General features: G+C 52.4%; 3 protein-coding genes across 5 annotated transcripts; 2 read left to right on the forward strand and 1 right to left on the reverse strand.

The window, feature by feature from the left end:
- Window positions 1-1,752: 1,752 nt before the first annotated feature.
- SDC4 (syndecan 4) lies at window positions 1,753-20,850 on the forward strand. 2 transcript variants are annotated; one of them, XM_080813711.1, is made up of 5 exons: window positions 1,753-1,853; window positions 13,412-13,550; window positions 14,685-14,731; window positions 15,589-15,787; window positions 18,753-20,850. In XM_080813711.1, the coding sequence occupies exons 1-5, from the start codon at window positions 1,785-1,787 to the stop codon at window positions 18,902-18,904; spliced, it is 606 nt and encodes a 201-aa protein (XP_080669837.1). In that variant the 5' UTR covers window positions 1,753-1,784; the 3' UTR covers window positions 18,905-20,850. The 2 variants fall into 2 exon arrangements, with proteins under 2 accessions (XP_080669837.1, XP_080669838.1); XM_080813712.1 differs by lacking the exon at window positions 1,753-1,853 and adding an exon at window positions 6,397-6,510.
- A 7,190-nt stretch (window positions 20,851-28,040) lies between these two features.
- Window positions 28,041-37,655, reverse strand: RBPJL (recombination signal binding protein for immunoglobulin kappa J region like; the record flags this gene model as incomplete). Its single annotated transcript, XM_080814737.1, has 12 exons — window positions 28,041-28,314; window positions 28,405-28,508; window positions 28,628-28,783; window positions 29,995-30,147; window positions 30,447-30,556; window positions 30,927-31,064; window positions 32,887-33,061; window positions 33,311-33,426; window positions 33,597-33,667; window positions 34,838-34,963; window positions 36,280-36,388; window positions 37,634-37,655. The coding sequence occupies 12 exons, from the start codon at window positions 37,653-37,655 to the stop codon at window positions 28,041-28,043; spliced, it is 1,554 nt and encodes a 517-aa protein (XP_080670863.1).
- Window positions 37,656-38,733: 1,078 nt separating this feature from the next.
- MATN4 (matrilin 4) lies at window positions 38,734-48,156 on the forward strand (the record flags this gene model as incomplete). 2 transcript variants are annotated; one of them, XM_080813852.1, is made up of 9 exons in its annotated part: window positions 38,734-38,827; window positions 39,716-40,285; window positions 41,013-41,135; window positions 42,845-42,967; window positions 43,060-43,182; window positions 43,276-43,398; window positions 44,653-45,066; window positions 45,185-45,337; window positions 48,038-48,156. In XM_080813852.1, exons 1-9 carry the CDS (start codon window positions 38,749-38,751, stop codon window positions 48,154-48,156), a joined length of 1,827 nt encoding a protein of 608 aa, XP_080669978.1. In that variant the 5' UTR covers window positions 38,734-38,748. The 2 variants fall into 2 exon arrangements, with proteins under 2 accessions (XP_080669978.1, XP_080669979.1); XM_080813853.1 differs by lacking the exon at window positions 42,845-42,967.
- Window positions 48,157-60,948: the final 12,792 nt, after the last annotated feature.

Genomic DNA, 60,948 nt, shown 5'->3' on the forward strand with positions numbered 1-60,948 from the left:
CTTCTTGTTATCTATGCTCTTGATATTATTGTGCCTATCATTTTGCACTGTACATGGTAGAAATATTGCTCATCTCTAACCAACTCCATGTTCAATGACATCACACTGGGAGCTTGAAATCAGCTCAGTGGGAGTATTTATACCACAGAATTGGCAAATGGTACAAATTAGCACTTCCTGCCTCCCCCAACTTATTGTTAAACATTTACCAGCACACCACTGGCTCTAAGAAGTTGGTGGGAAGAAAAGGAGTTTTGTTACAGCGATGTGTTGACAGATAACCAAAATCGCATAGTGATCTATCATCAAAAATTATTTTAATGATCTATGTACTGACAACTAGATTAGGCCCTCCTTCAATTGTGTGGAAAGCAAAGATTGCAAAAACCATCTGACTTGCGAAAGGATTTCTTATTCTGAGATGAAATTCACTCATTTTCTCAGTTTATTTCTCAATCCTAAGGGAGTAGCTGGAAAAAATTGCTTACCTTTAAATCCGTGGGGAAAAGTATGATCGGCATTTGAAGCTTGCTTTACTGTCAAGGATCTCTGCAGCATGAGATTTTCAACCTTTGATAATAATTAAGGGAGGAAAGAGGAGAGATCACTCCCAACTCTTTACTCTGCAAAGTGTGTGAATTCACAGTTAGCCAACAGAGACCAAAATACTCTGGTTATGAAATCATGCCCCTGCTTTAGAAAGATACATATAATACGAATCAGTCAGGATGAGAGGTAAGTCTAGGTACCTTTGGTACTTTGACTGATTATCATGGGAAGCTCCCCCTTAATAATTCCAACAATATCTGTATCTGGGAGCCCCAGAGGATTCCCACCTCCAGCCCTTCCCTACTGCTTGGGAGGATAAGGGGTAAGGCAGGACTAAGGCAGGAACACAACTTTCTTTTACAAAGGGTGGAAGAAGATCTGAGACAGACTTGCAAACCAGTTAGAGAGATCAAACTTTTTCTGAAGTTCAAAATCTGGAAAAAGAATCCCATAACACAGAGGTCAGCCATCCTAAGACCAAAAAGTCTGCCCATGGTTTTTTTTTTTTTTTTTTTTTTTTTTTTTTTTTTTTTTGAGCCTGCTGCTAAGAATGACTTTTACGTTTTTAAATGATTCGGGGCGGTGGTGGATCAAAACAAGGATGATATTTCCTGACATGTAAAAGTTGTATGAACTACAAATTTCAGTGTTCCATAAATACTGTGTTATTAGAACACAGCCACATTCTTTTTTTAAGTATTTATAGCTGCTTTCGAGCTACAATGCTGGAATTGGAGAGATTGAATGGCCCGCAAAGACGAAAACATTTAGCTCTTCAAAGAATAAGTTTGCTGACCCCTTAAAGCTTTGCACGTTCACGTCCCATGCGGAATGTGTTCCGTACCCGCAGAGGGGAGCGCACCGCGTTTGAGGAACGCGGGTGTAAAAACTGAAGACCCTGGGCAAGTCCATGTCCTCAAGGTCCCCAGGTATAAAATGGGTTTAGACGCAGTGATCTCTCGGGGACTGCCTGGCAGAGCATCATAGAAATAAAGGGGACAGGGACTTGGGGTAGATCTCGAGCTCCAGGCGCGCGCCGGGCGGATCCCTCGGGGTTTCCAGCCGCGTGGGCGGGCGCAGCGCCCCGAGGCCCAGCTTTCGCAGGGGAATTCCGGGCGGGGTGCGGCGGCGGGGCGGGGCGGGGCCGGGGCGGGGGCCGCCCACCGCCTATAAGAGGGGGGGCCACACGCTCGCCCTGGTCATTCGCCTGCGCGCCCTCTGCGGACCGCAGTACCATGGCCACCGCCCGCCTGCTCGCGTTGCTGCTGCTCCTCGTGGGCGCCCTCGCCGCGGCTGCCGAATCGGTAGGTGCTTGGAGATCCCCGGGGGGGCGGCCCGGTGCCTCCTTTGTTCCTGGGGGCCTGGGATAGGGGGGCTCGGGGGGCCGCGCCTCCCCCAACTGGACGCCGAGGCCGGGGAAACTTGCTGGAAACTTGGCTCTGGGGTCACCGGGAGGCGCCGGGCTGGGGTGGCTACCCCGCGCGAACGTGCGCCCCAGCCTGTTGCTCTTCCCGCCTCCGCTGGCCTCGGCCCCGCCGCGCGCTCCAGGCTCGGACGTGACTAAGCCGGTGTCACCTCTTCTGTCCCCACACTCGCGCCCTTCGCTGGTGATCCTGGGGCAGGCTCCGAGTCCTGGATCCCCCTGCTCGCCCTCCGTAAGTGGCTGGAGCGGCGGCTCTAGAATCCTACAGGGCTTGGGGACGAGGGGGCTGCGTGTACTCGGAAGGGGGAGGGGGCCCGGTTGTGCGGGGGCCTTGTTTCACGCACCAGGGGATGAAGAACTGAACCCTGACGGGTCTGGCCCCAGCCCTGCCACTGGCTTGTGACAGTGCAAGCCCCTGCCCCTTCTGAGTGTCAGTTTCCCCATCTGCACATTGGGCTCGGGGGAGCGCAACTGGAGATGACCAGTGCTGCTTTAGGGTCCGCTCTGATACTTCAAGGGCGGAGGGGAGGGATGATTTGGGCTCAGCACTTCACCAAGAGTTGAACCTTAGCTTTCTGCGAGAATACCGTTTATTTTTGTCGAACTGCACACGGGAAATCGGAGCATGCATCTTGAGTGGGGTAGAGGGGGCTGGGGGAGAGAAGGCCTCAGTGAGTCCCGAGAAGCTCTCCTCTCATTGCCCGGTTGTCCCTGTCCTAGTTTACAAAGCCCTAGGCCACCAGAAGCTCCATTCATCCCAGCAGCCAGTGGGGGAGTAGGGTGGCAATCTCATCTGGGAAGTTGGGGGAGTGGGAATTGATGGGAGAGGCTATCTGGCCCCCAGGGACCCCAGCTCTGTGTCCCCTTCATGCCCTTAAGCCCCCCATTTTGGGGGGGAGAAAGTCTGTGGAGTTTAATCATTGTCAAATTCTTTATGGGGTTCCTTTTTCTTACCGGCTTCGGGGAAAGTCCTTTCTGCCTGGCAGGCTTCTGTTGAAGAATGAGTGAGACCCGGAGAAGAACCTGCCAGCATGACTGCGGGCAGGCAGTGATGAAAGCAAATATTTAGCACTTATGGTGTGCCTTATGGTGTTCTAATAGCTTTCTAAGGGCCATTCTAATGGTCTGTTAACTAGCTTAATTCTGACAACCCCGCAGTTTACTGTTCTTAAGTGGGTCCTGAGGCTGAGGAGGTTAGCTAACTTACCCGAGGTCCCACAGCTAATAAGGGGCTGAGTCACCCAAATTTAGGCAGCCAGGCTTCCAAGTTCCTGCTCTTACGATAAGCTGCAGTCCAGTGCTTTCTCAGTGGCTGTCCTTGTGTCGCATCCTCAGGGCTGGCCAGCCTCAAGGGATTCTGAGGTGGAAGGGAACAGGGGCCCAGAGTGAGGGGATGACTTCCCCAATTTAAGGGCAACCTGACCGGAAGGTTAGTGTCTGAGCCAGACCCCAGCCTACGCCTGCTGCTCCCTAGACCCCCGAGAGATGTGTTGGAGTCAAGCAGCTGGGGAGACCGTTGAAGGCATGTCAGGTTGGGTCCAGTCACACAGCAGTCCCGATTCAGGGGCTGCTGAGTCGGCAGGTGCTTCATGGTGAGGAGCAGACAGCTGGGTCCCCGGGGGCAGTTGGAAGGATACGGTTTGGGGGAGCGCAGCAGTGTCAGCCCTGCGCATGGCGACCCATCAGCTGGGGAGGAGTAGGCCCCGAGCAGCTGCTTCCCTTCCACAGAGAGGTGTCCAGAGAGGTGCCTGACCCTCTCATCCTGACCTCAGCACTCCCCTTCCTGGCGAGTGTCACAGACCTTCCACCTCTCATTGGGTCACAGGGCTTACCCTTTTGCCTCCCCTGTCCCCTTCCTGCCAAGGTTGTGGCGGGAAAAATCAGACCTAGTCATAGCTGAGTAGATAATGATAGAGAGGCCTGCCATCTTTTTGCAGGTGGAGAAAACAGGCCCAGGGAGAAGGGGTTTGCTGATTGCGGTTAGGATTTGTTGAGTGCTTTCCAAACGCCAGGTCTGGTGCATTTTATCCTCATGAAAGGCCCAGCATGTGGGGATTGTATTATGCCTACTTGACTGATGGGGGAACTGAGGTCTCCCTCCAGTAGTGCTGTTGAGGCCCCTCCCCAAGTTTTAGGTTTAACCAAAGGCCTGCTCTCCCCTTAGGTGGTATCCTACCCCTAACCTCGAGGGCTTGGTGCCACAAGTTTTGGGAAGGGAACCCGGTCTGAGCAGCCAGCCTCTTCCCGGCGGGGCTTTCTATCCCAAACCAGTTCTTCCTGTCCAGCTGGGAGCATTCCCCTGAACTGCTTTCCTGCCACTCCTTCCCCAGCCAATTAAAGACAGCCTTGTTTTGGGACCTGGACCCCCCCCCCCCAGGTATTGCTGCCCAAGGGCACAGCCTGCTGATGTGGCACCAGGCCCAGTGGGTTCTGGGGAAGTGTATTTTAGCTTAGAGATGTTTCTGGTCTCCTTAAGAATTCTCTCCCTTAACTGCACCAAGGTAGGAGTGGGGTAGAAGCCCAGGGGCTCTGAGACCCTTGAGTGGCCGGTGAGAACTCTTTGGAATTCTTAGAAGCCCGGAGAGCTGCTAAAAAGGATATTTGGGCCATGGTCTAGAGGGTTCTGTGAGGTTGAGATTCCGCCATCTGTAAAATGGGGTTTGAAACAAATGACCTTGAATGCCCTTTTCAGCTCAAGTATTTCCCCATTCCCACCACACATAACCACTTCCACCCATGACGGAGGGAATTTCTGCTGTTTTCATCTTCAGTGAAATACTGGTCTCTTAGGACTCAGCGAATGTTTGTATGAATGAATACATGTATGTATGAATGAATTCATGTATGTAACGTCATTCTGAAAGGTGCATGGAGTTTGTTTATCACGAATAGGAAGGTCTTCCAGGGATACCGTGAGGTAGGTTTTATTACCTCTATTTTTATAAGAAACTGATGCTCAGAGGAGGATAGTGGCTTGCCCAGGTCAGAACCAGGTCTCTCTGATAATACAGAGTCTGATCTGAGCATCTTCAGAGAACATTCCGTAGGAGGAGATCGGCTGGGTTTGAAGGCAGATACCTTGAGTTCTGCCTCTGAACTGCAAGGTGACCTTGAGCAAATGAGCCCTATCTTTAGGTCTCCATGTCCTCAACTCTGTAATAAGCCCACTTTGGGCTAAAGCCCTCCAAGGGTCCTTCCTGCCCTGAAAACACCCAGCTGAGGGGTAGGGAAGCTTTCTTGGCCCCCTGGGTGAAGATCCTAAACAAGAGAAGCTGGGGGGTGGAGACATTCAGCTCTTGCCATCCCCAGCTCCTGGAAACAGAGGGCTTTTCCAAGGACTTGGAGTGCTGGGCCGTCCTGAATGCGGAGCTGAGAGAGCCAGGCTGGGCTTCCAGCCCCAGTTCCCCCTTGGGAGGAATTGGCTCCTGGTTGTTCTCAGCCTCCTGGACTGGTGGGTGTGATTTCCAAATGACCACTTAAAATTGGGGGAAGGGGCTGGACAGGGCCTGTGAGTCACTGGAGGAGAGCAGTGGCCGGCCTGAGTCACCCATTTCCTGGCAACTCTTGGCTAGTAGGATGACTCTGGTGGGGGTGTTGGAATGGGCTCCAGAGTTTTACCTTGTCCTCTGAGACCCTATTCGAAATAAGTGTCCAAGCACCCCGGGCTTTGAGGGGCTGTGCAGGAAATGCCGGTCCTAGGCCTCGGGCCTTCCAGTGCCTTGTGGGTGGGCGGGCTCTGACAGGGTGTGAATCCAGCCAGCCTTCAGAATTGGGCTTGGGACCTGTGCAGAGCAGGTAGAGCTGTTTCCCGGAAAGTTCTGAGCAATGAGAGCAAAGCTGGTGCAGTCCAGATAGGACGGCACAGGAGGCTGATTTTTCTGACGCCCTCTCCTTGCTGCCTGGAAGTGGCTGGAGAGCCCTGGCAGGTGGTTTGGGCCCAGACTGACCTGACTTGCAGGGGTGTGAAGTCCACCTCTACTAGCTACGGGGCAGTGGGCACATGGGCCAGTCTCCCCGGCCTCTGCTTCCTGGGCGTTGTGGTGAGGCTACAGGTAAATCTTACAGTATGTGCCTGGTAGGGAGGTCGTATTCTTAGTGACAGGACGCCAGGTGGTCGTGTACCTTGGAGGATCCCAGTCCCAGCGCCCCTGAAACACTGTCTTCCCTCCCCCCTGCCTCCTCCGCAACAAGGTGGAAAGGGTGGAGTCCAGGGTGGGGCGGATGGAGTTCAGATCTCCTGTTTGTTTATTTTAGAAGTGGGCAGTTCGCTAATTATCCGATGGGTTTATATTTAAACAAGAACCAGTTCTCAACAGCCCCACCCCTCCTGCTGGGATCTGTAGGAAACCCTAGCTGAGCTGTTCGCCCGCAGCACTGGAGGGTGGTGGGGGTTTGCTGAGGGTATGGGACCACCTAGACAAAGCCCCAATAGGTCAGCCTCCCCAATTGGAGGCACAGAATTTCCAGGCCTACGGAGGCTGAGTACATTGCAAGTAGCGCTCTGGTCTTGGAGAAGGGGTGTGATGGTGGAGCGGAAGGTACAGTGTCTGAAAAGTCAGTAGCGGGGCGCCTGGGTGGCTCAGTGGGTTAAGCCTCTGCTTTCGGCTCAGGTCATGATCTCAGGGTCCTGGGATCGAGCCCCATGTCGGGCTCTCTGCTCAGTGGAGAGCCTCCTTCCCCCTCCCTCTCTGCTTACTTGTGATCTTTCTCTGTCAAATGAATGAATAAAATCTTAAAAAAAAAAAAATGAAAAGCCAGTAGGTTTTCAGTGCAGGTGCCTGGAGAGGGAGGAGAAGGCCTGTGTCAACAGTGGGGGCCTGATTTAACCCTAGAAGGACTGGAAGCCTGACTTCTTGGGCTGGTTAGTTATTAACTCACTGGTGACCTTCAGGCACGTCCCTGCATCTGGCCAGGCCCTTTGGCCCTGTCTGCTAGAGGCAGGGTGACTAGAAGTGGGTCCATTTCACAGCCAGAAAAACCTGAGTCACCATCCCAGCTCTGCTGCTCACCCCGGGACATGTAGTTAGTTAATAAGTCACTTTGCCAATGTGTCCTCAGTTAAACACCTGGTGTGTCACTTAAGGGTCATAATCGGTGTTTGGCAAACTTGTAAAGTGCTGGCGTGATCTTAGTTTATTGTGAGCGGATAGACGAGGGTTCTTCCCCAGGCCAGATGTGGGCTTCAGGGAGGGGGCATCTGAGTGCGTGTTGAAAATGTAAACCGATAGATACAGAATAGCAAGTTCAAAACTTGCTGTTCTTTCCAGAGGGTTCCAGGAGTCCCCCTGAGATCGCTTTTTGATTTGAACAGTTCTTCCCAGCTTAGGCCTTCTACAGTCCCCCCACCTATCCCTGCTACTTTCACCCTATCTGGGCCCCCAGTTACTCACCGCCCCCAGCCCCTGGCCAGTCCCTCTTACTTAGCCCCTCCCCCCCGCCCCCTTTTAGTCCGCCTCTCCCCTCCCCCACCCTGCAGGCGCGGAGCTCTGCTGCCCCAGTTTTCTCTGGCACAGTAGAAGAGGCTGCTGGCTAGTCAGGTGACACCTGGGGTAATGGAAAGGGGAGGCAGGGAGAAGCTGGTATGTGTGGAAACAGTGACTTGGTGGAGCCTGCTGGTCGTGGCCAGGCCTGTGGGACTGGCTGTACCACTCGGACCTCAGGCCATGGGGGCAGGGATGACCCGTGGCCGGTCACAGGGAGCGGGACACTCCTTGCCCCGGGAAAGACCGGCTGGGAGACGTCTGTGGGACAGACTGACCCGGTCTGGAGCAGTGGCTTCCCCACGTGGGTGTGTGTGTGTGGAGGGGGGAGGCTGGGAAGGGGCAGGAAGCCAGCACCCACGGCTGATCTAATCAGTTGAGACAAGGCTATCGACTCTGTTCTGGAGAACATGGGAGGCTTGTTTACCTCCCGCCCATGGATCCAGCAGGGACTTCGGATCTGCCGCCTAGATTACAAGCTCCAGCTTCAATACACCTCTGTCTCTCCGGCCCTCGGGGAGCCAGCCCCCCTCCCGGCTGTCTCCAGCAGTAATCGGAGCAGTGCCCAGCTTGGTTACCAGGCCCTGAGACAGAGGAAGGCTTGTGTCTTTGAGAAGCGTCTTTTACAGGTGGGCAGACTGAGGGGCAGTGGGGAAAATCCCCATCACCTGCTGGAATGCAGGAGCCCCCCCAGGTCCCATACTAGCTGGCACCCCAGGATCCTGGAGCCCTTGCTGTGGAGTGAGTTGCCCTGGGGGGTTGGTGAAAAGTTGGCTGCTGGCAGTGCCAGGCCTGGCTTCTCTCCTGAGTGATTGTGTTCAGAGTAACCCGACCTTGGAGTGGGCAGAGCTGACATTCAAACCCCAGACCTGCCTTAACCCTTCAGGGACCAGAGCACCAGGCTGTGGATTGGTGTGTGGTTTCTTTCTGCCTTTCGGTATTTTTTTTGTGCCCAAGGCAAGTCAGGAAATACCCCGGGGGTACAGGTCCCCAAGTAGAATGTCAGGTGTCTCTGGTCACTGCTTTCTGCTCCTTTTTGGAAAAATAACCGCTGAGTTTCCTCTGCTTCGTTCTTATTAGAACGGGGACTCCCAAGTTGTATGGACCCATCTCTGGGTTCTTTGCAGTTTCAAGGGACCTGGTTGGTTGTTGCAAAGTCTGGTCCCAGAAGCAAAGTAAACTCTTTATAGGTAATTAGTCACGATTTGCAAAGCACACTCCCCCCAACCCCCATCCACTGACCACTTTCTAGCAATGGAACTGCTTCCACAGCTTTTTCCCTGGTCTCTCTGAACCCTTTGAGCATTAATCCCTTTAGCCTGAGGGAGGGCAGGTGGGGATTAATAATAGCTTCGACTCATTGAGCACCTGCTGTGTACCAGGCCATATGCTGGGTCCCTTGCACACACTGATGCATTGCACTTAAGTCTCATCATCCTGCAGGGCACTTCTAGCCCTGCTGACCAAAAGAGAAAGCTGAGGGTTCAAGATGGGACGTATACCCCAAGACTCCGGTAGTTAGAAAGTGGCCAGACTCTGCTCTGCTTGTGGGTATCCACTCTGCTGGCAGATCCTTCATTTCTGCCGGCGTGTAGAGCTCTGATTGTGGCTCCCCGGTTTGCTCCTTCTGTGGGATACCTGACCCTTCCGAAGGGGGTATGGGGGAAGACAGTGATTGTACCAGAGGCCCCTTCTGGGGAATCTGTGGTCAGAATCACTCTGGTGGGTTCAGTAGTCGGAGCCCAGTGTCCTTGCTCCCCCCTACCCCGTCCCCTTGAATTTGGCTTGCAGGATTGTCCTTCTGGTCTCACCTCCTGAAAGAAAGGTCAAGTGTGTCCCAGATCCTACTGCTGGGGAAGGAGCCTGAGGGCAGAGTTGGGGGAGGGGGAGCCTCTCCTCCCTCTTTTCCTCCCACCAGCTGACCAGGCCTTGACCCTGAACTTCTCACTGGTGCCCCAGCCAAGTTTTTGTTCTTTTGTTCAAGCAGTATCACTTTCACCTTTGCTCCCCGGTGGAGCCTGGCCTGGCAACGCAGGCTTGGGGTGGAGAGGTGACGCGTGGGTGGCAGTGAGAAATCTGGTTGTGGCTGAGGCAGGGTCTTGAGAAAGATCTGGGTTCAAATGCCAGCTCCATTGCTTTCTAGTTGTGTGACTTGGAATAAACGACTCCGTTACACCTGAGTTCCCTGCAGAATGGCCAGAGCACGTTTCAAGACTACTGGGCTGGACAGATGAGCTCATGAAGGGGAGAATCCAGCTTGGTGCCTGGCACGAAGTGGATATTTGAGCTGGTCACCCCGGACCCTGCGTGTGCTTTTTCCCTGAGGACTGAAGCTGTGGGACTTTGGGCTTGGGTTGGTGACCTTTTCCTGGCTTCGTGCCTGTAGTGTAAGGACTGGATGTGGAAATGTCTGGAATGACAGCTGCAGCCTGTGGATTTGCTGAGACCCTTAGTTTTGCAGTCAAAATCCTTGAAGCGGGGAGGGGCGGGCGGGCAACTCCAGCCTCAAGCACGGAGACCCAGGTTCTAAGTCCAACTCTGCTGCCAAGTGCTTGGGAGTCCTTGGCAAAGTCCTTTGTCTTTTAATATGTTTGCCGGGTTATAAAATGAGACCGTAAGGCTCAGCGGCCTTGGTTACCTTCTGGTGGCAGGTGTTAGTTCCTTTAGAACAGAAGCGCACCTCCCCCCTCTTCTGTGGCTAATCTGGGGAGGCATCCAGCATCTCAAGCCCCCGGGGAACCAACCCCAGGTGCCCACCAGCCCCACGGCAAGGGTCTGTGGAACCCAGGCCCACGGACCTGTTCAGCTGGTGATTTCTGTTGCGGTTTGTGAGAAAGGAGACCCGAGGGCCCAGAGAGGATACCTGTGTGTGCACGTGCACCTGTGAACACACGGTCCGCAGGCAGGGATGGGGTGAGTGGGGGACAGATGGGTAAGCTCTGCTGGGAGCACAGTAGGTCCTCTCTGGTCAAGGCTGGTTCTGGCTGCTGAGTGGCCTGGGTCTTCAGATCCACCCCAGCCTGAATGGGCCTTGTCTGCAAAGCGGGTGAGGCAAGGGCCGGCTGCTGGCATCCCCCTCACCCCCATACACACAAAGGGATGCTTGCCCATGATGCTTACGCATTCCTGACCTAGTCTTAAAGGGTTCCCATTTGGGAATTTCCCTCTTGTCAGGAGTCAGGGGCAGAGAGGAGCAGAGAGAGAGTGCCTCTGGAAGAGGGATTTGCTTTCCTGTGCCCTCCCATGAGCATGCCCCACAGAGATTCTTCCAGGCCCTGGGACTTGCTGGAGGAAGGCACATCGGCCCCTCTAGTGTGTCCTGAGTGCCCTGGGGTAGGTGTCTGACTGGGTCTACAACTGGCCGTGCCGCTGACCCCTGGTGCGATCTTAGCCAAGCCATCTATCCTTTCCAGGAACCTGGTATAGAAAGGAAAGGGGTGGGATCACCAGGCAACCCCTGAGAGGGCTGAAATGCCAATGAATCTGGGTTTCAGCTTCGGTTCCGAGACCGCCATTCCTCTTTTAGTCTCCATCTGGCTAATGAAAACCTGAGCGAGTAACTCTCAGCCAGTCAGCATGCTAATTCCGTGGGTTGTTTTGAAACACCCCTTAGCACTTTCACATAGTAAAAGAAGGGCAGGACGAGTAAACAACATTCCAGGGCTCCGGGGGATAAGAACACTACCTGAAACTGCCCAGTGTTGGGATCCCAGCCCCTTTCTGGGGGACTTGGAGCTGTGACTCGCACAGGTGGTCTGGTCTCCGGGCCAGGTCAACAAGTGGCCAAAGGACCATTTTTTTTTCTCTGCTGGGCTGCATTTGACCTCCACTCACTAGGGCTCCCGCCTGGCGTGGGTGGCTGGGCATTCTGTGTGCACGTGTGTTCCTGTAGGTGTTCGTGCGCATGTGGTGAAAGGCTCAGGTGACCTGTGCCTGGTTCTGGTCCAGCGTGGCCGCTTTCTGCCACCGTGACCTTGGGCAAGCCACTTAACCTTTCTGAGGCCCCAGTTCCACTTCTGCACAGGATTTATCAGGAGGATGTACTTCATTTGCTAAGGGCTTGAGAGATCTTGCTCTTTGAGATTTGGGGCCTGGGGGAATTCAGGGCAGGAGATGGGGGTGGGAGCACAGGGACCTCGCCCTAGGGACAGTTTCGCAACAACCGCTGTGAGGAGCCTTCCTCCCAGGCTGCCAAACCGAAGCCACAGGCACGGGGCTGTGTGCGGGGGCTGGAATTCCAACACCAGCAGCTCAGCAGCTCCTGATTCCCGAGTCATGAAGTCATCCCCAACCAGGGCTTAACCCCTTCTGGCTCCCCACCCCCACGTGTGCCCAGTGTTCAGCAAAGAATGTCCCATCCGGTGGAAGAGGGCTGCGTGCCTGCTGCCTTCCCCCTAACCTGACCTGACCCACCTCCCTTCCCGGAATCTAGCATCTGCGCTTAGGGGGGTGGAAGAGGGCACTGGAGTCGGGTCCTGCCCACCTCTCCCCGAGGCCAGTGGAGGAAGTTCCCCCGAGCCTGGGCCTCTCCTGCAATGCTTACCTTGTTCTAGGAACAGATATCCACCCCCCCCCTCCCGTCCCTGACAGTCTCAGCTGGCTGAAGGGACAGCCTGGGGCAGTCAAAAAGATACTTGGCCTCTCCACTCTTGAATTGTCTGGCTGACTCAGTTCTGTGACCTTAGGCAAGTCACTCCCCTGTCCAGAGCTCAAATTCTCTCCGATTCTGTGAAATGAGAGGACAGGCCCTCCCTGGCCTCTGTAGCTGGTATTCTGGGGGGTGTGAGCAGAGCCCCTGTCTCCTACAGTTAGAGGCTCTGGGAAAGAAGAGAATGTTTAGAGGAGGGGTGTGTATCGAACTTCCTCGAAATTCTAACTCTTCTGGCAAATAGTAGGCACTTTAGTATCTGAGTAAATGGTGGGGGTGGGGGGGACTTTGCTCAGGGTTGTTCTTTGGGAAGCCTTAGCCCCCAGAGCTAAGAGAAAGGTGGTAAGCATTCTGAATGTTTCCTACCCTTGTGAGCTCTGGGAGATGGGAACAGAGTAGCTGATGTTCTTAATCGGACCTTGGGGAAGCCTTTGCCTCCCTGGACCTTGATACTTTTCCCTTTGAAAGCTTCTTGGTGTAAGTGGACTTAAGATTCTGCTGTGATGTGATGGGCTGGGCCCCCGTGGGGTAGGGACGGAGGACATTCGTGGGTGCTGGAGGGGATGGTCCGTCCACAGGGTGCCTCTCTGTGCCCTCTCCTGGGCTGGTGGCAGATCTGTGGGAGATGCTAGAAAGCTGAGTAGAAGAGTGTGCTAATGGACTTGTGAGTCACCAGGTCTGCGCAGTGCCTGGCCTGAGGCTGCGCTAGGGTGTGGGTGAGCCAGCTCTGTCTGTCCCAGCCCAGTCTGAGTCAGCTGGGAAGGGTGTCCTAGACTGGGCAAGACCAGGGCTGGCAGCCCTCTCCCCGCCTCCGGTGAATCAGCTGTGACTCCAGGAGCATCCTGGAACCCTGGAGTGTTATACCCTCCAGCCTGTGTGGATCTGTCCTCAGGCAGCTCGAAGCTGAATCCTCACACTTCCACCTGCTGCTGGTGTGAAAAGGAAATGCCCGGGTTTCCTCAGTTGTAAAATGAGGTTAAAGACATGCCTTAGGTGTTAAGAACAGGGACTGACACGTAATAATTGTTTAGTCAATGGTAACTAGTAATATTTAATGTTGATGAGTTTTAATAAATAAAACGTGATGAGTTTTATTAGCCCAGGTTGGAAAAGAGATTTGCCTAAGGTCACACAGCAAGTTGGGGACCAGGAGGGGTGGTCTCCAGGTTCTGGTCTGATTACATTCCAGCACCCCAGGTTATCTTACTGAATGCCCACTTCACTGCATTTTGGGGCCCCGGGGGCTGTTACAGAGCACGGGGGCGGGGGGGCTACTGATGTGGCTGATGTGACTTCCCTTTTTCATTCTAGATCCGAGAGACCAAAGTCATTGACCCCCAAGACCTCCTAGAAGGCCGATACTTTTCTGGAGCCCTACCAGACGACGAGGATGTTGGGGGGCCTGGGCAGGACCCCGATGACTTTGAGCTGTCTGGCTCTGGAGATCTGGGTATGGAGGGTGTGTGGTGGGCTGCCGGGGGTCATAGGGCTGGAGGGAAAGTGACCTCACCGAGCACAGGGTAGTGAGCTCGCCTGGAAACTTGGATTTGGTTCCGGGTGGTTTCCTGCAGTGTTCCTCCCCTCTCAAAAAAGAGGAAACAAAAGTAACTATCAACCCTTTTCCATTCCTGGCAACCCTCCTTGGGCAAGTTATTTGTTGCTTGGAGTTCATTTGTAGCTCTGGGTTTTCTGAGCACCGGCCTGGACCTGTCTGCCTGTGGCTGGGGGCCTGGTGGGGGTGGGGCTGGAAAGACCTCACAGTGTTTTCTTCTGAAAAGGAGAAGGACCTGCTCAAAGGCCTGGGAGCATGTGTGGGCAGAGGTGTGGGTGGGGAGCCAGGAACAAGCTCCTGCTTTGTGGGGGGGGGGGGGCGGGGGAGAGCAGTAGGCGAAGGGGCCCAGGCTTCCAGGCCCTGGGCGAGGGGGAGCTAGGGCTGTTCCTGGTCTTCTGTGACTCCCTGGCTCCTCCAGAAGTATCCTTCCTGGGTGCAGACGGGTGTGAAAGATGGGAAGTTGGAGCTTCAGAGTCGCGTAGTCTTGAGTTCATGCTGCCTCCCTGTGACCTCTGAGCCTTGGATTCCAAATCTGTAAATGCTGTGAAAGATAGTCTAATATTTTTTTAAAAGATTTCATTTATTTATTTATTTGACAGAGAGAGAGATCACAAGTAGGCAGAGAGGCAGGCAGAGAGAGAGAGGAAGGGAAGCAGGCTCCCTGCTGAGCAGAGAGCCCGATGCGGGGCTCGATCCCAGGACCCTGAGATCATGACCTGAGCCGAAGGCAGAGGCTTTAACCCACTGAGCCACCCAGGTCCCTGAATCCAAGAGCAGGGGTTACAGAGCAGGGGTCTGGAGCTGACAGTGCATCTACTCTGCTCCCTGCCCAGCATTCTTGTGAAAGACCCAGGGAGCCCATTTTACAGATGAGGTAACTGAAGGTGGGGTGGGAATGGCCACTTGCTGTACCTTGAGCATAGGAGGGTTGTACATTAGGACTCCCACCAGCCGTGGCTGATAAAGGGGGAGGTCCTTTATTTATATAAGGGGACGTGACCTCTCACTCACACAGCCTTTCTGACCTTCCAGATGACTCAGAGGACTCCCAGATCCTTCCTAAAGTAATCCAACCCCTGGTGAGTAATTCATGCTTTTTTGCCTCTCCCCACGTGCTCCTCTGTAACACCTGTCGGGAGGGGTCCATAAGTTGAGGGTCTGCCCTCCCGCTGCAAGAAAGCTTTTATTTGTGGCCTTGGCTTCCTAGGGGCAGGCACAACTGTGGGTCGTGGGTGGGCCATCCTTCTGCAGGGATAATCACCGTCAACACATCGATGTGTTTCCAACCTCCCTTCTGTGCATTCCTAAGTATTTCCCAACATAAATATCAAATTATAGATAACAGTTGTGTGTGCCGTATTTTTCACTTAAAGTGGTCAGGAGTTTGAGTCTGTTTGCCCACATAATTAAATGCGCTTCCTAGGCATGTATATAGGCTGCATCATCCTAGTTCACTGTTTTTCCCTTATTGATGAAAATGTTACTTACGATTTTTTTTTGACTTCCTGAAATTATAACACTAAGCAGGCGTCTTTCACTCAAATCTCTGATAAGCAACTTGGGACAGAGTCCCATAGGCAAAGTTACTGCCTTAAAGGGCAAGCAGTTTCTGCCTGCAGCTTTGCCACACTGCCCTCCGGGTGGCGATTCTCAGATACCCACTAACCAGCAGTGAATAGGAACACGTGCTTCCTAGCACCCTGGTCCGTTATTCATTCCCCATTTGGGACAGATCTGGAAAGGTTGAGGGTAAGCATTCGATGGCATAGTGGTTGAGAGGTTGGTTGGTGCTGCTTTCTGTCCCAGGCCCACCTGGTTCAGCCAGCACGATGGCAGAAGCAGACTCCCTCCCCGGCTCAGTGTTCCTGTCCCCTTCCCCGGGGTGCGTCCCGAGGCCACGCTGAGTGTTTGTTTCTCCTCCTTCCACCCCATCCAGATGCCTCTAGATAACCATATCCCTGAGAGGACAGGGCCCGGCAGCTGGGTCCCCACTGAACACAAGGAATTGGAGGAAAACGAGGTCATCCCCAAAAGGATCTCGCCCATCGAAGGGGACGAGGATGTTTCTAACAGGGTGTCCATGTCCAGCACAGCGCAGGGCAGCAGCATCTTCGAGAGGACCGAGGTTCTGGCAGGTGAGGTTCTCGCTAGAGACTTTGAAGGGGGAGGGGACTCGGGGGAGATGGTGCTGCAGACACAGATGCCTTGGGCTCCTTGGTACCCCTTCCTTCCCACCACAGGGTACCGTGGAGACTCAAGGACTACCCCTCCCTAGGGGGTGGGTCTGACTGGGCTTGTAGCCTGCTAGAGGGGGAGGAAGAATAGCATATCAAAGGCTTCTGAAGAACAGTGTGAGAGTCGTCACTTGCCTTATTAAGTCCTTCTGTCTTGCTTTCGAAACGGTTGCACAACCTGGGGGGTGGTTGGTACTGGGGAGTTAATTATTAAACATTGACTTCCCTTGAAAGTCCCTTGAAAGCCCCAAGACTCCTTGGATTGGGTTGTCTCCCCATCCACCTGCTTGGTCACTTGACGGCCTTATGACCTTGGCTGAGAAGCTTTCCAACCCCGCTGGAGGAGGGGAGCCTCAGTTTCCTCCTCTCTGAATGGGTACAATGCTACCCCTTGGATTGGTGTCATAACTCCTCGAAAATTAGAATCTGAAATAATTTGGGCACCCAGAAAGTACTTTCCTGATTTGTTGGTACAAGCTGTCATTGAGTCCTCGCTGACTAAATCCTGGGTGGCATATCGAGGTCCTTCCTATGACAGATTAAGACACCGAGGCCTGGAGAGAGAGGTTCGGGGTTGGCCTGATGTGAGAGCCACAGGGTTCTTGACTGGTGTGCTATCGTGGGAGCTCTGCCCCAGGGTGGGGCTTTAGGCGTGGTCTTCATCTGGGGTGGCGACTGCTGCCTTTTCCCCTCCCTGGCAGCTCTGGGATCGCCAAAGCTGGGGCTGGGTTGTCAGAGGGAACTGTCTTTCTGGCCAAGTCTTAATAGGCCAAGGGCCTGTCTGCATGAACCAACCTGGTGAATGGGTACCCCGGGCCCAGGCTTGGTTACCCCTATCTCCTGGCAGCCAACTCCCAGGAGGCTTGCGGTACAAGGAAAGAGCCCTGTGCCCTGCATTTTGTAGATAAGGCTCCTGGGAAAATATAACCCCAGGTGACCTTGGGCCCAGCTCAGCCTTGATCCTGGCCTCCTGGTTGCTGTGCCATGTGAGAGGGGTAGTGGGTGCCGTTGGAACCAAAGAAGCGCTTAGAGACCCTTTCACCTTCTAAGCTTCTGAATATTTGGTAAAACCTCCCCCATCTTTTTCAACCACAGAGTTTCGCTTTTAGCTGGCGTATGTGGGATCAGCATAGGGTTTTTCTTGCACCAGCTAAGGGTTTTGCTGCTTTTAAAGAAAAATGTTAAAACCACTGATCTAGTCCAAGCAAGTGTGTCTTATAAATGGGAAGACTGAGGCCCAGAGAAAGCAAACCACTTGCTTGGGTCACGTAACAAGAGACAGAACCAAAGCGAGGTCATCTCTTAAGCCTTCCAGTTGAGAATTAGAGAAGCGTAAGATCTTCATGTGAGAAGTGGTGTAACTGTTGTGCTAGTTGAGGTGAGACTGTCCATTCCAGTAGCATCCTGGTGGCACCTGGGAGTTCAGGTGCTTGCTAGATGCCTTCTGATCCGTGTGCCTCCCTCACTGGGTCCCCACAACCCGATCAGACAGGTAGGTTTGGCTCTCAAGGCTCAAGAGAAGCCAAATCACATGTCCAAAGTCACAAAACGAGCCCTGGTATTTGAACCTAGGACCACAGTCACTTTTGAGACTGTCCTTGAACCTTAACCTTGTGGGGAGAGAGGCCCAGCACAGACCAAGTCCTGATAAGAAGAGCCAGGAGGTTATCAGAGGGGAAAGGTGATAAAAAACAGTCACGGAATTGAAACCTCATTCCATGTGCTTTTTTCTGTATTTTTTGGGGTCACTTTGTTGTTGCTTTTTCATAGAGTTTTAGCCAAGAAAGAACCTTCCTGGGCTCCTCTGTGCCGCTCTGCCCCTGCTCTGTGCATAGATTTGGAGTATGTGCAAAGATGGAAAATTAATCTCCTTAGCCCTAGTAAGACCGAATTAGGGGACTCAGTCTGCCCCAGCAAGGATTCTGTGAGCTATCCCTGCCCCCTCAACGAGCAGGATAGAGCCCTTCAGGCAGCCTGGCGTTGTGCAAAACAGCTGTTCACCTGAGGTCAGCAGCCTGTTCACCTGGGGTCCGTCTGCCTGACCCCAACAGGCACCTTTGGCCAGTGCTCTGCTCTGAGCTGAATGGGGAGAGTCCTTTCTTAAGCACATAACTGGCGTGCCAGGCCCAGTTCAGGGTGTTGGGGACACACATAACCACCAGAGTTTACAGTTAGTACTGAGCCTCCGCCGTGCATTGTTCTGAGTATTTGCGGTGGGTTAATTTATTTAATCCTTAGGACCCGTGCGAGAGAAAGGTCCTCCTGTTTCCATTTTATACTGAGAGAGATGAAGGCGCTTGCCCCATCGCACAGCCAACGATAAGCAACGGGAGTGGGTTGTAGGCTCAGCCCCTGAGCTGCACACGGAGGAGAGGAAACCACGATACGTCAGTTGCCTGTGACACAGTAGCATGGCCCCATCCATGTTCGCATGTCCGAGCTGTGTTTGGTAGCGTGCCCGTGTGTGTATGGAGCACTTGTGTACCTGTCCATGCAGGTGTGCGCACACAGAGTCTGCTACCCAGTGTGCCATGCTCAGGCCTGGCGGTGGGGGGCGAGTATGTAAGGCCGGTTGTCACAGCCTGGGGGTTTGCTGGCTCCCAGCCAGTTGGTGCTAAGCTGTCGCAGGGGCAATCCTGGCTGTGGGCTCCAGCAGGTGCAGGTTGGAATGGTGGCTTTGTCACGCTGGCCCTGTGGTCTTCAGTGACTTAACAGTGACCCCCACCACCACCCCCAGTCTTGTGAATGAGGTCGTTCTGAGCACAGGTGACAGTGAGGGGGAGGCTAGATGTAAGAGAGCTGACTGGGGGGACTTGGCAGTGTGCCCAAGGCTCTGACCGGCAGTTCTTCCCACTCTCCCCTGCAGCTCTGATCGTGGGCGGCGGCGTGGGCGTCCTCTTCGCCGTGTTCCTGGTCCTGCTGCTGGTGTACCGCCTGAAGAAGAAGGACGAAGGCACCTACGACCTGGGCAAGAAACCCATCTACACGAAAGCCCCCACCAACGAGTTCTATGCCTGAAGCGCCCGCCCGGGCACTGATGGGCTTGGACCTCCACAGGGGAGGGACGCTGAAGGATTTGGAAGGGTGGACGTTAGGGTAGGGGGTGGGCTACCTAGTACTGACCTTTCAGCATCTCCAGCTCTGATCATGTTTCAAGTGTCGGAAGAGACATCATCTTCTGTTCCTGCCTCTTCTTGATTGTCTGGGCCTCGGATGTCCTGGCAGAAAAATAGGGTGACCCCTGGCCTTGCTGAAGGCAGGTCTGGGATTGGATCCTTTCTTGATCTTAAACTTAAAATGTGGGCCCAGCTTACAGCCTATCCTGAACCTGCCTCACCCAGAGCCCCTCTGAAGCTGGGATGGGAGTCCTGCTGGAGCTCTACCCCCCAGCAGCCTTCTCCCTCCCTCTTGTGAAAAGGAGGCAGGAGAAGGAACTGGAACCATCTGCACCTTGAGATGTGTCCATCCAGGGGCACTTGGTGACCACACTACGGGAGTCTGTGGCGTACCTGGGGCCATTCTCGGCTCTTTCCAGTTGACTTTTTGGAAATCAACCTTTTTTATTTGGGGGAGGGCGTGGGGAAGGAGGGAGGGTGGGGAGAAGATGGAAGTTCATACTGGAATGGATTTGCAGAGTATTTGCAAATCTACCTTAAGCGGGGTAGTTTTTTCTGATTGGTTCATTCCTTGGTGTAGGGCCTCTGCCTGGAGTGTGCCGATGCTGAGACATTCTCTGCTCTCTTGCACTTTCCACAGTACCTGCGAAGTTTGTATTTAATGGCTTTTTTTATTTTTGTTTCTTGAAAATGAGAGAAGAGACGGAGATACGATTTTTATTAATTTTTTTTTACTATTTATAGCTTCAGATAGGGCCCTCTTTCCTCCTCTTCTTTAAATATCCTCCCCCCTTTTTTTTTTATACTTAACACTCCCTCTCCCCCCACCCCCCCAATGACCTTGGCCCTTTCTGAAGCTGTTTCCTCTAAGGAGTAGCTTTTGCTGAAACAGTTTTCTAGCAGATCCCAAAATATAATGTAGGGGATGGTGGGATATTTGTGTCTCTTTTCTTGTAATATATTATTATTCTTCCTCGGTTCTAGAAAAATAGATAAATATATTTTTTCAGGAAATAGTGTGATATGTCCCATTTGAGGTTGGCTGGATGGTTGAGTGAGTGGATTTTGATGTGGCTGCGTGGGTTTTTGCCCCCCCCCCCCCACCGTCGCTCTGTCTCTCTCTGTTCCTGGTGCCTTCTCCTGATTGGGCTGGAGTAGTTGAGGGTAGGCAGTTCTACCTTCTTTGTAGCTTCTACTTTGAGCCCAACTGGTGTTCCTTTGCTCTCCCCAAATTTCCAAGAAAATGGAGAGCTGTGCTATCCACTACGGTGGCCACTGGCCACATGTGGCTATTCACATCAATGAAAATTGCATAAAGTGAAAAATTCCTTCCTCATTTACACTAACCACATTTCAAGTGTGCATTTGCCACATGTGACTTGTGGCTGCTTTAGTGAACACGCAGGTAGAGACCATGTCCACCTGTTGAACCACAGTGCTAGAGAATGAAACTGACTTAACAAGTCCCAGCCCCAGCCTGGCGGGGGTAACCTTATCTCCCTGGGCAAACCGGGAGGATGGGGAGGGCTAATGGGGCCCTGGCCCTGGAGCTTGTTATCGGTGACCCTGCTCCTCCACAAAGAAGAAGGCCTGGTGGCCTAGCCTGGGCAGGCCGCATCTTCTGTCCCCACTGGCTGGGGTACAGGGGAGTCGCCCTTGCCTCCTGCATCCTTCACCCCTACAATCTGGGGTCCCAGCTGGCTGGGTCCTGTGCACTGCCCTCCTCCCCCTCGCCGCATCCTTTCCCTCTGGCTATGTTGGGAGTGAGCACATCTTACAGCCACCTCACACTGTTGTCTGTTACTTAATTTTTTATTTGATAAGATAATAAAACCTGGACTTTCTAGATTGCCTGTCTCTGTCATTTTTAAAGTTTGTAAGAAGTCATCCTTTCTGGGTTCTGTTACCTGTTGATAGCAGTAGAGCCTGAGAGAGTTGCCTGACCAGATCCCATATGTGGGGCCAGACACCAAAGGCAGAGATGTAAGAAGCCAAGGAAGGGCCTGGAGAGGAGGAGAATCAGAGAGTGCAAATGGCGGGCTCCTGAGTGGCTCAGTTGGTTGGGCGACCGCCTTCGGCTGAGGTCATGATCCCAGAGTCCTGGGATTGAGCCCCACTTTGGGCTCCCTGCTCAGCAGGTAGTCTATTTCTCCCTCTCCCTGCTCCTGCCCTCTCTCTCACTCTCTGTCTCTCCAAGAAATAAATAAAAGTGCACATGGCAACCTGTGGGCTTGTCGTGCCTGCCTTGGTGTTTTGTTCAGATGGTACCCTGTTTCAAACATGTCCTTGGATTAGGTGCCAATTATAAGAATGAGGGTGTTTCCCCATGTAAATCCAGATTCCCCGCTACTCTGGGGAAAAACTCAAAAGATTTGGCTCCTCTCCAGCCACATGGCCACAATTGGAAGTTGTTCACAGGCAGGATCCTGTCTAGATGTGGGTTCTGTGGGTTGCCATAGTCTTTGTCCACCTGCTGTCACTCTGCTTGCCCTCTGCAGGCATTGTGGTAGGCAGGTCTGGACAAAACCCGTTGGTGCCTCTCTCGATCCTGGTAAAAGCCTTTTACCAAGGGGGGAACCTGCCCTTAGCTTGTCTGCAGAGTTAAGCCTGAATTCCAGGGCTTTGGGCTTTGGTGGTCTAACCTTGGTGCCATGTCTCCCAGTGCTTAGCTGGGGTCAGAGGAAGGACTCAGAGGAACTGGTAGTAGAAGCAAACCCTCAGGTCACATGCCTGTGCCAGAACCCACTCTGCTTTACACCAGCACCCGCTTCTTTGGCACAACAATTCCACAAAGTGGGTGCTGTCAGTGTCCCCATTATACAGACGGGGACGCTGCAGCTAAGAGGTTACAGGACTCATCCGAAGTGACCCAGCTAGCCAAGCGTAGAGGTGGGATATGAACCCATGCACTTGGGCTCTGGAGTCCACCCACAACCACATTGCCCATCAGAGCTTTTATGTGGCCCAAGGCCCCTTCACTGGAGGCTGCTTGGGACCATTAACCCCCTCTGAAGCAGCGAGCCTGGCCTCAAGTCCCTCCCAAGTCCCAGGTGGCTTGAGCAAATCTCTGTTCCTCATAACCGGGTTCTCGAAGAAGTTCCTCACATCTGTGAGACCTGGTAGCTGGTGGCCACGTGGCTGTTTCAATTGAAAGTAATTTTTAAAAAAACAGTTCCTCAGTTGTCCCAGCTGCATCTCAAGGGGTCAACAGCCATGTCCAGCTGCTGCCGCTCTGGGCCATGCAGACACAGGCAGAGCATTTCCACTGTTCCAGAAATCTCTGTTAAGCCTGTGTCTGGTCATGTGAGACGGTGACTCGGGACCTCTGGACTTGGATTCAGCTTTTACATCTGTTACCTTGTGTTGCCAACAGCCTGCAGAGGGGAAGGTCAGAGCCGGGGACCAGAAGGTGCTCAACAAAAGGCACCCTATTCTCCTCATCAGCGCCATCCTTTGGGTAAGCTTAGCTCCAAGAGGCCCCTCTATGACCTATCACTGTGCAAAATTACCCCCTGATGTAGGGGCAAAGGACCACTATCTCGCAGAGTTTCTGCAGATCAGGAATGTGGGAGCAGCTGAGCTAGGGGGTGGGGGGCCTCACGAAGTTGTCGTCAGAATGCTGACCAAGGCGCAGTCATCTAGAAGCTTGACCCGGCTTGGAGGATCCACTTCCAAGGTGGCTCACCCACATGCCTGGCAAGTTGGTGCTGCAGGCTGTTGACAGGAGGCAGCAGTTCCTTGCCATGTGGACCCTTAAGGGCCGATCGTGTGTCTTCATGACATGGCGGCTGCCTTTCCCCAGACAGTGATCCAAGAGAGCCAGGTGGAAAGTACAATGCCTTTTATGGCCAAACCTTGGGTCCCGCACTGTCACTTCCATGAAGTAGCCTCTTGGTCACACAGGTCATCCCCATTCATTGTGAAAGGACACTGCAGGAGGCAAGACCCCTTAGAAGCCATCTTAAAGGCTGGGTAACATATATCCCGGCTGCTAGCCAACTCTGGACAGGGCTTATTTTCCCTAAGTGCTAGCTCTGAGTGCAACTTGGGATGATATTATTTCTGAGGATTGGGCACAGGATGCAAAGTAGATTTTAGACAATATTGAGCCATTTTGTTCATAATCTTGCCATTTTCCTGAAGCAGTAAAAACATGGACCCCTGTATGGGGCAATTCCTCCGTGGGGCATGGGGAGGCCTATAGGCCAAAAAGATTCCCCCTTGCCAGGAATTTGCTGTGTAGTTTTGGGGCGTGAGAGAGTCAGAATTCTAAGGTGGCCCCTGATAATTCTGCCCCCTGTTGTAGACACCTGTATATTCCTTCCCCTTGAACGTGGGCAGGACCTGTGAACATGATGGAGGCCACTTATATGACCAGGTTACATTAGATAGGAAAGGCAAAGGGGTTTTGCAGAGGTAACTGATGTCCCAAATTAGTTGATTTTTGAATTAGTAAAAAGGGAGAGTACCCTGGGCGGGCCAGGCTTAATCATTTGAAAGCACAGATAAGAGGGTCTGGAACCTTCCTGATAAGAGAGATGCTCTCCTGTTGGCCTTGACGAAGCAAGCTTCCATGAGTTCTACAGCTACAAGGACCTGAGTTTTGCCAACTGTGAGCTTGGAGTAGGACCCTTTGCTTCAGACAGACTGCCCTGTGAGCTCCGGCTTGCACCTTGATTACGGTCTTGGGAAACCCTTAGCAGATGACCCAGCTAAGCAATTGCTTGGACTCCCAATCCATGGAAACTATGGGACAGTAAACAGGTGTTATTTTCACCCATTATGTCTGTGGTAGTTTGTTACACAACGTAGAAAACTAATACAGGAAGGTCACCTGCCTCTGGGTCACCAGTTTCCCCATCCGTGAAATGGAGGAGAGCACCATGTCTGGATGACCTCTAAATGTACTTCTGGAGGAATGACAATGACAGCAAGGCTCCCGTATAAAGTGGGGGCAGTGGGCCAGGTCTTGTTGAAAGTGTTTTACATATATTGGTTATTTTATTCCTCGTGACACCTTGTGAAACCAATACTTCCCCCTTTACAGAAGGGGCAACAGAAGCACAGAGCGTTTAAGCGACTTGAACTTGCCAAATCTGCCCGGCTTCAACATAAAACTTTGCCTCCAAGATGGCTGTTGTCTGGAAAGCTACCATTTGTATTCCTTGATTTTAAGGTGATCCCTCTGAAAATACATACAAATCATTAAGTGTGAGAAGGGAATATATATGTGTGTATCAGGACAAAATCAGCCAAGCCCAGGATACTCCTTGCCAGGATGAGGCGTGGATGGTACCCTTTCAGACATCAGCCAGGGCTGGGGAGGGGAGGGGGACGGTTTGAACCAGATGGGGGCTGGGGGATGAGCTCTGCAGAATAGGCTCCCATTAGCTCTCTATCATCAAAGTGAATCCATAAAGAAGTTGGTCACAAGGCTTTGCCTTCCCCTAGAACTTTGCCTGCCTCTGGGGCCCGCAGCCAGCTGGAGCAGGTGTTTACCCCTTCAGTCCCTGAAAGCATTATTGTGCCACTACTGCCCCGCCTGCCTTTTTCCCTGGGGGTTGGGAAGAGAGCCAAGCTGCCCGGAGGGCCTTTTTTTGGTGAGTATGGTCAGGGATGACTCTTACAGAACTTAGTGGACATTATCTAATTGGTTTCATTCCCCTTGAAGCTGTTTCCTCCCTCCCTTGCTGTCTTCGCGGTCTGTACCTTCAGCAGTCCACAGTCTTCCCCAGGGAGGAAGATGTCTGAGAATTCTACCCACACTGTGGTTTTCATAGTTCCTCTTAGAAAACCCCGCTTAAAAGAAACAAAAGAGAGAGAAACCCAAGAGTCAATGCTTAAGCCTGTAGACTAGGTTGGTTATGGTGGAACCTCAGGCAACGTGAGCTGGTAAGCTAGGAGATTTTAGAACTGAGATTTTTACTTTATTCTCGCTCTGAGAACCCCAGAGCCCCAGATTTAGCATCAAGAGTATAGGATTTAAATTAGGCTCTGCCATCAGCCTGTTCTTGGAGTTTCGTGGGCCTTCTCTCTGAGCCTGTTGCCTTGTCTGTAAAATTTGGAGAAATAAGGACTAGAGCAAGGATTCTCAACCCTGGGGTTCTGATCCTAACAGTGTGAAAATGTTAAGATTAGGTTTTAAGACCCGAATAGTTCTTCAATGAGAAGTAAATGAAAACTTAACTCTTGGGCAGGAAACAGTGCCACCTGCTGACCTCACTTTGCACTTGCAAATCTGATGGCCAATGCAGAGCACAGCTCTTGGTATTTATTGAGCCCCACTCAAAGTTCAAGGTACGCTAGTGTGCCCTCTAGGACACAGCCATGAGCCTCTTTCCCCAGGAGCTCACAGTCTAGAGGGGACAATCGACATGTACATAAAGCCGTTTGATCCAGGGTGGGTGGCCACAGGGTCCCGGTGAAGTTCTAGGGAAACACGGGGTGGGGCCAGGGTATGTGAATTGTGCCGTCATTCAAGGCTCTGTACTTAGAAGGGCCTGCCTTGATTTTTATGCTCCGGTGTCACTGTCTTGAAATTCTTAATGTTTGAACAAGGTGCCATACATTTTCATCTTCTCCGACCCCCCCCTACTTTTTCATTTTGCACTGGGTCCCACCCATAAGGTATGTAGCTAGCTGCTCCTCCCCTGGGGAAATCTTGGAAGAGGTGACATTTGAGCTGGATTTGGAGAACAGCACAGTAGGTGGAGGGAGAGGAAGGAAGGAAGCCTATTCTAGTGTAAGAGACACGGTGGAGAGAGGTGGAGCCCTTAGGCCTCCACGACTGGGAGGAGTGAGGGAAGAAGCTAGGGGATAGGTTGCTAGGGGATGGGGGGGGTGGACAGGGAGGGGACGAGATGTCAGAGGGATTCAGGTTCGGGGCTAGGAGGATCTCCAAGCACAGAACAGCAGCTGGAACTCAGAAGACAGGCCAGGGCTGGAGGTGTGAGGTCACCGACGTCCACGTGGGCGCACAGTTGGGTCCAAGGGCACTACGGTTCCCTGAGGGGAGTACAAAAGAAGACAGAGCTGCACGGCTGGGCCTGGGCTCTCAGGCCAACCTGGGATCTTGGCTTCCAGGACTCCTGCCTTGTGGAGTGGCAGAGGAAGTCCTTGAGGGCAGAGCTGAATGGGCCCTAGTGCCCCAGTGCCCTGTGTGGTGTGCTGTGAAACTCAGTCTTCTACAAGTGGCTTCCTTCTTCAACAGCATCACGGGGCCATGAGAGCAAACTCTCATGAGGCGGGCTCTCGAGTGAGGGCTGTTTCCCATTCAGCTTGTTCGCTGCATTCCTGGGCCAGGATGAGTTCTCAGGGCCACGAGGGCCCTTCAGCAAGCTTCTCCTTCCTTGCCATAGTAGGTTTTAGCCGGCTGATGGCAGATGACAGAGCTTCCCGAAGACTTTGGGAGGTTTAAAGAGCAAAGGTCACCTCCTCCCCTTGGGAAATGGGCCCTTGCTCACAATTCAAGGAAGGGCTGAGAGGGGTAAGAGCTCTGAACCCAAATTTCAGATCAGTTCTCTCCATGGGGCAGCATGGGGACTGGTTCCGGGCTCTGGCACCCAAGGTATTTCTATATCCTTGGTTCCAATGGCCAGAGCCAGGACCCTGCCTGGTTTTTCTGCTTCCCTGTAAACCACAGACTTGACAAAGTAGGGGCGGGTGGATCAGGATGGACTGTGATTTGGTCCCCAGACCCCATGCAGAGTGGCCGGTTTTTGCCCAGTTGATCCCAGGAGTTCTGCCCGGAATTGTCCTGTGTTTTGTATCCTGTGTTTGCCCCTGGGCCTAGGGACCATCTTTGCATGGATTGGGGGGGCATAGTTAGGAGGGTAACTCATCCCCAGAACCAGCAGGTGGGCCCTGGGGCAAGGACAGGAGCTCGGGGATGCTAGCTGCTTCTGAACGCCATTGCTTCTCCAGAAGGGGTCAAAAAGGCAGGCTCTCTGTTCCATCAGAGTTGTGGTCCCTTCTTCTGTGTGTGTAAGGGTGGGAGGGAGTCCACTAAGCACCCCACTCCTTGGTAAGGTGGGTCATGCAGATCAGACTCTCCCTTAGCATAGAGGAATCCCTGATCTGCAGGACTGCGTCCCGCTGGACCTGCAAGACAAGTGCCTGGGGGGACAGTTAAGATGGCAAGACCTGACCTCTGTCCCAGGCACTGAAGCCATAGGCCAGAGAGCAGACACAGGCAAGGGCACTGTGCCTGGGCCAGCCATCGAGAGTTCGAGGAGGGGCAGGTCTTTGGGTTCCAGGGTGGAAGCCCGCACTCCAGGGCAGGACCCTCATGCTCCAGGAGGGGCTCGGTGCTTCCCATGGGATCCAGTGTTCAGGATTGGACCTGGTGCTCCAGCAAGCACCTGCGCGAGATGGGATTGGGTGTGCTGGGGGAGCCCAGTGCTCCAGGTGAGACCCGGTGCTCTAGGAGTGACCTACTGCTCCAAGTGGACCCCAGCGCTCCAGGCAGTTCCGAGTGACCCAGGTAAGAGCCAGTACTGTGGGCAGGCCCTGGGGCTCTAGGCAGTTGGCATTTCAGGGCAGGTCTAGCACTCCAGGTAGGACACAATGCTCCAGGGCATGTCTCAGGAGCCTATGCTCCATGCCTGCGGGGGTGCCACTACGTGTCTTCCCTTCAAGAGGAGACACAACTGCATGGAGGGTAGACACCCCAGACCTGACCTTTAAGAGTGTGTGAAATCCTAGTGAGACTTGGAGGGAGAGAGAGAGACAAAGTAGGAGGGATAGGGACACACAAGTAGGGAGACGTGCATAGTTACTCCAGGAGAGAGAGAGAGAGAGAGATTGCTTGATTTAAAGAGAGAGTCGGACAAACACAGGAAGAGCTACACTCGTGTATGGACGCAGACACACAGCATCACTCAGGTTATGTCTTGTTGGATATATAAAGACGATTGAGTGACCGTTTCCATGGCGAGAGCGTTCCCAGACCCAGGCTTCGTCCTTCACTTGGCAGCAAAGGAGCAGGGGGCAGGGCCTGGGAGCCAGAACACAGGCGCAGGCCGGCCGTGGGCGGGGACCTAAGTCTGGATGAAGAGGTGGAAGTTGGTGCGCGTGAACTCGTGGTGGATGCTTTCCAGCAGCGCGTCGGCGTCGGGGGCGGGCTCCGGGGCGCCCGGGGGGCCGGGCCTAGTGCTGTACTCCGGGGTGTAGGTGAAGGAGAAGGCGCTGGGGTAGAAGAGGCCGTCGGCGCGCACCAGGCTCACGGGCACAATGATGGGTGTGCGCAGCCAGCGCCAGTCGCTGCCGAAGGCAGCTATGTCGGGCACGACGCACACCAGGGACCGCGGGCTCCTGGGGGTGGCACCGAGGTTAAGGCTGCAGTGATTCCGATGACAAGCAACCGCCCCTTCCTCCGCGGCCCAAGGGAGGCGCCCGCTATACCTGTACATGGTTTCCGCCTCCACGTCTCCGAACCACACCTTGAGCCCCGCGTGGAAGTTCTCACCGTGGAGTTCCAGCGTGGCCACGTCGCCCCCACCACTCAGCTGGGGGAGGAAGGGAGCGGGTGCCGTGGCTGAGAGCTTGCTGCTCTCCATCGCCAGCCCCTCCACCGTACCCGGAGTCAGATCCCCGCCCGCCCGCGCCCGCCAGCGCCCAGAGTCACCTCCAGGGTGCTGATGAGGGGCACCGGAGTGACCGGCTCCCGCGTCCACGCCAGGCTGGTGCTGAAGGAGAACTCCACCGCCTCGGTGCCGATGATGGTCCAGCAAGAGCTGTCGTTGAGCAGCGCCCTATTTGCCTCCTTGGGGCAGGGGGAGGCCTGAGAGGAGACAAGGGAATGGTGGCCACCGGCATGGGGGAGCCAGCATAGTGCCCGAGCCTTTGCATTCTAGGGTCCAGTCCTAGGCTCTGAGCTTTACCTGTCCTGTGAGCTTGGACAAGACCCTTACGTTCCCAGAGGCAAATAAGTTCACTAGAACTAGCTAATAGTCTATTTTCTTTTCTATTTTTTTATTTTGTTTTTTAAAGATTTTATTTATTTATTTATTTGACACACAGAGAGAGCACAAGCAGTTAGAGAGGCAGGCGGAGAGAGGGGGAAGCAGGCTCCCTGCTGAACAGAGAGCCGGATGTGGGGCTCTCTGCCAGGACCCTGAGATCATGACCTGAGCAGATGGCAGAGGCTTAACCCACTGAGCCACCCAGGCGCCCCATTTTCTTAGGATTTTAGATTTTTTTTTTTACATTGTGCAATTCTATTCTACATTGTATTTATTTATTTTAAAGATTTTATTTATTTATTTGACAGAGAGAGAGAAATATCTCAAGTAGGCAGAGAAGCAGGCAGAGAGAGAAGGGGAAGCAGGCTCCCCACTGAGCAGAGAGCCCGATGTGGGGCTCCATCCCAGGACCCTGAGATCATGACCTGAAACGAAGGCAGAGGCCCAACCCACTGAGCCACCCAGGCTCCCCTATTCTACATTTTTAAAAAAATTCTTTGGGAGGGATTATTGTTCAATAATAATGTTATTTTCTACATAATTATTTTATTTCAACGTTCTATGACAGTATTCTTTTTGGAGTTATACTGCTTAATAATAATAATAGTAGCGGTAATAATAATAATAATAATAGTAATTTTCCACATTCTATAATTCTACACTTGATCTTAGCCAAAAGGCCGAGAAGCGATCATTCTATAATTCCATGGCTTAACGTTTTATGATTCTAATGCTCTCTGCACAATAATACTCAATACTATTACTTATTGCCAATTTAAGTTTCGTTCTATAACCTTATCTCCAAACATTCTATGACTCTTAATATTCTCTGGGAAGGAGCATGACTCAATGATATCATTACTATTTTTTCTTCATTCTTGGATTCTGTCCTGATAGTCTGCGGTTCCAACATTCCATGGGAGGTAGTGTTGCTCAGTAAGCAACAGCCATGATGGTGCTGATCTTATGACCTGTGGTTCTCTGTGTTCTGGCTTTCTAGGATGCTTGGTGCCAGTACCCTACCCCTCACCTGGAATTGCACCACTTTGTCTGTAGCCAGGCATAAGTAAGTGCCCACCCCTCCGGGAGGATCACCAGGAAACTGGAATGCACACTTGTGCAGTTGGGAGATGGGCTCGTCCACATCAAGGAGGGCGCACTGTTTGGCTACTTTGCGGACGATCTACAATGGAAGGGGTGAAGGGCAGTAAGGTGCCTGGGCGGCCAGAGGCTGCCCTCCCAGCTAGCTTCCCGCTATCCAATAGCCATGCCGTCCCTGGTAGGCTCCTCCTACCCCGCCCCCCGCCCCGCCCACCCTTTACCTCCATCCCGCCCCACAAAGCCGCGAGTATCCAGAGTGAGAACAGGTGTCTTTATGTTTTGGGCTCTCAGCCTCTAGCACTGCCCTTGTGGGTCACACCTTCCATATGCACCTGTGGGGATCCTCCCCTCTCCCCCCAGGTATGCCCTCCCTTCTCATACCATTGGAGGTAGTGTGATGCCTGTGACAGTACAGACAAGTTGCACTAGGGAGCCATAGCGGACGTAGCCTTCTCGAGGCGGGAAGTCCCCCTGAGAACAGTGTTCATCAGCTGGGGTGAAAAGAGGGAAGGGAAGAAAGGAAGGTTTCAGGGGTTTCGAGCTTCTGCCCCAACCCTGCCCTCCTCGCCTCTAGCTCCAGCCCACATCACACGTGGGTCTTTTGGGTAGGGTCGGCATGCAGTCCTGGAGGGGTCCTCTGTGGCTATCTTTAAAATGTTTGCTCCTGGGATGGGGTTTGAGATGAGAGGAGAGGGCTGGACATTGGAGCCAGAATGGCTTGGACCAGTCACAGACTCACTGGGAATTTGGGGCAAGCCTTAATTCCATGGGCAAAGTATACTTTTCTCAAGGGGTTATAGGGAAGGTGGAGTGAACTCATGCATGCGGAGCACCCAGCCCCAGGCCTGCTGCTGTGCTTACCCAGGTGGAGTGTGAAGGCAGCCCACTGGCGTGCGCTGGCCACAAAGGCCCCGTCCTCCACAGAGAGGTAGCGCGTGGACACCGTCTGGGAGCGCAGGCGGTTGAAGAGAGAGACCTTTGAGCCCGAGGATATGCACACTGTGAGGGGAGGTGAAATCAGCACCCAAGCCTGGTCCCTGTGTCAGTCCCCTCATATGCTCACTGGCCTAGACACACTGGGCTGATTTTATGGTCATTTACCTAGCACCTGTAGTAGTCCTGCTTTTGTACTTTTGTACTTTTGCCTGTTCCTTTTTTGCTGCCTGGGCATCCCAGTTCAGCAAGTAATATTACCAACTGTTCACCAAGTGCCTTCTTTCGGGCGGGCACTGTGCCCCGTACTGGGCACCAAAGGGTGAATTAGACCCAGTTTTGCTCTGGAGGAGTTCACGTTCTCCGAGAGGAGGGACATATATATAAAATTTCAAAATGATGTGGTAAGGCTGGGTGAAGGAGGGCATCCTGGAGGAGGTTATACTCTCAGCTGGGGAGCAAGAAGTAGGTAGGAGTTGCTCAGGGCCTGCATAAGCAAAGACCATGTGGTGTGAGACAGCAGTGTGATCTTTCTAGGGCTTGGCACTGATCTCTTCCTGCTTATCATTCATACTCAGAGCCATGGTTTTGTTTTCTGATTGAACTCTGACTACCTGGGGAGAAAGCACTGGGTCATCTCCCTCTCTCACCTGCTAGGCATACCATAGGTGCTCAATTTATACTTAGTCCAAGTTCCCATCCATTGGATAATGATGATAGCTAACATTTGCTGTGTGTCAGGTACTGTTTTAAATGCTTTATACGTGCTAGCTCACTTGATTCTCTCAACAGAGCTCTGGGGCAGACATTATCTCTATTCAAGAGAGCTACCTTCTCCACATCACAAGGCTGGCTGGTGCTTACCGGAGTCAGGATTCAAACCCACCCACCCAGCTTCAGAATCTGCACTCCTAACCACCACACTATAGCACCTACCTGATACCAAGGGCCGGGCAGAGCCTTGCCTGGGTCTGAGAGGTTCTACGGGGTTTTTTAATAGACAGAAAGTAAATATGATGTAGGGACAGGAGCTGGGCTCTGGAGGCACACTGACTCAAGTTCATATCCTGGCTGGGTCTCTTCCTAGCAGGCCAATCTTAGCCGAGTCACCTGGATTGTCACCTGGATTGTGATTGGCCCCAGGAGTTCATTACATGAATGGATGAATGTTCTAGACCTCATTTTCCTCATCCCTGACATAGGAACAATGATAGTACTCACTTCAGAGGGACACGATGAATATCAAATAGGATGATTCGTGTTAATGTTGGCCAGGAAAGCTCCACCTTCCCCTAGGTCTTCCCCCACCTCCCTGCCAGGGTAGTGGTGATGTCGTCATTGTTATTCAGCCCCACCCCCTTCTCAAAGCCCCCAGCCTTGGGATTTGTCACTCGGCATCTAGGGCAGGACTTATTTCAAACTGTCTCTTTGATAATTGATGTGTGTCCTTCTCCCCTGCTAGGCGGTGGGTTCCTCCAGAACAGACACTTGCCCTTTCTTTACAGGGACGCGGCAGCTAGCACAGAGCCGGGCCTACATCAGGCACTGAATTGGTACTTTTGACTAAATTTACGTCACTTTTAATTAATTTGTCTTTAGCTCAGCACCTGCCGGCCATTTTTATCTGCTCTGGACGCCCCCTCCCGCCCCCTTTCCCAGGGTCTGGGCTCTGTCCCCTTTCCTCTCTGCTCTTGCTCCCCTAGTTTCTCTTTCTCGGACCTCAGCCGCACCTGCTCCCCCAGACCCCGCCCCTCTCTCGGCCCAGGCTCCACCTCCCCCGCTCTGGCCCCACCCCTCCAGTCTAGACCTCCGCCCTCCCCAGTTCCGCGGCTCCAGACCTGGTGGCCCATCCCCGCCCTGCCCGGCGCTCACGCCCCGCCCGGCTCACGGTCGGTGTTTTTCAGCGACTGCTTCTTCTGCGAGGGCTTCGAGATGACCTTGATGAGGCGGCTGTGGAAGGTGCCCAGCTCTCGGCCCCCTCTGTGCACCAACCGCAGCACCAGCCGGAAATGCTTCCTCTTGTCTGCGTCCGAGATGTACAGGGTCTTGGCGCAACCGAATTCCTACGGGGTGCGCGGGCGCGGGGCGGTCTCATCCCAGCTCTCCGCCACCAGGTCTGCCCCATCAGACGTGACATGAAGCCCCACGACCCTAGCTCCCGGGCTCACCCTCGAGGCAGAACCCCGGTCCTCCCGCCTCTCTACCTATCTCTTGGCTTCTTCGGGGAAGGGGGTGGGTGTAAAGGAGCCCTCCTCGCCGAGGGAGGGGCAGGGATGGGAGCAGGAATCGGACCTTGTCCCGTGCGCTCTCACCCTGGAGTCCGGCTGCTCTTCGAAATTCAACTTTTGCGTCTCGGCGGCGCTGCCGGACGCGCCGTCCAGTCCCATGTAACCGCAGACCGTGGGCCCGGTTTCCCCTGCCTGGTGGGCTGGAAAGGGACGCGAGCGGGCTCAGGAAGGACTCAGGTGGCAGGCGAACTGAGTCCTCGCCGCCAGAGGGCGCGGCGACACTGCGCCTGCGATCCGCCAGGCTCCCAGGCCCCGCTGCGCAGTCCCCCAGCAGGGGGAGGCACCCGGCGGCGCAGGAGTTCGCCCTCACCTTGGCCCTGCACTGGCTTCACCCTCCAGCCGGGACCTGCGAGATAGACACAGGGCGGGGGGCAGAAGAACCTGCGGAAACATGCAAACAAGCGCTGGACTCGCACGTCCGTCCCCCACTTGACCGTCTCTAGACTTCTCGAAGGCAGCATAAATGGGGCAGGATCCTTGATGGTTCCTCCACCTTTCCCACCGACGTCCCGGAGCTTCTCCATGACTGTGGACCCCATTAACATCTGAACCTTCTTTTATCACTTCTTCCACTAAACCCATTAATCAGTCCTGTCTCCTCCACATTCAAAACACATCCAGAATCCAAGGGTCGCTTACCACCTCCACCTTAATCCCAAGGGCTGTCAGTTTTGCCTGGACTGCAGCATCAGCCTTCCGCGGCTCTTTCCGCTTCCACCCCCCACCCCAACCTGCTTTGCACAAAGCAGTCACACTGTCTTTTCCTTTCTTTAAAAGCACTAGTCAATCATGTTGCTTTTCTTCCTAAAACCCTTCGGTGGTTTAAACTGGAACTCCTCACGTAATGTGGCCCCTGCTTTACCTCTCTGACTTTAATCCCTGTAACATCGCTCTCCTTTTCTAATTCCAGCCCCCCTGACTTCTTTTGCAACAGAATAGGCCAAGCTGGTACAGCTTCAAGGTGTGCACATTTTCCTTTCTTATTAATGGGAGCACACTTCTCCTGGATTTTCTCTAGTCTGGAGTCTCTTTCATGTTCAGATGTCACCTGCTTAAAAGGCCTGCCCACCATCTTGACATTTCTAGCTCAAGTGTCCCCCCCCCCACTTCGGTTTCTGTTACATTATGCTATTCTATCATTCTTCTAGCTCTTCTCACGATCCGGAAGGATCTTGATCACTGATCTGTGGGGAGTTTGTGGTCTGTCTCTTGACCACTACAGTGAAGATGCCTTGAGAGCAGGGGCGGTACCTGGCATCTGGAGCTGTTATGTGCTGGGCCCAGTGCTGTCCAGCAAGCCTGGCACCTGATAAAGGCCCACTAAGTCATTGGTGAATGACAGAAGGAATGAATGGATGGATGGATGAGTGAGTAGGGACTGTAGAATCACAGGGAGGTTCCAAAGTGGGAGCTAGTAGGGGCTGAGGAAAAAGGCTCGTGATTGGCCAAAAGTTGAGCCCTGAGTCCTTCCCAGGGTTCTAAAAGACACCGAACTGGGAGGCAAGCATCGAATGGAAGGCGGCCGCTTGGAGGGGCCGCTGAGGCACATACCGCTTCTCATTTCCGTAGGACTTCTGGGCCACCTTGGCGTGCAGGATCCGCACAGTCTGCGCACCCTGTTGCTGCAGGCACTGGCGCACGCCTTCCCTCAGGACCGTGACACGCTCTGGGGAGGACCTGGGAGTGGGGGCAGGCCGGCGGGGCAGCGGCGATTGTTAGGGGAGAGCGGGCATGGACCCCAGCAAGCAGGGTGAATGCAATGCAATGCATGGGGGCAAGGGACTAATTTAGTTCTGCTCCCCACCCCCCACACCGCCACCGCTCCACCGGGGATCAGGGAGGGGAAGCGTTAGGCAAGAGAGGGGATTTGGGTGTAAGTCATGGGTTAAATATTTAGGTTGCCAGGTACTCAATGAGGCCAAACAGAACCCACCGCCCACCAGGACCACCCAGGCACCACTCCGCAGGTCTGGCGCCATGCCCGTGCCCCGTGCAGACTGAAGCACTGGGGAGAGGCCCCAGCGGCACAAAGGCCACGCTTGTGTCCGCCTTGGGATGGAGACTGAGAATGGGAGGGTGCATGGTTTCCCTCCACTTTGAGGGGGCCCACCCCAGTGACATCTTGATGCGGGGGAGAAGAGTTTTGCTGAATCCCCGGGGCCCAGAGTGCTCTCTTGCTTGTCCTCAGAAGCCTGGAAACATGGAAGCCCCCCACAAAGTGTCCCCAGGATCCTGGGGGGGGGGACATTTGAGTCCTTCAGGGGTCAAAGCACCCCTCCTAACCCCCTTTCTCCCAAGAGGAGGGGCCTGTTACTGTGGTAGCCTTCCTTCCCTTAATTACAGGACCTCCATAATCAAGGGACTGGGGCAGCCAGAGTCCAGCGGCCTGGGGCTTTTGAGGAGCGAGGGTCGTGGGTGGGCCCAGGACTTGAGCAATCGCAGAGATCCGGCGGGGGAGTCTGCGAGGGCAGAGATTTGAGGGACCACCAGCGGATGGGGCCTGGGGAGCCATGCACCCTGCGGTCGCCCTTCTGAACCCTTCACCCTTGCGCAGGACCAGAGTCCGGGGCTTCTCCTCCCTCCCGGAGGGGGCAGCGGAGGGCAAGAGCCCGGCCGCGCCCTCTAAAGCGGGGCCAGGCAGCCGGCCGCGGGAGCCAGGCCCCGCTCCGCCCCTTGGGGCTCTACTCCGGGAAGGGCCTCAGAGGCTTCCGACACATTCCGGCGGCCGAGAGCGGAGCCGCCCAGCCTCCCGCTGGGAGCCGAATTCCGACCCGGCAGCTCGCGCCGCCGGCTCCCGGGGTGGCAGGAGCAGGGGCGCCGCGCTGGCCCCGCCCCAGCCCTCCGAGGAAAGGGGAGCGCTCGCTGCCGGTGGGAGGGGTCGCTGCCCGCGCTCCCCCTCCCCACCGCCAGCCCCGGGTTAAATGCGGCCGCCGCCTCGGCTCGCTCCAGCCGCCTGGCAGTCCCCACCTCGGGCACGCTGCCTGCGCCGTTACCTGGTCCAATTGCCCGGGAGGCTCCGCCCGTGGGCTCCGCTCTGCGGCCGCGCCTCCGAGCTGTCCGGCAGGCTCAGGTGAGTCAAAGGGCCTGGGGGCGCTGAGGGGTCTGCGGGGGAGCAGCCGTCAAGCCAGACCGGGCGACCGTGTTTTACCGCGGCTGTACCACTGACGGAGCCCCCATCTGACTCGCAGTACCCTTCGTCATTTCTGTGGGGTCTTTTCCAAGTTCAACCTCCACCAACAAGGCCACCATGGGTAGGGGGACTTCCACCCAATCGCCTCCCTCGAGGAACCGCCAAGAACGTCCCCACGGTGTTTATTCTTCAGCCAACTCTTGAGGGGTTATTCACAGACCTCTCCTCCCTTTCGAGCCCGGTCTCCCCACCCTCAGGCATTTCCGAATCTTCCCAACTTTAGGATTAACCCCTCAGAGGAGCGCAGCGCTCTAGTGTCAGACCTGTCACCACACTGCTTGTGACTTTGGGCAAGACACTAGTCTCTGGACCTTACTTCCCCCACCGTGGAATGAGAGGGTTGGGAAGGTGATGGGCTTTGAGGAAGTCGTTATTTTAACTCTCTAGGATTTCTGGGGTGGTGGTGGGGGTGAGACGTGGGCTCAGGCCAAGAGCAGGATAAGGGGGAATCTTAATCAAGATTTGGGGCCCTGAGGCTTCTGCAGGTGGGGAAGAAGGGGAGGTGGCAAAGGTCCCTTCTCTTGGGCCCCTCACGCCCCAGAGGTGCTGGCCCTGGCTATGGCCCCAGCTAGGGAAGGCCTTCCGCGCCCTCCAGTTTCCAGCGGCAGCTGACACATCTGGCTTACTCAACCTCCCACCACGGGCCCTGCCAGAGGGATTTTTGTTCTTCTACTAGGCCTGAAAGGCGAGGGCGGGGAGGATCCGGGTCGGAAAGGCCGCCTGGATTGAGCGAGCTGTAGGCACCCGACCTTGCTCAGAATAGGCCCATTCACGGAATTGGGGGAGGGGGGTAGAGGGGCTGCGGTTGGGTTAAGGCAGCTGGTCCCCTCTGCCAAGAAACAAGCAACAGAAAAATGGCTAAGGCAGGTTCAGCATGGGGCGGGGGTGGGGCGGGGTACAGAACAGTGGTAGTGGGGTACAGAGCAGTGGGAGGAGATGTAAGGAAGAGAGGTTTAGTGACTCCTAGGAGCCAGGTTGCTAGGCAGCCAGGCAGCCCAGAAGGGAGAAGGGAAGCCAGGAGTCCCGGGTTCTAGTCGCAGGTTCCTTTGCAGCTCGGCGGGCAGCCTTCTTGGGCCTCAGTTTCCCCATCTGTACATGGGAATCCTTCGGGATTATCAAGGGCGGTCGCCAAGGGCAGTGGAAGAGTGAGCGCTCACCTGTTGCCCGTACAGGGTCCATGGCCACGCTCGGGCCCCACTCACCGCCCTCCGGGCTCATCCAATGCAGCTGTCCCCGGAACCCTGCGCGCCCCTGCTTCTTGGCCCTTGTGCGGGATATATCCTGCCCCGGGCTTATCTCCAAGGCCTCCGAGATCCCCGCCACTGTTTGCTCTGGGCAGGGGCACCTGCTAGGCAGATGTGGGCTTCCCACGGCCACCTAGCCAACGCAGCCAGACCCAGGAAGACGCCCCCTGGCGGCCTCTCCTGAGAGCAGGAGGGAAGCGGAGGCGCCAAACTTGTGCCGTGGGTTTTGGCCTCGGTGCTGCGGGTCCCCAACCCCCACAGACCCGTGAAAGGGCGCGGCTGTCCCCGGCGGCCTGAGGCTTGGCGGTGCATGTTTGAGTGTGTACGTTCGTGTGTGTGTGCGCGCGCGTGTGTTGGAAGGGCGGCCACACAGAAGCCCCTTATGTGAGGAGGGGAAGGGGACGAGGAGGGGGAGTGGCTGGCTTTCGTCTGCAGAGGTTCTCCCGGGAGGAGAGCGCGCGGAGCGGAACACGCCGCTGGTTTTTGGAACCGCTTCAGCATAGGACTGTACTGTGGCGAGCCACTTTCTTGCCAAGCGACTTTGGGTACCAGAGTTTACCTTTTCTGAGCCTGTTTCCTTATCTGTACAATGGGAACAATAACGCTCTTAGTCTCATAGAATTGCCGAGAAGATTAAATGTCCGAGTGCATAAGAAGCATTTAACACTGTGCTCGGTATTCAGAAAGGTCTTTTCCCTTTTTCATTTATTTTTGTTTTTGTTTCCTTTTAGAGGGTCTTTCTTTTTAAACGTTATATTTTAAAAATCTACTTTCTCTTTATTTACTATTCTGCAATTCGGCAGAGTAGAATTCCTTGTATTTCCCACCATTGTAAATGCAATATTTTTTTATTATGACAAATTTCAAACATACACAAAGGTAGAGAGATTAGAAAAAAAAAATCCATAATCCTTCTCCCCCTCCAAGTGCCCATCACCCAGAGTAAGAGTTCCGTAAACATTATTGCTTTGCTTTTTTCCTTGTACCCTCCAGGCTCCAAAACTTCTGTTCCCTGCCACTCAAGCACCATGAGGGGCCTTCTGTGCTCGCCACTGCTCATGTTGCTGCTTTTTCTCCAGCCCTGGGAAACCCAGCTCCAGTTTGCAGGTGAGTGGGGCTCAGCCCTCACTAACAGGGGGAAGGGAGCAAAAACTGATCCTCCCTCTGCAGCCAGCTAGGTCTGCTGGGGAGAGAAAAAGCAAAGGTTCTGAAATCATAAAGGGGCGGGGTTCTAGTTCACAGCTTCCCCTCTCTGGGACTCAGGTTTCCTTATTTGTAGGATGTGGCTTAGAGGTGACAAAGTCGTGCTCACGCAAAACTGCCCATTGGTGTTTAATTTAATTTAATTTTTTAAAGATTTTATTTATTTATTTGACAGACGGAGATCACAAGTAGGCAAAGAAGCAGGCAGAGAGAGAGGAGGAAGCAGGCTCCCTGCTGAGCAGAAAGCCTGATGCGGGGCTCGATCCCAGGACCCTGGGATCATGACCAGAGCCAAAGGCAGAGGCTTTAATCCACTGAGCCACTCAGGCGCCCCTAATTTTAAAAAGTTAATTAAAAAATCAGGAGACTTCACATACAAATCCCGATTTGGGACTTCTCTTGAAAAATCCAAGGATCTGTTAACTTGGGGTCCACATCTGGCCATAGGAGGGCTATGGGTGTCCGCCAGCCTAACCCAACCAGTTCACTCATTTATGTTGCCTGCCTGGTCCCTATAGACATTTGAGATTGCCACATCCCTTCACCTACTCCCGAATTGTAGAATACCTCTTCAGAACAGCCCTAAGAGCTGTAGGATAGAGAACTGGGGGAAATCTGGCCCAGGGCCTTCGCAAATGCTAAGTGAATGTATCTAACTCGCATTTGCTAGGTTAATTCTGCGCTAGGCGCTGTTACCCCTGGGATGGCACCATTTCGCCCTGGGTTTCTTGGAGATCTCCTCCAAGATGATATTTTGCAGACCTAGGAAAGTCCTTCCTGATCTTCTCGAAGGTCCCAGGTGTCGGACGGGGCCCCTGGATTTGGTGTTCGTGATTGACAGCTCGCGCAGCGTCCGCCCCTTTGAGTTCGAGACCATGCGGCAGTTCCTGGTGGGCCTCCTCCGCGGCCTGGACGTGGGGCCCAATGCCACGCGCGTCGGCGTGATCCAGTACTCGAGTCAAGTGCAGAGCGTCTTCCCACTCCGCGCCTTCTCTCGACGCGAGGACATGGAGCGCGCCATCCGCGCGCTGGTTCCTCTAGCTCAGGGCACCATGACCGGGCTGGCAATCCAGTACGCCATGAACGTGGCCTTCAGTGTGGCCGAGGGCGCGCGCCCCCCGGAGGCGCGCGTGCCGCGCATCGCTGTCATCGTGACCGACGGGCGGCCCCAGGATCGCGTGGCCGAGGTGGCGGCGCAGGCGCGCGCCCGGGGCATCGAGATCTACGCGGTGGGTGTGCAGCGCGCCGACGTGGGCTCCCTGCGGGCCATGGCGTCTCCCCCGCTGGACGAGCACGTCTTCCTCGTTGAGTCCTTCGATCTTATCCAGGAGTTTGGTCTGCAGTTCCAGGGCCGGCTGTGTGGTGAGTTAGGGGAGCGCTGGAGCGAGGCGCGCACTCCCCAGCCGCTCGGATGCCGCTTCCCTCCGCGTAAATAATATTTGGTCCCGGGAGGCACCGCCCACTCTTGCATTAGCTCCGCCCACCAGATGGTGGAGAGGCGCCGGGCTGCCGCAGGCTGTTTCAAATTCCAGCTCTGCCCACTTTTGCTTAGGCTTCGCCCACAAGAAACAACATTTAGCGTGCCTGCTCACCCGGATGAGCTATTGTGGTTTACCACAGGCTTAAGGTCAAACTCCAAAATCGCCCTCGACACAAAAAGCACCGCCTTTCGAAGCTGAGAACAATCACCCACCCGGAAGAGTCCTGTCCCGCCCACATGGGCATGGCCCCGCCCACTGTTACTTTAGTTCCTCCCACAATGCGGCAGGTCTGGTCTAGTCACACCTTGAATTCATTCACCCACCTTGATTTAGTACCTCTCCACCTCCTCTGTCTTGTCCCTGAGCAGTCCTGCCCTATGTCACTGACGCATTTAGCCCGGTGACCCCTTCTGAGCCTATTCGTGGGAGCTACACAGGCCCTGTTCTTTCTCTAAGCCCTCCCATCTGGACTGGCCCTCTCAAATGAGACTTGTCCCCTCTAAAGTTGTACTTGAGTTTGGTGCCTGCCTCTGACCCCACCCAGCTTTTTCTTGTTGGAGGGTTCTGCCCATCTGTCCGTCGCTGATTCTACTGTTGTGTGTCCTCAGGAAAGGATCTGTGTGCTGAGGGGGGACACGGCTGCCAGCACCAATGTGTCAGCACCCCAGGCACGTTCCACTGTGCCTGCAACCCTGGCTACCAGCTAGCTGCAGATAACAAGAGCTGTTTGGGTGAGAGCGGCCCCTGCCTTGAGACTTCTGTGGCTCCCTATTGCCCCAGGATCAGACCAATGAGTCTGGAAGGGCTTTTGGAAGTAAAAGTTCAGTGCCCTTACCTTATGGGTCCATGAAAGGGACAGTATTGCCTGCGGCCACACAATTCCTTGATGAAATCTTGACCCCACAGTTAAGTGTGCTTTTTACATCATTCTTTCCCTTATTTCAGCCTTGTCTCCTACCTGGCCTCCCTAACTTGTTTGTGAATTCTCACATGGATATCTTCTTACTGTTTCTGTTACTTAGACACTCACTGTTGCGGTCTTCAGTTAGGGTCTCCATACTCCTCCCTACACCTCTATATACACGGTTCATTTCTGCTTCTGCATCTCAGCTCTTTCTGGGCTGCCCTTGCTACTTCTTTCTGCAAATGCTTCAAGGCCTGGTTCTTCATTTTTGTCTTCTGAAAAGCTATGGCACACTATGCCTCCCTTATACAAGTGGAATTTGCTTTTTTGTGTGTATGTGTGTCCACTCCTTTGATCGTGATGGCAGGTACCATTCACAGAGTACCGATTTAGTATTAGACAATGCATTTGAAGCTTTCCATATATCAACTCTCAATCTCACGACAACTGGGAAAAAGAAGTCATGTGTTCCCAATAATGCAGATGTCAGCTGGGGTCTTCTTGTTTCCAGAACTTAGAAAAGGCTGGCTTGAAGCCTCATGTGATGACTTTTGAACATTTGAATCTTTTCTCAACATCTCTGGGAATTCCCCAAGCGCTTACATTCTATGGTCACCTCTCACTCTGAACTTCTGGGTCCTCACTCAATTTCTCAACCCGCACATGCTGTTCTTGTTCTCTGCATGTAAATCAGCTTCTTCTTTGATTTGCACACTTGTGCACACAAGGACATGTGTGTGTACATGTAAGTTGTGCATATGTCCATTTTACTAAAGATGGAGGTGGACAGAGGTGCGAGTTACATCTAAGTAAAGTCAAACATACACACATGAAAGAAACACCTACTATTAATAATTGAACATTAGACACCCTTGATCCCCGAAGTCCTGTCGCCCCATTAGAAGTGATTTTTCGCTGGCAACCTCAGCCCACGCAGGTACTCATGATCACACTATCTCTCTCTTGTTCTTCCTCTCTCCTCTCCCATCTCTTTTCTAGGAACCCCAAATTCTCACTTTTTTCATGCATGGCAACCTGTATCTCCCCAGTTCCTATTTTCCAGCTCAGCTCTGGGCTATCTTTGCACATCTCAACCATCAAGATACTCAGCAGGCAATAATAGTTCACCCTCCTTAGAAGGAAGTTGTAAATAGCGATTGCACTCTTCCATTATATTCCCCTTTTGCAGATGGGGAAATGGAGGCTCAGTAGGTAGTGGCAGAGCCTGGTCCTCCTCTGTGTCAGTGAGCATCTTGAGGGCAGGGGCCCTGTCTTCTGCAATTGTCGATTCTGGTTCTTACGCCTGGCTTAGTAGGGGGCACATTAGGAGGCAGATGGGTTTTGAGTCGGGAGAGCCACCTGGCCCACTAGGAAATCGGAGATGCCTGGGTACCACCCCAGACTAATTAAGTCGGGATCTTGGGGGGTTGGGGCCCAGGCATAGGTATTTTTGAAAAGCTCCTCCAATGACCGTTCTGTTGGGGCTGAGGAGTGCAGCCCCTCCCAGGGCACGTGCTGACCTCACCTCTTCCTCAGCCATTGACCTGTGCGCTCAAAGGACCCATGGCTGTGAGCATCACTGCATCAGCTCCCCAGGTTCCTATTTCTGTCGCTGCCCAGCTGGCTTTGTACTCCAGCAGGACCAGAGAAGCTGCAGGGGTGAGCGAGCCCCACCCCTTGCATCCTGGACTGAGGTCCATGATGGCTCCAGTCAGAAGTGACACTTTGTTCTCTCTCTTCCTTCCCACCAGCCATTGACCACTGCAGCTTTGGGAACCACAGCTGCCAGCACGAGTGTGTTAGCACCTTTGGTGGGCCACAGTGCCACTGCAGAGAGGGCCACGACTTGCTGCCCGATGGGAGGAGCTGTCAGGGTGAGGAGGGGTCTCTTGTGTTTGTGCAGAGGGGCAAGGGATCTTGGCTGGCAGAGTCCACCCTGATCCATCCTGACTCATCTCTCCTTGAAGCCCGGGACCTCTGCAATGGTGTAGACCATGGATGCGAGTTCCAGTGTGTGAGTGAGGGTCACTCTTACCGCTGCCTGTGCCCCGAGGGCCAGCAACTCCAGGCAGATGGCAAGAGCTGCAACCGTGAGTGACGGGTGGGAGGGTGTTCCCCACTCCCCGCCCACATTCCAGGCATCCTGGATTCTGTGGCTCAAGGGTGTGCTGGGAATGTGTGAGGGTTGGTGATGGTGGGGTGGGGGGTGGAGGGCGTGTGGTGTCCTGCCTCCATTTCTTTCCCTTCAATCCTCTACCCTGCTGCCGTGGTTAATATCAAAAGTACACATTTGGTCCTATTTCTTCCTCGCTCGAGAGTCTTCTGGGTTTGCCAGTGCCTACCCCTGAGCTCAGATGCCTTACCCCTGAGTTTTTCAGGTGGTGGGTGCAGCCACCTTAGTGGATAATGAAATCAAATTAGTTTTTTTTAAAGGAGAAAATAGAGCTTACTGCATGTGGAAAGAATAACTACTGTTTCATGAAATTTAATTATACGTGCGCATCCGAAGGGTGTCCTATTGTACTATTATTGCGACTGTGGGGGGCAATCAAAATTTTGAAACCACTGCCTCACCTCATCTCGACCTGGTCAGCAGGTCTCCTAGCACATCTGTTCCTCCTGGAAGAACAAATCAGATGTTACCACCTCCATGCAACCTTCTTGCCCAACTCCAGGAAGAGAGAATTATTCCTACCTTGGGCCTCCTAAATGCCCCTCTTCTAGCACTTTCCTTGGCTGTAGCATAGGGCATGTCTGACTGCTCTGTCTGTCCTGATTTCCTTAGGATCCCAGTTATGTTAATTTATTGTTGAACCCCCTTCAGGGCCTAGCGAAGTCTCCAATTCAGAACAGGGGAGGTAACTTTGCAGAGTGATTTAGGAGCATGGGTTTTGGGGTCAGACGGAGCTGGCTTCAAATCCTGCTCAGTCACTATTAGCTATGGAGTCTGGAGTAAATTATCCTTCAGAACCTAAGGTTATATAAAGTGGGGATAATACCTAAGATTATTGGGAGGATTGAGAAAAAAATATATGAAGCACCTAGCCCAATTCCTGGCACACAGTAAGCTGTCAAATAATCATGTTTTTGTTTTTATTTATTGTCGTGATTGTTTATATATTAACAACATATGTTTTTCAATGTATATTATTTTGATAAATTTATTATTGTCATAAAGTTTTATTAATTTATTATTATTATCATTATTATCTAGTATAGCGCCTGGCACAGGAAAGACTTCACACATGGTACCCGTTATGTAATAAATGTGAATGACCAGGTGGGTAGATGGCAGCTGCCAGCGCAAAATCGGGCCCCCAGTTTAAGCTCTTCTCACTGTACAGGGTGCCGGGAAGGCCACGTGGACCTGGTTCTGCTCGTCGATGGCTCCAAGAGCGTGCGCCCGCAGAATTTCGAGCTGGTGAAGCGCTTCGTGAACCAGATCGTGGACTTCCTGGACGTGTCCCCCGAGGGCACGCGCGTGGGGCTGGTGCAGTTCTCGAGCCGGGTGCGCACCGAGTTCCCGCTGGGCCGCTACGGCACCGCGGCCGAGGTCAAGCAGGCGGTCCTGGCCGTGGAATACATGGAGCGCGGGACCATGACCGGCCTGGCGCTGCGCCACATGGTGGAGCACAGCTTCTCTGAGGCGCAGGGCGCACGGCCCCGCGCCCTCAACGTGCCTCGCGTGGGCCTGGTCTTCACCGACGGCCGCTCCCAGGATGACATCTCGGTGTGGGCCGCACGGGCCAAGGAGGAAGGTGGGCTTGGCGCGGGACGCACTGGCCTGGGGTTGGGTGGGATGCGGAAGGCGGTCTTAACTGAGGCCTGGGGCGCCCCCTGTGTCCCCCCCTCCCGCCGCAAACCCCGACCCTGTAGGCATCGTCATGTACGCTGTGGGCGTGGGCAAGGCCGTGGAGGAGGAGCTCCGGCAGATCGCCTCGGAGCCGGCAGAGCTGCATGTGTCCTACTCCCCTGACTTTGGCACCATGACGCACCTGCTGGACAACCTCAGAGGCAGCATCTGCCCGGGTGAGCGCATCTGCCTTCACTCAATGCCCAGCCTCCGAGCTTCCCCTCTCCTATCCAGCCCTGTTCCCTTGGTAGAGTTATAGCCAGGGGTTCCGACTCACTAGTTAGACCCTTGTTACTCCAAGTGTGGTCCTTGGACCAGCAGCAGACTTGTCACCTGGTGGCTTGTTAGAACCACAGCATTTCCAGAGCTCTCCAGACCGAAAGAATCAGATTCTGTACTTTAACCAGACCCTTGGGTGATTCCCAAGGATGTCAGAGCTAAGCACTGGACTGGGCTGGCTTCCTGCCCCTCACATTAACGGGTGTTCACAGTAGTTTGAGACAACTTTTTCCAAGGCATGCCAGAGTCCTTGCTAGCAGAATCACCTCACATGTTCTTTTATAACGTGTTGGAATTCAACTACACGGAGCTGGCAAAGTGACAGGACTGAGTGTTTCGAGTCTGTAAAGACATGTTTACTTTTTATTATTATTATTTTTTTTACAATATCGCCCATAAATTCAATCCCTCTACTTCATCTGGTGCTCAGTTGAGGAAAAACGGACCAACTCTCTCTGGAGGAGAAGCGGGCTGTTGAACCTGTGTACTGTACTCCACAGGTCATATAGGGAACTTCTCGGGGGCAATTTTTACCACAGAGTCTTCAGACTCTAACCCAGGCCACATGTGACTCTTTCACATTACCAGGCCCCTCCAGAGCTAGGTTCAGTAGAGTTGGGCTGGCCTAGAGAATCTGTAGTAAAAAAAAAAAAAAAAAACCTTTAAAAAATATATGTACATACATATACATATATATATATATAAAATACATATGCATATACATAAAATATATATGTATATATATACACACATCTGTGTATATACACATACATGTAAACACCCAGGTGTATGTCTGTGCATAGACATAATACACATACACACCTACCTACCTCTGTCCCTCTTCCTCTCTCTCTCCAGGCTAACTCTAATAATTCGCTAGAGTATTGTGGAAGCACTGGATTAGCTGCTCTGTCAGGACCCTTCCAGTCCTGACGCTTATGTCCCCTGCAGTGTGACTTTGGGCAAGTCACTTAACCTCCACTCCTACCATAACTTCCCTCTTCTGCAACAGGGGCGGGCCCTGGCTGCCCAAGCTTGCTTCCAGCTCTAAAATTCTAAGAGAAATCTGGGGTCTGTGGTGAGGCCCTTCACCAATCGGCTGTGTGATCTTGGGCAGATCCTCCCCTTTCTCTGGCCCCTGGTTTCCCCAGCTGTGAAGACAGGCATCTTTGCAGGACCTTATCAGTACCATTGACGACCTATCATACAGCAATCTGCTAAGGGTCCAGCTAGACTAAGAAATTGCTCTTAAATCATAAGAACAACTCTTTTGTGAAGGCATTGTGCTGTTATATGAGAAAGGGCACACGTTTACAAAATTTTGGTGAATCTAAGATACCGTCCACTGTAAGACTCTCCATTATTTTATATACCGCTAGGAAAAAACCGGTGCCAGATTTAATGGTAAGGCACATATTTTGATTTCAGGAATGTTGAAATGTGTGCGGAAATACAGTTGGATCACTGGTTTTTGGGTGCTTGTTTGGATCAGTGGTTTTTATTTTTATTTTTTAAGATTTTATTTATTTATTTGAGGGAGAGAGAGAGAGAGAGCAGGAGTGAGAGGTAACGCAGAGGGAGAAACAGTCCTTGATGAGCAGGGAGCCTGATGCAGAGCTCAATCCTGAGATCATGACCTGGGGCGAAGGCAGATGCTTAACCGACTGAGCCACCCAGGCACCCCTGGATCAGTGTTTTTTAAACATCAGTGTGGATCAGATTCACCTGGAGGGTTTGTTAAAACATCATTTGCTGGACTCCAACCCTGGAATTTATGACTCAGTAGGTCTGAGGTGGAGTCTGATAATTTGCATTTCTAATAACTTTCTAGGTGGTACTGATGGTGCTGGTCCAGGGACCACACTTAGAGAATTACTGGTCTAATTGAAATATACAATAATGTATATACTTGAACTAGGCAATACACTAGATCTTCCCTCTCTAATAAGGTACATGTGCTCACTTAAGTTAATTTAAAAAGTTCAAAATTTTAGTTCTTTAATCATATTAGCCACATTTCAAATGTTAAATAGCTGCATGTGGCTTGTGGGTATGGCACTGGACAGACCAGAAACAGAAGATTCCCATCACCGCATGAAGTTTCATTTGGAGAGTGCTGCTGTCATTTGGACTCTCGCTACTCAAAGTGTGGTCCACAGACCAGCAGCACCAGCATCACTCGGTAGCTAATTAGAAATGTGGAGTCTCAGCTCTTTGACCATTCAGAATCAGAATTGGTATTTTAACAAGATCTGGTGATTCCAAAGAGCACAAAGGTTTGAGAAATACTCTTCTAAGATGTTCACACACGCACACACACACACACACAGACACACACCATAGAATCCTCAGCACCACCAATAAATAGGTGTCCCACTGTACCCATTTTTACACACAAGGAAACTCAGGCTTAGAAAGGTTGCGTGAGTTTTGCAGTATCTCACACCTGCCTAGCTGGTATTCACCCCAGGTCTGTTTGAATCCGAAGCCCACATACTCAGCCACAGTTGGGTGCAGGTGTATCCGAGGCCCTTGCCAGGGCCGGCTCGTCCTCCTGCAGATTCTCATTCCCCTGACTCTCTGTGCCCGGCTGGCAGAGGAGGGCATCGGCGCGGGCACAGAGCTTCAAAGTCCCTGCGAATGCGAAAACCTCGTGGAGTTCCAGGGCCGCACGCTGGGGGCGCTCGAGAAGCTGACGCAGAACCATATCCTTTGAGGCCGGAGGGGAGAGGGGCGGGCTGGAGCGGGGGGTGTAGGAACCCCCGAGACCCCCAGCGGCTTCCTTAACCGCTCACTGGCCCAGCTGACGGCGCGCCTGGAGGATCTGGAGAACCAGCTGGCCACCCAGAAGTGAGGGCCGCCGGTGGCCGGGAGCCGGGCAGGAGCGCGGCCCCGCGGACTGTGCCTTCGGGGCGCCGTCGGGGCACCGGGGGGGCCCCCGGGACTTGGGCTGTCGAGAAGGGGGCGCTGGCGGGCTCCCCGGCGCTGCGCTGGAGCTGGCCTCGCCTGGACCAGAAGACGGACTGCGGGGGACCGAGGGGGCGCCGCTACGTCCGCACGCCCTCGCTGCGTGCTGCTCTCAGTTCTTTGTTGGATTTCCTTTTTGTTTTTTCTTTAAAAAAAAAATTTTTTTTTTTTTTTTTTGTTTTGTTTCCACGGGGTCGGTTTGTGGGTCTTGCTGGACCGCCAGGGGGAGGGGAGGACAGACGGAGCGCGCTCCGGCGGCGCCCGGGCGGCGGGTCCTCGGAGAAAGGCGCATTGTGCGGGTGTCGGGCTGGGGGGCAGGGGGCTGAGCGCTGCTTTCCCCCCTTGTTTATTCAGCGGCGAACAGACGGCTCCTTATGCGGGCTGCGGGAAGGGAGGAGGGGCTCAGCGCGCACCCTTGGGGTTTGAGCAAGACTGCGCCCCTCCATCCCCCAGCGGATGCAGCGCCCCTCTCTCTGGCCGTGCTTATCTCCTGGCGCCCCCAGATCGGGCTGAAAAACTGCTAGAACTGGGTTGGGGAGTCGCTGAACCCCTAAATGGACGGGATGGGGCAGTTAGGGTAAGTGTCGCTTGGATACCTCCCTCCTCCACTAGGAAGGAAGAAGAGGAGGTATCAGCCAGGACTTCTGGCCAGAGCAGCTGCTCAGGTTGTGACCCGCCCTCTTCACCCCTCCCCCGCACCCCGAAAATAAAAACGAAAGCCAACCCTCTTATTAGGAGAGAGCCCAGGTGCATATAAGAAATTGCTAAGATTAAAATACTCCAGTTCTCCAGATTTTGGCCAATTACTCTGGGTTTGTTTCCTTATCTGTAAAATGGGGATTGAAATTGTTACCCCCAGGCGTGATGGTGAGAATGGAGGAAATTACTCCAAGGCATCTGAACTGTGCCTGGTACGTGTTAGGCCCTCAATTAATGGTAGCTATTAATCTTAACAAGAGTTAACATATTTTGTCTTGAGCATTACTCCAAGTGATTTCCAGGTGTTTCCACTTTATCCTCAGACAACCTTATGAGATAGGAATTATCGTCTTTATCATCCCCATTTTATAGGGAGGAAACTGAAGCATAGAGAACTTAAATAAGTTTCCCAAGGTCACAGAACTACTAAGAAGCAGAACCAAGGTATATTAGTTTCCTATGGTTGCCGTGACAAATTGTCACAAATTCAGTGGCTTTACACAACACACATTAATTACCTTATAGTTCTGGAGTTCAGAAGCATAAAACAGGCCAGCAGGGCTGCATTGCTTCCGAAAACTTCTGTTTTCTTGCCTTTTCCAGCTTCTAGGGGCTCCCGATTTCCTCGGCTTGTGGCCTGGTGTCATTTCCACCTCACCTTCTGGCATCACACCTCCTTCTGGGACTCTGACCCTCCTGTTTCCATTTTACAAGGACCCTTGTGATTATGCTAGGCTGACCCAGATAATCCACTCTCTCCATCTCAATCTCTGACTTCATCACTGCTGCAAAATCCCTTTGCCACATCAGGTGACATAGTCACATGTTCCAGAGACTAGAGTGTGGACATCTTTGGCGGCAGGGGCGGGGGAGTTTGTTATTCTGCCTACACACGGGTCTGAAGCCCCCCACACACGTCAGAGCAGACCTCTAAAGCACGTCGATGCCCGGCACATTGCTAGGCTTGAAGGGGGAGAAACATAATTGAGAAAAGCCCATGGTGGGGGCAGGTAGCTCAGGACTGAGGGGATGAGGTGCCCCTGACTATCCCTGCAGCAGAAGGAGGGACCTTCAGGTGAGAACATGGAGCAGGTGTGTAAGGGCAGGTAAGCAGGGAGGGATCCTGGAGGAGGCCTGGAACCCAGACCTAATCCATGGCTGGAGTTTCTGCACGGCATGAACGGGTGGGTCAGGGGTGACTGGAATATGGGGGAGCAGGATGACCGAGATCTTCCCCACACAGGAGCGGCAGGTGAGCTGAAGTGTTAAGCACAGTGCCAGGCATGTGCTCTTTGGCACACCAGACCTAGAGGACGGGATTGCCTGCCCAAGATCACGCAGGGAGAGAACCCCAGCCAGATGAGGCAGCAGCCTGGGGAGTCTGATTAGAAGCAAGTCGTCAACTGATGAGGGGAGCACTGAGGGCACAGGGTGGCTCCCTCCTTCCCTCCTGCCCAGAACTGGCCAGGACCGCCTTCTCCGGCTTTACTTTCCTCCACGGCTCTTTCCTCCTGTAGTCTCCCCAGCAGCCACGGGATGGCGCCCGGAGCTCTGACTTGGAGTTGGGTCTCAGAGCCCTAATTGGCACTTGGCACCTGGCGCTTGGACTGATGAACCAGGCCTGCCCTTCCATAAGTTCCTCCTTTCCTCTGAGACCTCTTCCTCTCTCTGGAAGACCCACAACCCCAGCCTAGAAGCTGCTTCTGTTCCTCAGGCATTGGCCGTAGACGGGCCCGGCTACTCACCTGCTGTGTGTCGGTGTTGACAGCTGCTGGTTCCCTTGTCCGTCTCCCAACTCGCCCTCTCTCTCATTTCCCTTTCCTCTTCTCCCCTTTATCCTTTGGATAAGAAAGAATGTCCCACAGATGGAGAGCTAGCCCTTGCTTCTTTGTTTGCACCTGCCTCCTTCAAAGGATCGAAGACTTACAAGGGGCTCATTGGTTCAACAAAACAAATATCCATGAACCCAAGAACAGAAAATAAAAATCCAAGTAACACTGGAGGGAGAGTAACACTGCCAAGCAAGCTTAGGCTGAGAGAAGTCATGGACTCTTCCTTGATTCCAGACGAGCAGGGGGGTTTGGTGGCTCTCAGAATCTGGTAGGACTGGGTGCAAGGCAATTATGTCTGGGGGGGGGGGTGCTCTTGAGTCCAGGTGTCCTGCAGGGAACTCAGAGCCTGCAACCCTCTTGGTTCCTTCCAGATCCGAATGTTTAAAAAGGACAGTATGTTCTGCAGAGGTTGGCCATGGAGCTGTTTCTTTCTTTTTTTTTTTATTTTAAGATTTTATTTTTTTTTATTTATTTGACAGACAGAAATCACAAGTAGGCAGAGAGGCAGGCAGAGAGAGAGGAGGAAGCAGGCTCCCTGCTGAGCAGAGAGCCCGATGCGGGGCTCGATCCCAGGACCCTGGGATCATGACCTGAGCCGAAGGCAGAGGCTTTAACCCGCTGAGCCACCCAGGCGCCCCGGAGCTGTTTCTTATCCTTGGTAACATGCACTAGACATGGTCTCAGATGGGAAAGCCAAGGAGGGCAGGAAAGGCTGTAGCCTCAGCCAGTCCACCCATCCCCTTTCTTAATGTCACCTCTCTCTGCATTCTCTGCCTCTCTGGTTCCCCATGATTTTTGACATTTTATCCTATTCTAGCTCAAAGCTCTTCTCAGTTTCTCTGGTTGGCAAAGCTGCTCTCTTCAAGGGTTATCTACTCTTCTGGATCTTTGGACCCAAGATAGCAAGAAAAGGGAGAGGAGAAAATTATCAATCACAAAACACCGACAACGTGCCAGGGACCATGCTATGCTTTGCACCTGCATCGTCTTGTTTAAACCCCTCAATCTACAGAAGCGAAAACAGGTTCGGAAGAGCCCAGTTGTCAAGGTCACAGAACTTCAGAGCTAGGGTTTGAACCCAGGTGTCCCTGATCCCAGAGTGTGCCCCACTTGTATTTCTACCCTTCAAGCCATCAGGGACAAATTTGAACTTTTTCAAAGAAACTTTTACTGGAAAACTTACAAGGCGGATAAAAGCAAAGCCCACGGTATGGAAGGGAAGAGGGGGCAGGGTGGTGGGTCTTCGTTGAAGGATACGTCGAGCACATTTAAAACCCCCAGGTCCGGGCGCCTGGGTGGCTCAGAGGGTTAAAGTCTCTGCCTTCGGCTCAGGTCACGATCTCAGGGTCCTGGGATCGAGTCCCGCATGGGGCTCTCTGCTCAGCCGCGAGCCTGCTTCCCTTCCTCTCTCTCTGCCTGCCTCTCTGCCTACCTGTGATCTCTGTCTGTCAAATTAAGTAAATCTTAAAAAAAAAAAAAAACAAACTCCCAGGTCCACGAGTCACTGTTCTTCCTGCTCTTCGCTCTGCTCTGGACAGTGCCATCTCCACCTGCCCTCAGGCCCTGCTCTGCCTTTCCCAGGTCCAAGGAGAGTCTTTTTCCTGAATAAAAGCTTCTGCTGCTCCCCTGGGACTCCCCCACCCCCAGCGGGGGGCACAAGGCAGGTGAAGTTTTTTCCCTGGCAGCTGGGCAGGGGTGGGGCTTCGTGGAAGGGGCTGGCAGAGGAAAGTAACAATGCCACCATACAACACACAGAGGACAGTCAGGTCCATTTTCTCCCAGATGAACAAGAGAATCTCAGGGTGACCTCTGTCGCTATTCTTGGCAGGTGCTGGGAAAATACCTTCCCAGTGAGTATTTCTTGAACATCTAGTTCAGAGATACGTAAGCTATTATACCAGGCACTGGGGGTGCAGTGGTAAGAAAGAGAATCGTACTCCTCGTCTTCAATTTCTGTTTTAGGAGGGGAAGGCAGACAACAAACAAGTAAATGAATAAAGGTTCAAATAGTGATAAATACTAAAAAGATAATAAAATAAAGGTTGGAGCAGTGCTGTCCAGGAGAATTTCCGTGACGGGGGAAATGTTCTATATCTGCATTGTCCAGTGCTCGCTTCGGCAGCATGTATATGTCTGCGCTGTCCAATATTAGTAGCCAAACATGGGGCTACTAAGCCCTTGCAATGTGGCTTGTGTGGCTGAGGAACTGAATTTTAAATATTGTCTTAATAATTCATTCATTAATGAATTACAAGTTAAACAGCCCCACGTGGTTGTTGGCTACTGTATTGGGTAGTGTAGGGAGGGAGAGAGGGGGAGGACTTCAGGAGGGTTGGGGAAAGGAGCCCCAGGTGGCGATCTTTGAGCAGAGGTCCCAGTGAGGAGAAGGAGGCCAGACTTGCAGTGTTCTGGGGAGAGTGCAAATTCGAGGCTGCAGACCAGCCCGGTGACCTCAGCGCAGACCAGCTCGGTGACCCCAGCGCTAAGGAAAGAAGGCCCCCCCACCCCCGGCTGGAACTTGGTGGGCAGGACAGTGGGGTGGGAGTTGAAGGTGGGTGGAGAGACGCCCTGCAAAGGGATCTGGACTAGGCAGACTGCTGGATGTGCTCCTGGAGGCCCTGCTCATTCACACCTCTCGGGCTCCTCTGGGTCCCTCTCTTGCCTGCCCCCTTCTCTCTCAGGGCGTGAGAGAGGATCCAATAGAACGAGGTGATGTTTGAATGCTTCTTAAACTTAAAATGCTGTCCATGCGAGAAGACTAGAGCTCTGGTCCTGAGTGTGGAACGTTACCTGGGAGCTTGTAGGAATGCATATTCTCAGGTCCTGCCTTAGATCTACCACTTCACCCCTCTGGGAGTGGGTCCAGCAATCTGTGTTTCCACAAAACCCCCAGGGGGCAGTGACATGAGCCCAAGTTTGTGAACAGCGGCCCGGGAGGGATGGCATTCGATTCCTCTTCCTCAGCCTCGTTCACAGCTCCCCGCAACAGAGTCCCCCCACAGTATCCCCAGCAACCCCTCCCCGCCCCCACGAGCTCCTAGATGGCAGGTGTCAGTGCTCACCGTCCTCCCGAGCCTCCTCTCTGCAGGACTGGCTCCATTTTTAGCTCCACATACTCAGATTAAAAAAAAAACAAACCCCAAAAACAAAAAAACAACTGGCAAATAAATGCTCCGTGTTAAAAACATTTTTTGTAATTATAAAAATAATTCAGGTTCGTTGCTAAAATAAAACTTGAATACCGCAGAGTATCAAGGGAAAAAAAAAATCCCCTCGCTCTCCTAATCCCATTCCCCAGAGGTAACCACAGGACAACGGTTCTTTGTGATTCTTTCCAGACGTTTCCTGTGCTCACAGAGGCAGCTCGTGCAGGGCCCTGAAGTCAGTCAGTCTGCTCGGTTTGGAATCCTAACTTTGTTTCTTGTTTGCCGAGTGTGTTGGACCAGTTGTCTTAGTTTCCTCATTCAGAAGATGAAGTTAATAATAGTACGAACCTCATAGAGTTGTTTTGAGGATTGAATAAATTAATTCAAGTAAACTTTTCAGTGCTCGGCCTCCAGGAAGCACCGTATAAGTGATTTCGTATGTATTTTTATAAACTTCTTTGGGTTTATTTTTTTTTTCTAAGCCAAACTGTATGCAGCTTTATTAAAGATACTTTTCATAAGCAATCATGGTATTTCAGGCAGGACATGGGCAGACGATCGTCAACAGTAGACAACAACTTTCGAACTCCCTTCTTCAATGGACGGCCACAGCCAGAACCACTGTGAAACCAATGAAGTCTTCACGGAACGCTCTGAACAGGGAAAGTCCCAAGTGAGGGCTGACCCTCCAGCTCTGGCACATTATTTGGTAACTTTTCACAAGCCAACCCTGACCTGCAGGAAATGAAATGAAAATGGCAGAATGATCCATCTGAAGATCCACAAGCCAAAAAAAAAAAAAAAAAAAAAAGAACTTTCTGGACGTATGATCTCCATGGTGACACTGGAACGTCCAGATTACCTGACTGGGTCAAGACTCTGTGGAAGGCAGACAGGGAGAAGAGGACATAAAAAATGAATTTTAGTTTTTCCACACCACAAGGCATTTGTGCCAAGGTGGCTTATGTGTGTCAACACCAAGGAATCCTTCCTTCTGGGAACAAAGAGGAAGTTCCTCAAAACTAAAGAAGAAAGGTGTTTTTCCCCTGGTATTCAATCCAGATTTGGAGACATTCTATTCATTCTATTCATGACATATGCCCTTTCCCCAGAACAATAATGAATTGTTCGGTGTACTAATGACATAGCTTAAAAAAAAAAGTAAAAAGTAAAATGTAAAAGAAAATTCTGAATTTTTATAAAACTTGATAAAAAATGGTATTTCACACTGTACAGTCACCAGAAGAGTACTCAGTTACCAACAATGCACACACACTTCACTTGGCATCTCCTATAAACTTCTTAAAAAATGGAATCATGAGGGGCACCTGGGTGGCTCAGTGGGTTAAGCCTCTGCCTTCAGCTCAGGTCATGATCCCAGGGTCCTGGGATCGAGCCCCACATCTGGCTCTCTGCTCAGCAGGGAGCCTGCTTCTTCTTCTCCCTCTGCCTGCCTCTCTGCCTACTTGTGATCTCTGTCTGTCAAATAAATAAATAAAATCTTAAAAAAAAAAAAAGGAATCACGTTCCACACATTAGCTGAAACCGTCCTTTTCACTTCCTGCTCTATCTGGGACATTTTTCCCGAGGCTGGACATGCATATCTACGTACAGCATGCTCTCCCCATTAGGAAGGATGGTCAGATATAGGTAGACAGAAAATGATATTTACAATACGCATACCTGACAAGAACACTTAAATCTGACAAAGGGTGCACACAAAGTATTAAGATATGTAAAGAGCATCTACAACTCAATCAAAGACTAAACACACACACAGAACCACAAAGACCTGAACTGATATTTCACAAAAGAACATATATGAATGGCCAATAGCACATTAAAGATACTCAATGTCATTAATTAGCAGAAAAATGCAGATTGAAACCACAATGAGATACCATTTCATATGCACTAAAATATCTAACAACAACAACAAAAAACCCCTGACAATATCAAGTGTTGGTGAGGATGTGAAACAACTAGAATTTTCTTTTTTTTTAAAGAGAGAATGTTGGCGGAGGGTGGGAGAGAGGAGGAAGGGGCAGAGGGAGAGGAGAGAGAGAATCTTAAGCAGGGTCCACGCTCAGTGCGGAGGGCTCACAACCCTGAGCTCGTGACCTGAGCTGATATCAAGTGTCCAGTGCTTAATCAACTGAGCCATCCAGGTGCCCTGGAGCGACCAGAATTCTCACACTCTTCTGGAGAGAATACGAAATGGTACAAGCACTTAGGAAACCTGGCCGTTTATAACAAAGTTCAATATACACTTACTCAATGACCAGAAATTCCATTCATAGGTGTTTACCCAAAAGAACATAAAGCAGAGGCACCTGGGTGGCTCAGTCGTTAAGCATCTGCCTTTGACTCAGGTCATGATCCCAGGGTCCTGGGATGGAGTCCCCACACCGGGCTCCTTGCTCAGCAGGGAGCCCGCTTCTCCCTCTCCCTCTACCCCTCCCCCTGCTTGTGTTCCCTCTCTCACTTTCTCTGTCTGCCAAATAAATAAGTAAAATCTTAAAAAAAAAAAAAAGAATATAAAGCAAATATCCATGGGAAGATTTGAAAAGAACATTCACAGCAGTCTGCTTATAATAGCCTGAAACTAGAACCAATGCAAATGCCCATCCACAGGAGAACGGATACACAGATCGTGGTATATCCACATGACGGAATACTGTGTAGCAGTGAAAAGGAACAAACTGCGGGCACGGGCGACAACATGGATAAATCTCAAAAACATTATATTGAGCCAAAGGAACTAGACACAGAAGAGTCCATAAATATGATTCCATATACCTGACATGCCAGAGCAGGCAACACTGATCTATAGCGAAAGAAGGCAGATCGTTGGCTTTCTAGGGCTGGGACCAGGGAGGGTGGTAAGATCCATTATAAAGGAACTCTCTGGGTGGCAGAAATATCCTGTATCTTGTCGGGACATTCCCTACTTGTGCACATTTATCAGAACTCATCAAACAGTCATTTGACGTTTGTGCATTTTATTGAATATAAATTTTATCTTAAAAAAACGATTAAAAATCACAGATGCTGTTTTGCAGTTCAGGGAACCCCCTCTGGCCCAGACCTTTCTTATGGATAGTGTCCAGCTCCAGCTGACAGAATCTTAATCTTGAGTGATCTCTTCTCAGTCTTGTCAGGGACCAAAATCATTTCCTCCAGAGAGACTGCAGCTTCTTCCTTTAGCAATCTGATACGTGGGATGCCTTCTTCTGAGCCCTGGAGGGATTGCCGGAAATTCCCTGGTGCATCTCTGACATATTCACAAATCGTTGCTGGACAGGGTTATTGGTGGGGAGGGCATTCAAGCTCTCCCAGTCTGTTCCCTCGTCTACCACAGAGCTGGACCTTTGCTGCCTTTGCCCCAGAGTCTAGGTCCTGCCTTTCAACACAGACAAGGAAACTCAAGGTTAAGGGGTAGAGGCATGCACTGGGTTTCCATTGGGTCTTAACCCAGAGTCCAAACCATTTTGGGATTGTGATGAGAGATAGAGAGGTATGGACTCGCTCCTCTGAAAAGTCAGAGGCTATTTGCATACCATTTCCTGGGGTTTATAAATCCCATTAGGGATCCTTGGGCCTCAGATAAAGAAGCCTTCACAGATGTGTAGAGCCTCAGGGCTGTTCTGGAGTCAGAAGTTAGCTAGCTTGTCCCCATTTGAGGAGGATCCCTTTTCTCATCTTGCCTCTGAGAGACCTCCCTGGAGCTGGCTAACGTAGACCCATGAGCATGAGGGCTCTCCTCTCTTGGGAGAACAACCATCCTTAGTTTGGGGCCCAGGAGGGTGCAGAGAGCATGGGAATTCCTACACTCTGAGGGGTGTCAGTGCTAGCAGGGGTCCTCACCTTTACCTAACCCAGTGCCCTCTTGGTACAGGTGAGGAAGCTGTGGCTCAGAGAGACAGGCTGCGCCTACATCAAGATTGTGCAGCAGTCAGGGACAAGGTCTCTAAGATCCGGGTCTCTGAGCTGCCAGTTCTGAGGGGATAGGGCAGGAGGCGGAGGGACTCGGATCAAGGGCAAAGACGGCATCTGCTAGGCTGTGGAGAGAGAACTGTAGTCTTAGATAGAGGACGGGACCAGATGGGGCTGATGGTCACCTGGCCTGAGCAAGACTGCCCCAGAGACAAGATCTGAGGTGACAGAAGGGCCTCACCCCTCCTTCTGAGCTCCAGGCATGCAGGAAGAGCTCCTGTTTCGACTCCCTCCCTGCCAGACAACGAGCTGGATGCCTCATTACTGTCTCATCACTTACTTCCAACAATGGCCATAAATAAGGGATGAACGATGAACCTATTTTACGTAGGTTCCCCAAAATAAGAGAGGTCTCTTGATCTGCCGAAATCATGCAGGAAACAAGTGGCAGAGTCAGGCTTGGAGTCCAGGCCATTCGGACCCATAATCTACCTCCGAGCCACTTTGCATCTACGTCTTTCTTTTTCACTGTTGCCTCCTCCCCAGCACGCACAGTGCCAGGCACGCAGGCAGCATTATTGAGGGACTGAATGAGGAAAGAAGATCTAGAGGAGGTGTTGGAAGCTGGGTGGAGAAGCCTCGGTCGATTCCAGGAGCTAGAGCCGGTCAAGAGAGGTATGGTAGCGTAGACCAGGCTCTGGGAGTGCGGTCCACCTGGCAGGTGACTTGGGCAAGGTCCCTCATCTCAGAGTCTGCTTTCTTTCTCGGAAACATGGCTGGTTTGGCCTAGATGATCTTTGAGACTCCTTCCGCTGGTAACGTGCTATGGCTTTAGGATTTAGAACTAATTATAGCCAGGTCAGGGTAGCTCTGAGCTGGGGATACAAAACTTGGTTCTGGCCTGGAGGAACCGTGGGAGATAGAGGAAAGTAACCACAAAATCAGGAAGGAGAGGCACAGAGAAGGGAAACAGAAACTTTCCATTCCAGGCAAGTTCATACACTAAAATGGGAACCTATGTGCATAAAAATAATACTAGGAGGGTGCCTGGGTGGCTCAGTCATTAGGTGTCTGCCTTTGGCTCAGGTCATGATCCCGGGGTCCTAGGATCAAGCCCCACATTGGGCTCTCTGCTCAGCGGGAAACCTACTTCTCTTTTTCCCACTCCCTCTGCTTGTGTTCCTTCTCTCGCTGTCTCTCTGTCAAGTAAATAAATAAAATCTTTTAAAAAATACTAATAGGAAGGCAAGTTATTTTTGGCATTGACAGAATCAACGGGGACCCTCCATTCTTGAGCTAAGGTTGACTTTGGTTAGTTTAATACAATCCATGGGGCTGAAGGTTTAGGAAACCAACTTACCCAGAGACTAATCAAATAGTTTTTCTGTTCTTTCCTGAGTCTGTTCCCCAGTGTTCAGTCATCACCATATTTTTTTTTTAAGGGGAAGAGAGAGCGAGAGAGCAGGAGAAGGGCAGAGGGAGAGGGAGAGAAGAGAGAAACTCATGCAGACTCCCTTCTGAGCCCAGAGCCCGATGCGGGGCTCAATCTCACGACTGAGAGATTGTGACCTGAGCCGAAATCAAGAGTCAGAGGCTTAACCAACTGAGCCACCCAGGTGCCCCTTTAGGACTTTATTTTTAAGGAGGGAGGGGCTCTGTTCCTTTTCCTAACCTGTGATGAGACTTGTATTCATTCCACTACTGCTTGTGAGGCAGGTTCCATGGGCACAGCCCTCTCTGTTCCTCAACACTAACCAAATCAGCCAGCTGGCCCAGTGTTTGCCCAGAGGAACTTCCCATGGATACCTTGTAATCATTGCATGTTCTAGTTGTTGCTACATGTAAGATTTATATTTCTGAAACATGAGCAAGGATCTTGGCATGATTGCTTAATTGTTATACTCTATTAATTTGTTTTTAAATATTTTATTTATTTATTTGAGAGAAGAGAGAGAGTGAGCACGAGTGGGGGAAGGGGCAGGGGAGAGGCAGAGGGAGAAGCAGCCTCCCCACTGAGCACAGAGCCCCATGTAGGTTCCCACCCCAGGACCCTGAGATCATGACCTCAGCTGAAGTCAGACACTTAACTGACGGAGCCACACAGGCGCCCCTCTATTAATTTATTTTTAAGCCAATAGAGAGAACAACAGTTTTATTTTATTTATTTTTTTAAAAGATTTTATTTATTTATTTGAGAGAGAGAGAAAGCACGAGTGGGGAGAAGGTCAGAGGGAGAAGCAGACTCCCCACGGAGCTGGGAGCCCAATGTGGGACTCGATCCGGGGACTCCAGGATCATAACCTGAGCCGAAGGCAGTCGCTTAACCAACTGAGCCACCCAGGCTCCCAGAAAAACAGTTTTATTGGGAGTGTTCGAAGATCTCAGACTTATACAAGGCATTTTGATGAAGGATCTCTTGAGAAAACAGCCAACAAATCTAACAACTAGGGGATGAATTCACAAAAGGCAAAATGCAAATAACAGTCTAGTCCTCCAAATAATTTTGAAATAAGAATTTTAAGACCCTCGAGAGATTAAAGGAGTAACATTCCCAAAAAGAGAACAAGAGATTATAAAATAAAAATTGGAGGATATGAGTCAAGAACTGATGGATATGGGAAAAAGAAAGAAAAAATACGAAAAAACCCCCACACAGCTCAAGTTGTAGAAAGCAAAGCCAGAAGAGATAATGCAAAGAAGCAAAGGGAGAGGATTTTCCAGAAGCAAAGGTGTGAGTGTTCTCACTGAAAACACATCAAGTATGGGGCAGAATGGATAAATGAATTTCCATGCAACCAGGTACTTGGCTTTGGTTACGAGTCTACAGCATTGACTGGAAACAAGTGGAGGAGAAACTGACTACAGTTGTAAAGATACATCAGCCGGGAAATTCCAACGTTGGCCAACAGTGGCATTGCTTATTCTGGA

The sequence above is a fragment of the Martes martes genome, assembly GCF_963455335.1.
Source record: "Martes martes genome assembly, chromosome: 9".
Taxonomy (NCBI): Eukaryota; Metazoa; Chordata; class Mammalia; order Carnivora; family Mustelidae; genus Martes; species Martes martes.

What these genes read in the sequence shown, in the direction of transcription:
- SDC4 (XM_080813711.1), top strand. Translation starts at nt 1,785, where the DNA reads ATGGCCACCGCCCGCCTGCTCGCGTTGCTGCTGCTCCTCGTGGGCGCC. An exon ending in TCGCCGCGGCTGCCGAATCG is followed by an intron (nt 1,854 to 13,411) that starts GTAGGTGCTTGG and finishes TTTTCATTCTAG; the next exon opens with ATCCGAGAGACCAAAGTCAT. An exon ending in GTCTGGCTCTGGAGATCTGG is followed by an intron (nt 13,551 to 14,684) that starts GTATGGAGGGTG and finishes CTGACCTTCCAG; the next exon opens with ATGACTCAGAGGACTCCCAG.